Consider the following 72,089-nt stretch of genomic DNA (forward strand, 5'->3'; position numbering starts at 1 on the left):
ATAATTTTTTATTGGCACCCAACTGGTTAGACTGGAAAAACAGGCACTTGTATGTCTTCTCTAAGAGCTTGGAACAATTAAAATATCAGCAGCTGATGAAGCTATATGATGGATTGGATATATCCACTTTTGAACCAGATGTTAAGCCACTCCATGAATGTCTCGATAATTCTGTTGTTGTGTTTGATGACATTATACTGGATAATCAAAACAAGGTTAGAAATTTCTTTACACAGGGCCGACACAAAAACATTGATTGCTTCTACCTGGCACAGACTTTTTCTAAAATTCCGAAGCAGCTGATCCGAGACAACAGCAATTTTATATGTGTGTTTCATCAATATGTAGGTGGGGACTTGAGCTACAATGATTTTTCCAAGTTTTGCAGTAGGTGCTGGAATCAGGACAGCTATGGGTTTGTCACAATTGATATGACAAGAAAACCCAATAGTGGCAAATATAGAAATAAAATCAACAATTTTCTAGATATTGAAACATATATAAATAACCATGAAAAGGCCAATCATTGATGATCTTAAATTAAGAGATTATCTTCTAAAAAGATTTAAGGGATGGAAATCACAGAACCGAGGAATTTATGAACAACACAAACAAGCAGAACAGCCTATTATTGATGCTATTAGTGAACTAGGTAAAAATATCAAAACTGTTACAGAGCAAAATCAAAATTTGATCACAGAGCTTGTACCTGTAGCTGCAAGGAACATATTAGATTATCCAATCACCCCACTTTCCAGTATTCATACACCTAGTCCTGTTGCTCCTCGAAGAATTGAAGCTAGTCAGGATCCTATTGAATTGGGTCTTCTTGCTCAAAAATATTTAAGCACACCTAAAGACAACAAAGATGAGGTCTTTGGCTTATATGCTGACACAGAGCGTGATGGTAGCATCATACATAGAATTGGCAATTTCAGAGTAACATTTATGGGAGATGATATAATTGTATATTCAGAATCTCATCTTGGACAAAGAGGTGGTTTTGTTAAATATCCCGGCACACCTGGGTTGTGGGAACTGATGACTAGGAAAAGGCCTGGCAGCTATACAGATCAAGATTATGAGCATTACAAAGAAATATTAATAAAATTAGATGCTCTATACCAGAACAATGATCCCACACAAAAAAGAGTCAAGTCTAGCAGTGGAGCAAAATACAACAATTTAATCAAGCCCATATGGTCACAAATTAAGACAGGCAGTGGAATCAAACAATACAACACCCTGCCTAAAGAATTTGTGTGGGTTGATGATGTCAGGAAACTTGTAGATAGGTTATTGGTGATAGCTGGGGAGGAAAATGCTGGCAACCACAATTTTTACAATGAAAAGGTTGGAATTATGGACATGATAAGCACAAAATTGTCTAATTTTATAGTGAATGACACTAAGGGGATTGGATATCTTATAAAAATTATTAATACTCTACCACCTAAGTTTTGGAATATCTCTGAGGGTCGGGTGTTGGTTAATGACATTATAAACAAGCTGCCATTTGAACTACATATTCCAAGCTATCAGTATTGTGGTCCCGGTACAAAATTGGACCATAGATTAAACAGAGGTGATCCTGGTGTTAATCCCCTAGATGCTGCTTGTAGAGACCATGACATAGCATACAACACACATTCTGATCTTGACAAGAGACATGTTGCAGACAAGAAATTAGAAGAGGCTGCATTTGGTAGATTTGTAAGCAAAGATGCTTCTTTGAGTGAGAGAATAGCAGCATTGGGGACCACCATAGCTATGAACACCAAACAAAAACTGAGGTGGGGGCTGTGAATATATATATATATAATAAACCTACAATGAAGGCCAAGGGTGTTATGTATCAAATACCTTATGCAGGTCTTAAATCTCTTAAAACTATTGATAGCCTTTTAACCAAAAACAGCGCAAGAAAAAAAGCTCTTGTCTTGCCAAGGGCCATGGTATGAAATTGTTGCTTAGTACCCCACAATTAAAAAAAAATTACAACAATCCAGAAAAAAATCACATGTGGGGGGTTTCATATTTACTATCCCGGCCATCTTTGCAGCACTTGGGGCTGTTGGGAGCTTGGCTGGGGGATCAGCTGCCATAGCAAAAACAGTAATAGATGCCAAGAAAAATAGGGCAGAATTAGATGAAATAAAGCGCCATAACCTGGCCATGGAGAAACAAGGCAAAGGTGTTAAGAGAGCCATGAATAAGTTTAAAAAAAACAAGAGCCGCTTACAAACCAAGATATTGAAGCTTTAATCAAGCCACTGGGCATCAAAAATTTTAGAGGTGTGTACATGTCTGATTCTTTACCAGAACAACCACTCAACAAAGAGTGTGGCATTGTTAATTTGGATAAGTACAAAAATCAGGGCACTCACTGGATTTGTTATCTTAAATATTTAAACAATGAGGCATTTGTGTTTGATTCATTTGGAGGTGTTCCACCTGAAAATTTAGTAATATATCTAAAATCAACTAATTTTTATTACAATAATGCCCGTGTTCAAAATTTCAAAGATGTTAATTGTGGACATTTGTGTTTATCTGTTCTTAGATATATGTCTCAAATAAATAAACCATCAATTGAAGATTTTCAAAAAGCCTTGTGGTATCTGAAACATCATGGGGGTATTCCATGTCACCAGCCAAAATTTAATATTGAAACTCAAATTACATGATGATATAGTGTATCCCAAAACAATAGCTCTCAGAGCATTTTATGGCATGTACTTGATCCCTAATATTACACACCACAACAACAAAATTGCAGTAGGGGATCAAAAAATTGTCATCACTCCAGGGCAATATAATCTGTCCACTCTAAATGCTCAATTACCCAGAGGTATAGTATTAACTCAAAATTCTGTCACTCACAGAGTAGAGATTGTATCTGCAACAGAAACAGTGGATCTGGGTACTATAGGAGAGCTGTTAAGCTTTGAGAACAACACAAAACTTGAACCGGCCATCAAACACACTGCTATTAATATACCTAAATTCTTAGCCATAGAGACTCTGAATATTCACTGTAATGTGGCCGAGGGTATGATCACCAAATCAAATTGCATAGGCACTCACAAACAAACTGGGATCATTGCAACATTCAAACCTAATTCTGAATTTATGGAGCCAATCATCTACACTCCATCCCCAACATTATATTTTCCTGTGTGCCATAATAGAATAGATAACATTGAATTGATGGTCACTAATGATAAATAAGAATTAGTTGATTTTGCTGGAGCCACAACAACTGCAATCATAGAGATTAATATTTAAATAAAAATACATACAAAAAAATGGAAAATATTGAGAGTTATGAGCTACAATCATTCCCCCCAAACAGGAGGACATTTGCAAATTTAAATCAACCCAACACAGAGATTGAGGTTGAACTTGATGTACGGGATGGCTTTATACACCCCCACAGAGCAGATCTATACATCAAATTTGATGTTGTAAAGCTCGATGGTGCAGATTATCCGGCAAATTCAAATATAAGATTGGTAGATAATTTTATGCCACATCTGTTCTCTGAAATTGAAATCAGAAAGCATGGTGTTGTTATAAACAGAGTGGATTATCCCGACATTACCTCCACAGCTTTGGCCACACTAAAATTATCCAAAACCGAGGCATCATACTACAAAATTGGTGGATTTCAGGCTGGTGATAAAATATTATCTAAGAGCCACACAGTACTGTTCCCTATGCGCCTGTTGCCAGGATTCTTCTCAGATTACAAAGATATTATGTGGAAGGGTGGTTTAAGAATCACATTTAGAAGAGCTGCCAATGATAATAATGCTTTGATGAGGTACAATACATTAAACTCTACAGGGGAAGCTCTGCCTAATACCCTACCTGATGAAGGCAAATGCATTATTCAGACTATGGAGCTAAGAATCCCGGTTGTTGAATATGAGGCCAGTTATGCTCTTAAATACAAAGCAGATATAATAAAAAATCCACAAGTACCTTTACAATTTTATACATATCAATGTGTACAGAAGCCTGCCACTGGTACTTATTATGAGTTTGATGCTACAAATTCATTCTCCAGTATACAATATGACATGCCGGATTTTGTGGTGGTACTGTTTCAGACTGGAAGACACAATAATCAGGAAAAAAATTCAAGTAGATTTGATAACTGCAACATCAAGAACATATATCTTAAAAATGGCAGAAATGAGGTATTTCCTAGAGAAAATTATAATTTAGACATGTCCAAGGATGATTTCCTTAAATTATATGAAGCATTTACAGCATACAAAAGGGTCACTACTGGCAATACTGACATGTATTACACACCAGATGAATTCAAAGCACAGAGACCCATGTTTGTCATCAACACTTCAAAAAGGAAACAAGTTGTGGTTAATGACAGGACAAACATTAAAATTATCTGTGAATTCCACGATACACTCCCTGATGACACCATATGTAGTGTTATTCTCATAGGTGAAAAATCATATGTTTATGATGTAAGAAATGAGAGAGTGACAGAGCAATTCTAGAAGAATTACATTATCTTAATACTAGATATACAAGTTGAGCCTGGTGCCCAATTGAACTTGGACCGGAAGTGGACCGGAAGTAAATATGTGTGTGTGTGTGTGTGTGTGTGTGTGTGTGTGTGTGTGTGGGTGTGTGTGGGTGGGGTGTGTGTGTGTGTGTGTGTGTTAATACGTTTGGCTTAGTTTTAAGTGTATCCAAAAAAATATCAAGAGGGGCATATTTTTAACAAATTTATGGACAACAATCTCACAGAAGTGCCTTTTATAAGTGTAGGCAAATCAATCTGAGAGGGCTCATCATTTCACGGGAAATTCCCGAGGGTATTTTCACAAAAATCTTGGATTAGGCAGGGTTCCACACTTGAGCAAAAAGCTCATATGGGCATGTTGAGCTTGTTTTAAGTGTAGCCAAATCTGCCTGAGGGGGGTTCATCATTTCTCGAGTTTATAATACCACAAATCACACTACTCATATATATTCTTAAAACGCTCATAGTAAATCATCCCTCATTCACCAAACCTCACAGTCACCGAAAATCAATATTCTGCCATTAATAGAGAAGTTGGCAAATGTTCCGAATGTTAAATGATTATTTTTTATTTTACTTTTTTTTGCAAACTTAATAGATGTATTAGAAACTAGTAGGACACAATTGTGAAGGTAAGTTTGAAGCTTTGAGAAATGAATTAGCACTGTTAAATTCTACCCAAAGTATTATTTACCAGTGATACTTCGATTTTTAAAGGAGCTTACACGAGCACCTGGGATTTGCTGCAAATAGCCATTCTTGGTTTCTGGTTATGTAAGACACGGAGTTTTAGCAGATTTTCATCAAGGTTCGAAGGGAGTTTTGTGCTTGAGACTAGATGTTTTATTCACTTAGAGATATTGTTATAATGCTAAGAACCTAAACCTGACTGACCCAACTTTACAACAAAAGTATCTAGGAAAGTTTTATTAATTCTAAGAGCCTTAAATCTAACCTGCTTAGCCTAACAACGTAAGACACCTATCAGTCAGCTATTTGTATCAAAGACAAGCAAAACATTCATTTTAGGAATATGTAACATTTTTGTTCTTTATGTTTCTAAAATATTATTTACCAAGCAAAACTGTAAATACAACCTTCAATATGTTGCATATATATATATATATATATATATATATATATATATATACAGGGTGACTGGTAATTAGATGTATTCCCTGAAAGGGGTTAAAGTAGAGACAATTTGCAATAAATTTGACCATATGATACCCCGTCCGAAAATTAGTAGTTTTCGAGATAATCGAATTTCAATTGTTTTTTTTTTAAATGACAATTTTCCACATAAAAAGATGAATTGAGAAAAAACTGCTCATTGTATGGAACTTATTTCAGCGTTTTCTGATAGCTAACAAATAAGTGGTTCGTTGAAAAAAAGTTTTTTCCCAAATAACAATCACATGTAAGTAACGGGTGGGTCTAAACTTACAAGTGATGATAAAAAATTGCACTCTTAGTTTACTTGGCAACGTATTAATAACAAAAATGTTATAACATGAAGCGTACAAATTACTTAAATTACTTCCTTGTGACATCTGCTATCCAACAAGGTACAAATGTTGCAAATGTTGCTGACATTCACATTTGTGTACAAGAAATAATACCTTATTCATCTTCATGTGAATGGAATCAATGAACAATACAATTAAAGAACATGATATGTCTTGCTCAAAGTGGGCACCTCCGTTACGAATGCAGGCACGCAGGTTTTTACGGACATTTGGTCTCTTTTAACTCGTGATGTGATGGTGTCCTTGATGTGTTTACCAGCTGTAAAGATCCTCTCCCTGAGCTCTTCTTACGAGTTTACCGGTGTCTTGTCATGTGGCTCCAAATGCAAAAGTCGCAAGGCTTCAAATCGGGGGATCGAGCCGCCTCGGCCAATCCATTTCTTTCGGTAATTTTTATCCAGCCACAGTCGCACGCCCAGGCAGAAGTATGGATGGGTGTAATCAACAATCATTTGATCGAGCCATTTTTCCTGCCCCATATCGTAAAAGGCATCACTTATGAACATTTCTTGAAGAACGGGATGGCAATGTTGTTGGAGGATGTGCCTCTAGCTACAAGACGTGACATGATTTATCAGCATGATGACTGCCCAGCTCGATCCCCCGATCGATTTGAAGCCTTGCGACTTTTACATTTGGAGACACATGACAAAACACCGGTAAACTCGCAAGAAGAGCTCAGGGAGAGGATCTTATCAGCTGGTCAACACATCAAGGACACCATCACATCACGAGTTAAGAGACCAAATGTCCGTAAAAACCTGCGTGCCTGCATTCGTAACGGAGGTGCCCACTTTGAGCAAGACATATCATGTTCTTTAATTGTATTGTTCATTGATTCCATTCACATGAAGATGAATGAGGTATTATTTCTTGTACACAAATGTGAATGTCAGCAACATTTGCAACATTTGTACCTTGTTGGATAGCAGATGTCACAAGGAAGTAATTTAAGTAATTTGTACGCTTCGTGTCATACCATTTTTGTTATTAATACGTTGCCGAGTAAACTAAGAGTGCAATTTTTTATCATCACTTGTAAGTTTAGACTCACCCGTTACTTACATGTGATTGTTATTTGGGAAAAACTTTTTTTTCAACGAACCACTTATTTGTTAGCTATCAGAAAACGCTGAAATAAGTTCCATACAATGAGCAGTTTTTTCTCAATTCATCTTTTTATGTGGAAAATTGTCATTTTTTAAAAAAAACAATTGAAATTCGATTATCTCGAAAACTACTAATTTTCGGACGGGGTATCATATGGTCAAATTTATTGCAAATTGTCTCTACTTTAACTCCTTTCAGGGAATACATCTAATTACCAGTCACCCTGTATATATGCAACACACGAGATACAGCAAGTAATCACTGAAACTATGGAGCATGTGTTAATATAGATAAAAAAATACCTTTGCACCATGATTAATTTTGAATTAAACAATCGGAACTTGGACCGAGAAGAGTTACCACATATCTGAAACACCTCTTTTCATGATAAATTTGAAAGAAACAACCCTCCCTCTCCCTGCCCTCTATGCAGTTAAGAAAACTACCACTACATATTAAAATAAAAAAAATCGGGCTGGCCTTTCATAACATTGTACAATATTTTTCTTTCTTTTTTAAGTCTTGACGAATTTAGTAAGCGCATAGGTTTGTTTTATTTTTTCTTCCGAAAAATCCTCTTGGAGTGCCACCCACATGGATGAATATTATCTATTCGAATAAACTATTTACTTTTCCGTGCAGTTTTACATTTACGATCAATTTCGCCATTTGCGCAACTTCATAAGACAGTAAACAAACCACAATCGATTTTTAGGAAGATCGATTGATTCTTCGCGACTCTCGATTTTAATTATCGCAATCTGATTGGTTCTTTGGGTGCAGCCTCTACGAAAAGCTTGTTTTGAGTGCATCATAGACTATATTCTCAGTCGTTAGCAAGAACTCGTAAGCTATCGAAGTCGGTACTCGTTAACGACCAGTCAGGACTACGATTTTCTCTCCGAGCACGAGTTAGAGCGAGTGGTCGTTTCCGCGCTCACGTATTGAGAGTCAAGACTAAGGCCCCCGGAACCTTTTTTCAAGAATGAATTTCAATGGTCCAGGAATATTTTTTCCCGCATCAATTTAAATACTGTACAGGAACCTTTTATCAATGTAACAATACGCAACGTGGACCGAATTTAAATTTTGCGAGAAAAAATATTCCGGTCCTGAAGCGGAACCCAATAGAACCCACTAGAATTTATGGGTTCCTGAACCTTAAACAACCCTGAGCTAAAGGAGAAAACACCCCTCGGACCAGATAGACGTAGTCCCGCAGAAAGGATTCCGCTTTCCAGAATCCACCGGCTGACGGGCTGGTGCACCGCTGATGCACGCTTCGGCGTTCCTTATTTCACAAAAGCTTGGTCCACCAAAGTTTTCACCAGGTTAAACCATGACGTCATCAGTTTACACCGGCCTCCAGAAGTGTTGCGGCTGCTGAATCAAAATGGCGTCGTCTGCTTTGGAACTTGTTCTGATTCATAATATCCGTTCTGTAGGCAATAGTACGGAATGCAACGCTGATTTTGTTGCACTGAGGGCGAATAAACTGGATGCAGGCATAAGCTAAAATATTTTAAGTAGAGCTGCTCCTTCGCTTGCATGCAATTTGAAATAAAGTATGCTGATGCATCAAAACATGCGTCCGTGTTCTGCCGCAACATGCAGGAAAGTCTCCATTCGCAGTATTTGATACTTTTACAAACAATACCGATTAAATTCGTAGTGCATATGCAAAATGAGATATCATTAAGTGAAAATATACAATATTCATGAAATATCTTCTGTGATTTAGCCACCATGAGTGACTTTTCCTTAATATACGTGAATATGCGTGTGCATTCTGATCCGAATATATTCTTCATTTGTTTCAGTATGAAGCTGTCCGGATTTCACAGAATTTGACGTCATTTTTGGTTCACCAGTCTGATGTACGATGGTGAATTCTGGAAAGCGCGAAAAAGTAAGATATTTAGACACTGGGAACACACTGAGAGTTGACGCTGATAGTCTTCAGCAGGAAGACCGATTTAGTCAGCTCGTCGTTTGCTGAAAAGCTAGCAGTTGGCATTAAAGTTCTCCGGAAGAGAGAGAACTTTGAATCTGCACCGGTTTTTCAGATTTCAGTCATAAGTTTTCGGTAAAACTACTATTTCAACGCTGAGAGCTTCAGTCGATAGAACGTACAAGTTCGCGAGTGGCAAGTGGAAGTGAACAAACTTCAGAGGGCTTTTGGAAAGAGAGTTTGGAAATTCTCAAGTGTGGAATGAGTTGCAGTTAGGAGTTTAATAGTTGAATAGAATGCTAACTGTCTTCGCGCGTTGCTGTTAGTTTATGCATACTATACTTTAGAGAGCTTATGTTTCCTGACTCGTCGAGATTGTCGTCGTAGCAACTAAGGAAAAGGCACATCCAGTTCGAGCCAGAATTGGCAAACTTGTTGTGTTCGCAGAGACTGAATTCGCCAATGGCAACGGGTCATCCAAGTTTTGATCGTAAGGTCGAGGTTGTAACTAGGGATTTACTCCAGTGATAGGATAGTAGGTAGGGTCCGACTTGCGTCTCGAGCAACACCATCGACGAAAAGAGGAACGTCCTCATGCAAAATATTCCAAAGGCAACCTGTTCATACTTGTAATATATCAATACAATTTGGACTTATATTTACATATAATTTATTTGAAAAATGATATACTTACACATTAGGTTGTTCTATGCCTTTTAAACAGACTGCTATAGCTGGGATGGTAGCATTCGAACTTTTCTCACTTTGTTCTGGCACGTACGTGACTGCACTGTGGATGAATTTATTACTCATCTCTCGGGAGGCAATGATTACTAGTATAGTAAAAAATGCCCAAACGCAGAACCAAGCAAACCTGCAAAACATAATAGTAATTTTCTTGAAATGTTTTACGAAGGCAAATTGAAAAGTCTTTACCACAATTTTTTTCAGCCGAAATAATAAACATGCAGGGAAATCAAAATATAGGAATTGTTTTATCTACCTTGCACTATTTTTCCACATAGTCACCACAGCGGTTCAGGCATTTGTCCCAACTCACCACTAGTTTGAAGTTTCCTTTTTTTTTGTAGAATTCGGCCGGTTGATCTTGGAACCACCACCGTACAGCGGTCTTCGCATCGTAGTCGCAAATGAACCTCTGTGCTGCCAGGAATTTCGTCAGTATACCGAACACGTGGAAATCTCTGGGGTCGAGGTCCGGATTATACGATCCATGCTCTAGAATCTAGAGTCTGTCGATGGTCCTGTTGTTTCAGTGAAGCCATCATTCGCTTGCCCTTGGTCAGGTCATGCAAAAGCTTTTAGACCCATGTATATGAAACCATGCGATACCCCAAGCATTCGTGAACTATCGGGTGGGCTGAAAAGTTCGTAGGCTGACTCATAGATGGCGTTACTACAATTAAATCCATGTGATTTTTACTTAGTACTAACCTTCATAAGATAGGTGTATAAATTTCACAGCTGCCGGATAATTAGTTCGTGAGATATAGCATTGTGAGTGAAGCAGCTTTTGTTATTGTGAAAAAGGGATAAAAAAGAATTTCGTGTGTTAATAAAGCATTGCTTTTTGGCGAAAAAAAACACTGTTGAAGCCAAGGCTTGGCTTGATAAACATTACTCGGATTCTGCACCAGGAAAATCAACCGTTGAGAAGTGGTTTGCTAAATTTAAACGAGGCGAAATTAGCATCGAAGACGATGCACGCAGTGGAGGCCCCAAAGAGGCTGTTACCGACGAAAACATTAAAAAAGTCCACAAAATAATTTTAAATGAGCGTAAAGTGAAGTTGATCGAGATAGCTGACACTTTAAAAATATCAAAGGAACGTGTTGGACATATTGTGCATGAATATTTGAACATGCGAAAGCTGTGTGCAAAATGGGTGCCGCGCGTGCTCACAATCGATCAAAAGCAACAACGTTTTGATGATTCGGAGCAATGTTTAGCGATATTCAACCGTAATAGACACGAATTTTTCAGTCGATATATTACAATGGATGAAACATGGCTCCATAACTACACTCCAGAGTCCAATTGACAGTCAGCCGAGTGGACTGCACGTGATGAACCGAATCCAAAGCGTGGAAAGACGCAACAGTCGGCTGGCAAGGTTGTGGCATCAGTATTCTGGGATGCGCATGGTATTATATTCATCGAATACCTCAAAAAGGGCCAGACCATCAACAGCGATTATTACATAGCGTTGTTGGAGCGTTTAAAGGATGAAATCACAAAAAAACGGCCCCATTTGAAGAAGAAAAAAGTGCTGTTTCATCATGACAATGCACCGTGTCACAAATCAATGAAAACGATGGCAAAATTATATGAATTAGACTACGAATTGCTTCCCCATCCACCATATTCTCCAGATCTGGCCCCCAGTGACTTTTTCCTGTTTGGAGACCTTAAAAGAATGCTCGCTGGAAAGAAATTTAGCACTGATGAAAAGGTAATCGCCGAAACTGAGGCCTATTTTGAGGCTAAAGAGAAATCGTACTATAAAAATGGTATCGAAAAATTGTATGACCGCTATAATCGTTGTATCGCCCTCGAAGGCAACTATATTGAATAATAAAATCGAATTTTGTCAAAAAAATATTTTTTACTATGTTAGCTTACGAACTTTTCAGCCCAACTGTTATATCGTAAAATTTACCATAAAAATGCCAAGCTCCTTGGAAATGTCCTTGAGATGCACACACCGATGCCCTTTCACCATTGCATCCAAGCGGGCAATGTTTTTCATTGTGAGCGAGGAGCGAGGGAAAATACAATCGCTCATTGTCATGAAGGTCTTCTCGGCCATTTTCGAACTCACAACTCACACTTGTTTCCATACGCCGGATGCATTTTCCTATGGTTATCGATGGGCGTTCGTCCCTTGCTCCATAGAAAACGAATAACAATTTGTTGCTCGTACGACGTGGATATGTTGAGTATTACAGCCATCTTTGCAAACTGACAGCAACGCCGTGCCGCGGAGCAGCCGAGAGTTAACGCTGGGCAGTTCCAAGAAAAACCTATTGCATTGAATGTATATCTCGGTTTATCAATCACACTAATATTTCGGCTGAAAGAAAATAGGGTCGAAAACTTATCATTTGCCGTCGTATATACACGGGCCACAGAAACGTATAGAGAACATGAAATCAATAAATGGCTTTCGTATCATTTTTGTCGTTGGTGCGTCGTTTTGGAGCTACGAATATTCAAATGAGGTCATTTTGCACCTTCCATGCGTGCAACCCAACATAACATTTGATCGCATCTGTGACGTTGCTTCCTTCTTGAAATACACATTTTGCGAGAAATCACATACTACCAACCACATTATGCGTTGTATAACGTAACAACGCATTCAATAAACCAACGGAAGCAAACCAATTATTCGAAAAATGGTGGAAATATAAAGAACGTATTGGAATGGAAGTGGTGGAGACTGAAGTAAAATGAAAAGTTAAAAACTAAAACTTCGAGAATGCCCGAGGGCGCAGAAAGAAGTTGTGCTTCCGGGGGCGACATCCGAGGGCAAACAACATTTTTTTTTGTCTCAGCCTACACATTTAATATACTTGCAAATTAACTTTCATTTTCCATCGCATCACATTGCGACGGGTTCTATCAATGGAGCTTCAGCCGTGATGGCTCTACCTCCGTATTTCTTGTAGCGGCTGATGTCATGTCGGTTGTTCTAATGTTGACTGGTTGCTGATGTCTCACAAATGTCGGTGGCGTAGTGTGAATACAGGTATAGTAACGCCAAAACTTCTAAAACTTCGGAAAACATGCGGACTATAGGCTTCCCCGTAACTTAATCTAGCGATACTATAGCTCTTTTGTAGTCTTACGGTGGGCGCTCTACATGCTGACATGGGAAGTGAGAAGAGCAGACCAACCAGACAACAGTGGTGGTGCCGGGAGTTTCGACGTAGCGGGAGAATGTGCTGCGCGCACCTCGTTCTACAGGCTGTTACGTTTCTTATCGCGCTGGATTGGTCGCTTCCTCGCTCCCCGTTTCCCTTGCCAGCTTGTAGGCCGCCCGCTGTAAGACTGGACAAGAGCTATAGCGCCACAGATACCATGCCAGAGTTTCAAATGCCTTGGTGGATCTATAATGTTGGTGCTTGTAATTCTTGTTGGTCTGGAGGATGACCTCCGCGCTCTTTCCTTTTCAGGGTTATTCTTTTATTATGAAATACGTACATTTTATCCAGTGTAAACTTTCTTTTCTCTGGAGATGGAGAGGAGAAGCGCTCACCTTCCCTCTATCCGCCCTTGGAGCTGTAGAAACCCAGCTACACACTTACCTGCGGAAAGTGTTCCTTGCTACGTTTTACAACACATGATACATTTTTTTTTTCAGAATATATGTTCCTAGCAACACTGACACGTGCCGATTCACGAATGCAAGCAAGGCCAAAGATGCGATCAAGTAATATGTTGTGATGCAAGTATACAGGCGGCAAAATGACCGCTTTTTGAAAGCACCAACAGCAAAAATGGTACGAAGACCAGCTGTTTCACATGCCTGTTTTACGTTTCTGTGGTCTGCGGGCGCCATTTTAATGACAGCTTGTTAGAACTCATTAATTCCCTGTAATTACTAAAGTTGAAGGTTTATTGACACAGAACATACGTCTTCCAGCTGTACCTTTCATGGGAAAGACCAATGCTTTTTTGACCATCCTTACTAATTTCCTTCAGTTTCAGTTTAATATTGTCATTACATCTTCGAATTGGTCTTTCAACAGGTCTTACCATTAGGTTTCTCACTTGTAAACCTGTAACCTATTCAATTTTCTCCTATTGGCCTCACCAAAGAAGTATTCGTGATTGATTATTCTAATAATATCACATAATGTATATACAGGGCGATTGCGTGACCTTCAATGTTAAAAAAAAGGTGGATGTGTTTATAAATGTTTTCTAGTACTAATGTAGAGTATAGCGGCGTAAGAGTAGATGCAGATCCGGTATGCACAGTTCTTTGCGCGAACTTTTACCCCACAACACCTATTTTTCGTTACCAGCAGATGCCCTCATTCATGGAGAGTAATTTGAAACATTTAATGCATTATGACACACACACCACAAGTGCTTTACTCAAAACTTGTGGTCAGTCATTTACTAAAGTTCATTTCTTTTGAATCCCAGTATGCAAATAATCAAAATATTATACTAACAAGACAACAAACGACACTTACATCGTGGTTTCAACGTTCTTTGCTCCAGATGCCTGTAACTCCATCTGATTACATTCCGCCATTACACCTTTCAGGCTGACTTATAGTTGCCAGCCTAACTTCCAATGGATCATTGCAAACTTTTACACGCCCTTTCTATCCCGCTCCACTCTACATTTTTTTGTTTTTGTGTAGGGGATTTGTTCGTTTTCTAATTTAGTAACATGATTGATATAAAAAAAAATACAAAATGTGTACTAATATTGTATCAAATGACTGCTCGAAAATTATTGGACAGGATGTATGCACAAAATATTTATTTATTTTTACTTTTCTTGTTCGTTATTGTTGTATTTTGATATATTTACCTGATGGGATGGTTCGGCGCTTCCCTGATGTACCTAACGCCACATATTGTAGAAACAGCCATATATTCCTTGAATGATTCCCTGAAGGCTTTGTATACAATAGTCACGTGACTTTTAAACTTGCCGTTCTTATATAAACTGAAATAGAATGAAAAGAAAGATATCACTACTACTATAGGTCTTGCCTACTCTTACGGCGGGCGCTCTACATGCTGTCATGGAAAGTGGGGAGCGGTGAAGCGATTAAATCAGCGAAGCAGCGGCCTGTAGAACGAGGTTTGCGCAGCACTTTTTCCCACGTCGTAACTCTCGGCGCCACCGCTGTTGTCTGGTTGGTCTGTTGCGTATTCTCCGCTCCCCGCTTCCGTTGTTAGCATGTAGAGCACTGGCCGTAAGACTAGACAAGAGGTAGGTATAATAGAAACAGAAGTTACATCATAATCATGTATTTGCTATAAGTCTAAATATTTATTATAGTTTGGTAAAATCGGTAAAGTGAAGTATGTGTTACATTCCTTTCTTATCTCATGTTTTATGTAATACATAGTCAACAAGAAATGAAACTGTGTTGAAAAGAGTTGGGAAAGAAGAGCAATGCTGGAAGTTATGAAGGTGAGAAGGATGAATGGATGATATTAAATGTGACGTCAGCGACGCAGAGCATGATGGGAAATCTGGCAAAATCCGCACGTGGTCCGGCTCAGTCCGGCAAACCACAGCAAGCCTGAAGCGAGGCATATGCTACGTGCATGAAAATGACCTGATGTTTAACATTTTTAATTGTAGGATATTATTGTAGATTTTCAAATGTAGTTTCATTTTGGTTAATTAATACGTTGTGCAGGTGTGTGTGTGTGTTGTGTGTGTATGTGATTGTTTATGTATTAATTGTGAGAGAGAACATCAAACAATCAGACAGTTTCGTCGGTGGTTTAGATGGCGTGATTTTTCCAATCCAGGGTGAAATATGAATCGTATTTTAAGGCAAGTATTGTGTTTATGGCTAGCGTTATATGACTTTTATGCTACTTTTTTCATCCGCATGCCTTGGAACGCGCATGGTTGTTGTACGATCTATAAAGACGTTCACAAAAAATGAAATGCTGCGTTCGCAGTATGCGTATATACTTTTCAGCATATCTTCTATGGCTGTCTGAATGTACGTACATACGAAAAGTGATAATGATACGTTACCGCCTTAAAAAAATATAGTACACAATTTTGTACTTCGGAACATTTCTATAAATTATTATTTTCACGAGACAAAGTTTGACTTTAATTCACTTTTTTAGAAAAAAATATTTTTAATTTTCTTTTTTCAATCCCCCTCCAACGTGAATCGAATTTTAGATCCTTCGATTACAAGAGGATAGCATTAGCCACTGTACTATCGGATAGGCCCGATTGATTCCATATTCCATATTCCTGTAATTTTTTCGTATGTTACGTAGCTTTATACAACGTTGTTTTGTGGCAAATAGCATCTTTTTAGATACTCTGGTCATTGATACTAGTCTTAGAAAAATATGAAAGACTACATTTGTCATATAATCGTTATACTTGTATGTACCTTGAATCACTGCCACAAAAGTTGTGATCGCAATACTTACCAAACGGGTTTCCAACACGCTTCGAAACGTTTGCCGAAATCATGGCACCGGGCGTGGTTTTGCGCAATGAATTGTGGGGAAAGTTATTCGCTGAATATCATCCATTGGCTGGGATAATAATTATGAAGAAACTACGTGCTAAAAGGCGCACTAAGAGGAATGGTTAGCTGGGAGAAGCTAGGAGCTTGCAGCAAAAAACATTCCTATTACGATTCATGCCCAATTCACAGATTCCAAATTCACAGACTGCCTGAATTATTTCCCGATTCACCGATCATGACCCCCGGCGGAGTGTGACACGTACAGTCTTATCGAAACTCTTCCAGATTTACAGGTTTCTCCCCTCCCTCCGTCCACAATACGCGCCCAGCTCCTCGAAGTGAGTACTTTACCACTCATAGAAAATATTTTTTGTTATATTTCCTGCCATCCATCATAAACTTTATCCGTTTTTAAGAAGGCCAGAGCGGAACACACGCACATATGCAAACGGATTTCCTTATCTTCTTGATACTCAACCGAGCCTAACCTAACCTAACCTAATCTAATAGAAAATAATCTTGTCAGGAACATGTGGAACTGCTACGGCCAGAGTCACAGAACAACAAAGCCGCAGAAGGGTGGTACAGCAGGCTTGGAAGTAGGATTGGGAAACGTCACCCAAACTTTGTCGAGTTGGCAAAGATATTGCTGGAAGATGCGGAACATTACGATCGTTTACAGGTTAGGTCCGAACTTCACATGGACACGAAGAGGAGGAAGGCAAAACATGTCGAGCTTGACAGAAGGATTGGCTTAGCGTTGGCTCGGTACGAGACAGATAATGACATCGGGAAACTTCTCAAGAATCTCGGCTGTATGATCAAACTGCAGTAAAGGTTGGCTTGTAACACAAGACGATATTGAAAATTGCAACGATAATAGACAACGTATCGGTGCGACCTCTTACAATCAAGAAAGTGGGGAGGGGAGGGATGAAATATATGAATTGGGAAGAGGTTCTGAACGTGAAGAGAAGACTGCCCGTGTCACACTCCGCCGGGGGTTGTGATCGGTGAATCGGGAAGGAATTCAGGCAGTCTGTGAATTGGGAATCTGTGAACTGGGAAAACAGAGAACGATAAATGAAAATGGGAAAAAATATTAAACTTTTTTTTAAAATAAACTACAAATACGTATCTATATAGGCTCTACGCATGCTATGTTTTATTTTCTTCATGTAAAGATAAATGTTTACATATTATTAATCTTTGCTCCCATATTGGTAATACCGCATGAGCAATGGGTGACGAAAATCAAGCCGAAACTTTCTTAATCTTCGTTCCATCATGTATGTACATTGGTTTCAGAGTTAAGAAAGCACATATGATTGGAAGGCAATAATGCTAAACCAAGCCTTGCAAAGGAACTACAATACAGGATCGACTCATGGATTCTCCTGTTAAATAATGCACGTTGCTAATGACATGGACCTAAGTGTTAACCCACTATCATTTGATTCACCATGACTATAGGTCTTTTCCACTCTTACGGCGGCCGGTCCTAGTTCTGGCAAGGGGAGCGGGGATTACACCGCAGACCAACCAGAGAACAGCAGTGGCACTGAAAGACACGACGCGGCGGAAAAAGGTATTACGTGAAGCTTGTTCTACTGGCTGCTGCGTTTCTTATCGTGCTCGATTGGTCGATTCTCCGCTCCCCACTTTTCTTGCCAGCTTTAGGATCGGCCGCCGTAAGAGTAGAAAATACCTTTTATTAAGAATTTATATTTAAATTTTACAGTTGTATTTCTCCCCACCAGAGGTCAGAAAACCGCTTCAATTTGTGCTCTGTCGGAATATTTATTAATTATATGTTTCAAACCAAGAACACTTACATACTTACTTACTTAGTTTTGTACGTACAAAAATTTTGCAAATTAACAAACTACAGTAATAAATAATTTGAAAATATATAAAATAATTAAACTTATTTCAAACAAATACTAAACCTGATTAATACTGTATGACTTAAATCACGTATACTGTATCATTAAGTCTTATCGGGTTTCGGATTGTATTAGTATGTTTGATATAATGTACGAATCATCTATTTGACAGTTTAATTTGGTAATCTTTCTTAATTCTTTCATCAGTAAACTTTCCTGTATCAAATTTTAGAACCATTAGATTTTGTTGCTTATGATTTATCACTGAGAGTCTTTCTCTTAATTTAGCAATTACTAAATAATGGTCACTGGCACAGTCAGCACCTCTATGTGTACGAACGTCAATTATACTATAGCTCTTTTCAGTTCTTACGTCGTCCGCTCTAGAAGCTGGCAGGGGTAGTGGGGAGCGGGGAACGTGCCGCTGACCAACCAGAGAACAGACCACCTAGCGGTGGAGCCGAGAGTTACGCAGTTGCGGGAGGAAGCTGAAGCGCTAACTTCGTTCTGCACGTTGCTGTGTTGCCAATTCACCGCGTTGCAGATGGTATTTTGCCCCAGTGTCGATTCCTGTTTGTTATGAGCGGGATGTAGGAATAACATACGTGGGAGTAATTGTTGTCGCGTCGTGTATTACCTAACTGCATTGTTTCTTCGATAAACGTGTATGTGGCATGTGGTGATGTGACGTTTATTTGTACTCTCGTTGTTCCATAGGGAGTTTTGTGCTTATTAACGCAGTAAGCATAGGCGCCGACTCCATGGGGCTTGGGGGGCTCGAGACCTCTCCCCAATGTTAACGATGGGGTGGGGGTGGGGCAGAGCCCCCCAAATAATTTTGCTTAAGAGTTCTAATGTATTATTTTGCTTCTCTTGTCAAGTTTACTCTGAATTGTGCCACATGAACTTAACTTTAAATACACATTTGAAATGTTCTAGTCTAGACCATCACCTTTGGGGGGCTGAGACCGCTAAACCATCAACTTAGGGCGGGCTGTGACCAGAGAAAACAGAACACATGACTTATTACTATATACTAAGTATATAATTATGAGTATTGTTAAAATTTTTACTAAAAAAAGAGTTTCAAAAGACGATGTGCATGAACAAGGGTAGTGGATGGGACGTTCGGGCTACATGACATTCAGAATGAGATCATTGGTATATTAGGAAGATCTGTTTTGCGCTCCTTGGTAGCAGATATTAAAAGTCGAGAATATTTTGCTATTATGGTTGACGAAACTTATGACATATCCATCCGTTGACAATCAATATTCTGCATTTGAACTGTGAATAAAAATTTTGATATTTTTGAGGAATTCATGGGCTTTTATGAGATTCCGAACACTGAGGCCAAAACTTTTTTTAAAAAAGGGAGAGGGTGAGTCATTGATTAATTTATTTCAGTGATCAGAGCCCCCCTTAATAATTTTGACAAGTCGGCGCCCCTGGCAGTAAGTATCGTACGATGGCGAACAGGAAAGAGGGTAGTTTATAGCCAAGGCAAGGAAATAATCAGTAGGGTTCATGGATATTATCAAAAGGAAGCAGAAAACAGTGGTCCCTTGGTAAGTGTGCACAAAGTGCAACAGAGTGTGTTGGAAGCTTTTGGAGTGAGTACGCGAACTGTGCAGCATATTGTTAGGGAAGGCAAAGACAGTCTTGAGGCGTCGGGTTCCACGTCATTTGAATCACCGCGCAAACGAATCAAAAGGAACAGTATCACAAAGACAATCGACGGTTGCGATAAAGATATAACAAGAAGAATTATCCTCGGGTATTATGTAAAGGGCGAATATCCAACACTGAACAAGTTTTCGTTCATTTGCGTACACAAATAAGCTTTCAGTGGAGAGTTTCGTCGTTGTGGAGTATACTGAAGTATATGGGGTTAAAGTACAAAAAGAGCGGTAGACGATTTCTGATGGAGAGAGCCGATATAGTTACAGCCAGAGTAACATTTTTGCGAAAAATGCATCTTCTAAAAAATAAGGAACCTTTGCCCTATATAGGTATTTCATTTAGATGCAACGTACATACATCAGAATTACGCTCCAACGAAAAACTGGCAAAATAAAGAGGGTACATGGGGTTTAAAAGTGCCCGTGGGTAAAGGTGGGCGCATTATTGTTTGTCACGTAGGTTCCAGTCACACTGGTTTTCTACAGTAATGTAAATTAGTTTTCAGTGGTTTTTGCAGTTTTTAGATCCGCTTGACGAAAGGAACATCAAAGACGCAGTGATTGTAATGGACAATGCTTTAGATACCATTCGGTACAGTTGGAAAGAATTCCTACAACGTATACACTTGATATCATACACTTATCGGTATTCTACTGACCACAAGATGGGGATAATATGCATTCTCAGGCCAAACGCGAACAATGGGACGTCTGTATTTCATGGTTCTTTCGATTTCAACGCATCTTTCCCGCTACTCTCACATGGCAAAGCTGCAGTCTCTCTCTCTAAGCGGCCTGTCTCGTTGCGCTGGATAGGTCGTTTCCCCGCTCTCCACTTCCCTTGCCAGCTTCTTGAGCTCACGCCGTAACAACTGAAAAGAGCTATAGTATGCCTTCTCTTATCAATGAGAATATGATCTATCTGATTATGAGTTTTACCATCTGGAGAAGACCAGGTATATTTATGGATATCTTTATGTTTAAAAGTGGTACTTTTCACAATTAAATTCTTTGATGTTGCAAAAGTAATCAATCTTATACCATTATCATTACTTAATTCATGAAGACTTTCTTTACCATCGTGGGTTTAAATGTCTCTTCTTTGCCAATCTGTGCATTACAATCACCTAACAGAATTTTCATATCATACTGAGAAAATTTATCAAAGACCTGTTCTAACTCTGTATAAAAATCATCTTTAGCATTATCATCTTTATCTTCCGTTGGTGCATGTATGTTTATTAAAATAATTTTACACCACCTACCCTGTAAACCTGCATATGATATCCTATCATTAATAAATTCTACTGTTTTAAGAGCCGAGATAATTCTATTATTTATGAAAAAGCCTGTTCCAAAATTATGATTTTCAGTACCACCATAGAAAAAAGTATAATTTTTAGTTTTACAATTCCCTTCCCATGGCCACCTAACTTCCTGGACAGCTACTACATCTAATTTATACTTAACTATCTCATTAACTGTACACTGAAATGCCCCAGGCCGGTAAAGGCTCAGAACATTCCAGGTGCCTAATTTAATATCCTTATTCCTAATGTAGATCTTATCCTTAGTCCAGGGACCTCCCAAAGTATTCCCCACCCGGAGATCCGAACGGGGGACTATTTTACCTCCGGAATATTTTACCTTGGGAACATCCATGGCCTTATATTGCTGTTTCTTGACATTTTTTTTACAGTGCAGAGTTGTCAGCTCTACGCCTAACCCCCAATATGAATGGAGGATCTACTACATAAGACGAACACAAACACATTAGACAGCACAACTACTATACAAGACACACACAAACACATCACAACTATAACCAATAATGATAGCAATGTCAATAATCAGACAAATTCCCATCAATACTGATACTATGAGTGTTGAAGTAATTTGAAGTTGCTTTTGGAGAGAAATTACTACAAGTTTAATGCAACTAAATCATGTGAATAGATCTGTACACAATAATAAATGGTTGAGAATAAATTCGATTTTCCGTTTATCAGGGGATCAAGCTGAAAAAACTTAAAATGTGGAAAATCAAGGAAAATTGTAAAACATTTCGCAATGTTGGGACCATTAAGATTGAATGTATAATGCCGAAACATAAAATCGGGATTCCACTGTGCAAATAAGAAAATGCCTTATTCCGAATAAATAAATATTTGCAATTGATTAGTTATTTTGTTTATATTTTTTTCGAGACTTTCGAGACGAGACGAGACTTTTCAGGAGCCGTCTCGAAAACGAGACGACACGGGTGGTAAGTCTCGTCCCGTCTCGAATTTTAGAAAGGCTGTCCCGTTTCGTGTCTCGTCTCGTTTTCGAGACATGTCTCGTCTCGTGGGCAACACTAGCCGGGATCCATGGCGTCGTAGCGCGCTGTGCAAACCACTCCGCCAAGGAGGTGGGAACTTGTGCAGTGATCACTTACATTTAATCGTGCAGAACGTAGAGACATGGCAAGTTAGTTGTAATATGTTTTTACTGTTTTTGAATACCTTGCTAGATGAATAATACAAACATTTTGGGGGAATTTGTTTTGAGAATATTAAAAAATACAGAAGTTTGAGATACCATTGTAAAATAAATGTGTTTGTTTCGATAGCCCGTCACGACATGAAATTAATAAATATACTGCAAATTTTACCACAAGAAAGACAGTGACTTTCGAATTGTGAGAATAGTCGTGGACAGACATAAATATGTGACGTCATTTCCTTTCTAGCTAGGGAGGGCACCGAACCCGTGTTTCCTCTTTTGTACCGCTGTAAATGAATCATTGTTGACAAAGTGACGTTTTGCGTGTACCAAGATAAGCCTTTCAAGGTGTATTCTCTAGAAGCTAGCAAATCAACGGAAGGCGGTACAATTTAGATTGAAGGCCTTATTGAGGTAATCCTGTCGCAAAGAATTTGAATAAGGTATAGCCGACCTGTTTTCATAGTGCCGATTTTCCTATCTGATGGGCAAACTCGAGGCGTGTCTCTCATTCGACGGTGCAGTCCAGCTGAATGTGTTGAGATCTTCTGCGCATATGAGGGTCACAACGCATGCAGCTGCGAATAAGTATGCGCATATTATTGATAACAACTCGTTTGAACCAGTTTCCAAATTCAAATACTTAGGAGTAATATTAACAAATGAAAATTATATTAAAGAGGAAATAAAAAGTAGGCTTAATTCAGGAAATGCATGTTACTTCTCTCTTCATAAACTTTTGTCTTCTCGTTTAATATCTAAGAAACTAAAAGTTAAAATATACAAAACAGTAATTTTGCCTGTAGTATTATATGGATGTGAAACTTGGTCCCTTACATTGAAAGAGGAACATAAATTGAGAGTATTTGAAAATAAGATCCTTAGGAAAATCTTTGGACCTAAAAGGGATGAGGAGACAGGTGAGTGGAGAAGGTTACATAATTTAGAACTACATAATTTGTATTCATGTCCAGATATTATTAGAATAATTAAATCAAGAAGAGTTAGGTGGGCTGGCCATGTGGCACGAATGGGAGAGGAAAGAGGAGTTTACAGGAGTCTTGTTGGGAAACCTGATGGTAAGAGACCTGTAGGAAGGCCAAGACGAAGATGGAGGGACAACGTTGAGATGGACCTAAGGGAAATCGGTATGGATGGAAAAGAGTATATAGAACTTGCTCAAGATAGGGAAAGATGGTAGGCCTGTGTTGCTGCAGCCATGAACCTTCGGGTTTAAGAAGGCTAGGGAATTAGTTAGTTTATCATTTTACACTTACGTAGGCTTTTTGGAAAAATAGCAATGTTTCAAATGCATCCGCTCCTCATTTTGTATAATGTGAAAGGTAAAGCGAAAAACACCACAGAATTTTATTTGACTACTATTTGGGATACATTTTATGAGACGCAGGTAGCTATGATCCACATGCATAGAATTGAAGGTGAACACATAACACGATGTAACCACGGATAAGAAGCTGAAGCTACAGCAACTAGTAAATTATGCAAACAATTTGGAGACTTCTCAAGATGATTTTAAGTTCTAGCCTACAAGGAAATATTACTTACTGAACATTGAACAGGATGCCTCATTTTAATATCAAGGATGAAGTTGTCACCAATACCTATTTTTGTAGGAAGACTGCTGCACCCCACCCTCCCGCTTACCACCATATACTTCAACGTTACTTTACATGAAATGGTGATGCATTGTTGAAAATTACCCACGACACTTACTCATTCTCAAGAAACAATGCAGTCGTCCGTACACATGGCGGATCTACGTGTACAAGCCACAATCAATATTAACGTCGGATGGTGATAAGAAACTGTCTATGTTATTTGAAATATGTGTAACATACCTTGCATCTTGGTGAAAACAATGAATTCTCCTTTGAAAGCTCCCGTCATCCAAGGACCGCGGATATATAACTCTCTGGACGAATGCATCTCTCCTGGACATTCTCCTCATTCTCAATGGTACAAATTCGTTTCTAATCTCAGCATCATTCAGCTTCTGCATTTGCCTCAATTTACCCAAAATTCTCTCTCGTGTTGATAGCCTTTTCATGGTGGATAGCTTAGGCTCGCTTCTGTATGTCCTTATCGCACACAGAGCGAAGTGAAGAATGGCGAGGTACACCACCTCAACAACAGAGAGTAAACTACCACCGAAGAACAGGCATCCAATCCCACCAAATGACACTGAAACCATATGCAACATACAATTAAGATCAGGTAGAAGAATGAAGATGCAATGAATCAAACTAACTGTAATTTATGAACACTTTAATGAACAATACATTTTCAAATCATAGAAACAATTCCTTCGTATTTAGAAAGATTTAAAATTTTATTGGAGGAAGAAGTTTATTTACTTACCTAACATTTCTAAATCGCCGAACATGATGTCCCTTTTGAATCTGGTTCTCGGAAATTCTCCCATATGATACCCTATGATAGGCGTTTTGTATCTGTAATTAATTATATTTACTTTATCACTTCTTTTGTTTGGACAAGTGCTTTCCTTTTCATATATCTGATGGTAGTTATGAACAGTCACAAGAGTCAAGTACCGTTAGGAATATCTTTAGAATCAAAACAATTTACATTTTTTAACATCTTCGAGCTGTTACTAGAAACACGTATGCATAGCTATATCATAATTTATACATAGACCCGAACATGTGTCTGAAAGTATAAGGGTCAGTCAGTGGAAAATAGGCCACTTCGTATGTCTCGACGTGTAGATGCTGCAGCTCCACGAAACTCCTGCCACATGAAGGGGGTTCCATTGTCGCGCGGTAGATGGCAGTCTTGTCGCAGGCTTGTGTAAAGTGCAGACGTGCAGGAGCTTGTCGTCCGGCATATCACGGAGGCCACTATGGAAGAGCAGCGAGTAGTCATGCGCTCCACTGTACACCGTCGATCCTGTTGAATGATGTCAACCACACGTTGGATAAGTTCATCATTTGCGACAGTGACAGATGGTCTAGGTCGTGGATCGTCCTACAGTGACTTTCTTCTTTCGCGAAGGACCCTCCGACTCCACTCCTTCACCCGCGACAGATATAAAGAATGTTCCTCATACACTGCCATCATTCGATGGTGAATATCTCTCGCACTAGAGCCTTCCGCCACCATGAAATGCACGACTGCTCGCTGCTCTTTCTTACAGGCCTCCTCGATATACCTGAACTTCACACGGCTCACACTCGCACTGCTTCACACAAGCCTGCGACGCTTCTGCCATCTACCGGGCAACAAAGGAATCCACTTTCCAGTAGCAGGAGTTTCGTAGAGCCGCGGCATCTGCACGTGGAGATATACGAGGTGGCCTGATTTCCACTGACTCATCCTTATCGATGCCCCATGTGCAAAAACGATAAATGTCTGCATTGTACATTTTACACAGTACCATACAGAAGTAGAGTAAAACAGATAGCTCAGCTGCCTCTTTTGGTGTGTTTTAATTCTCTTGGTGAGATGAGCATGAGTAGTCCTCATATGACGATATTCGGACTATACACTCCCAATTATAGTCCGACATTCGTCCTAAGTCTCCATCGGACACAAAAGGTGTAATTGTTTGTGGTATTGTTTGTTGTATTATGTGTCTTGAGAGGATTCACGATGTGTATCGTCCAAGTAGTGTTACGAAAACACGAAAGATGGCAGATCTGCTTAAGCAGCAATAAACGCTGATTCGTGTGTTTCTCGCAAGATGGCACTAAACATTCGGGACATTTGTTTCCCATTTGATGAAAGTATCTAGATTGTCATGTTAAACAAGGAAGAAGCGTGTTGTTCTACAATGATATGTCATTGTTAATTTACAAGGCGTTAATTGTTCGTAAATAAAATTCGCAATGATCGCGTCCCTAACAGTGGCCTAGTTGGCTAAAAGCAACTCGCGCTACGGCACGTTTGGTACAACGCAAGTTGCGGGCGGCAAATGGTTAGAGGGAAAGAATGGACGTGGAATGATGCGCGTCGGGTTGAGCGGCGTGCATATTGCAAAGTTCAGCACGCATCCAGCAGTGTATGGTTGAATTTGAAGTGTTCAACTTGAAAGGTACCATCTGTGCACAGGAGATGCTAAACTTGCAAGGTAGGTGGGAATCACCATGTTATAAGAAGAAAGGTGGACCCGATATTGCATCATGCATGCTGGTATGCACGTATAGAAGGTAAGTTACTGTTTCTTACTTTTCACAAAGAAGTAGTTCGTGAACGTCCCGTTACGAATTACGTTTTGAGCACATATCCTAGCGCAGAACTTCAAGTGTATTCTGACGCCTTTTATGTTTGAACTTTTTACAATATTGTGCAATTACGATCACGTTTGCATACAAAATGGGCGATGACGCCATTTTGAAAAAAAACTTGGTTTTTCACTGGTTTTCGAACCATTTCAGCCATCGAACGATGAGTTAAGATCACAAGTCTCTCAAACAAAGTTCCTGAAGTTTGTTTCACGTCGATTTCAGGAAGGATCTATCGTGATTTTCATGTGGATAGCCAATGCAAATATGTCCACGGTTTGGTAAGTGAACTTACACTTAGCTTCAGTTCAATCAATACATACGTTCCTCGAGCAAAGACACGAAAGTTTTAGTGCTGCTGCTAGCTTATTATTTTCAAATACAAGTTGATTGGCTTATTTTATGCTTCAAGAAAGCATTGTGAATTTTCAAAGTACGTATCAATATACAATGTGAAAAATCATCGACCCTTGTGGGTGATAATGATCGGCTTTTCGTAAAATTCCAAGTGTGGTTAATTTGTTGATATTACGCGAGATTTCATTTAAGCGTACACTGTTGTACGTAACTATTTCTAGATCAAGTAAGGATCAACAGAGACATGTTTTGTTCGGCGTATCGATTTTATCAGTTATTTTCTACAAAATGTAATGCTATTGTAAAAGAGCTGTGTAGAAAATTTAATTGTTGCTTATCTGAGAATACACATAATTTGGCACTATAAGTTAGTATTATGCATTAGGCATAGTTGATGTTCTGTCATTGCCATTGACAGTGTATGGTCATGGTAATCATATTGAACTCATACCGAGTAAGCTGAATGCACTCAAATTTCTGCAGTATCAAAGTTATTACTATAGAAACTTCTCAGGTGAATAAGAGTTTGATGCATATGTGTGCATCTTACATTCAAATCCACCATCTGACATTAAATGAGATGTGAACAACTTTGGCAACTCTGATTTAAAGATTGTAGGAAAAAATAAATTAAAACAGTATCTGTTACCAACTTTTAATGGTTTAGCTTTTCATGAGTTGCTAGGTACAGGGTATGTCATGTTAATGCTATCTTGTTGATAAATTACATACTGTACACACAGGTACAAGTACATTTTAATATAACAAGGAATCTAATACATTATACTTTCATCTTTGATAGATTCCCAGTAATCTATTCGTGTGATATACATAACAGAAAGTTCATAATAAACATATAGTATTTTGTGCATTCATGTTTGTGACTTTCAATCCATAAAATAAACCATCCAAAGTGTGTATGTATAACTCATGTACGAATGGTGTCTTCTCTTTCAGTGGGGGGAATCTCTTATGAGTATACTAAACTTTGTTGCCATTTATTTTAGTCAAACTGAATGTTGACCTTCTGCATGGCCTTCAAGGGGAAATGTTTACCAGGTCAATATTGTCAAGAATATATATCCTGTTTGAGGACCACACTTTGTCTTTCATAAAGGGATAATAGTAAGAATGGGATTGCATCTCTACAATACTATTAGTATCGGTGCATGCCTGAGTGCATACACAACTAGGGGCAAAGGATTCGCTGAAGTTTTTTACTTTACATTCTAACATCTGTATTTAATACTCCTTTATTGTCCAGAGAGCTAGTGTAAATAATTATTACTTTATAATTTTGGTAACAGAGTGTTCAGTTAATCCAACATCAGCTTTAAAAGTATGTAATATACACACACTTGTTTTTAAGAGAAATTTCGGTAGTAATAATCCTTTGGGTTTTGTTCCAATCTGTAGCATCTGTCAGCGTTCCAAGAGTTACCGATTCACACGTGTTACTGTATCGGATGTTGAAAGTTTGAGCGGAGATAAGGTTAGAGTAGAACCTGTGACTCATGCTTTAGTTGTGGAAATTTTGAAATTTGGAAGAATTTAAATAAACATTTTTCAAATTATTTGTTTGATGTAGTCATATAAGGAAAGACATGGGAACAGGAATCCGAGCAGCAGACCCGTGATAGTAGTTCATGAAACTCAGTGGTTGAGTGGATGCAGCTGGGGAATATCAAATTTTGAAAAGTTTGAACAAATTTATTTTCTCACCAGTTTGAGCTGCTTATACTCATTACACCACGTAAGAATACGAAATACCCAAATTCTTGGAAAATCACTGAACATTTCTCAGAGTACCCGTGTACAACTGAAGTTTTTTTCCTAGTATTGTACAAGCAATGTACCCCAATGTCAACTATGGCGCGTTCTCCCAGATAATGTCATAATATCCAATAAAGTATTTAATTACGACAGCGTGTCTGCTACTATTGCTTAAAGTTCGTTTTCAGCTAGAAATACAGTGTTTTTGCAGGTATAGTAAGTAACTAGCATAAAATCAGTTTCAAACTCACCTAAGACGTGAGAACAATATGGCTTCAAATGTTTCTTCATTGCATGATGGTAGGCAATTGCAACTTTTCAAATGCTTCCCTCTGGAATTTTCTGAAAGACGTGAATTCGTTATATTATAAATTTGTCAGATCTTTCAGAAGCCATTTTTCCACAACTGTGGGAAAACATTACAGAGAGAATAAAATAAAATAAGATAAAAATAATAAAGGTGAAATTGAAGAGAATAGGAATAAATGAGGCTAGGGATGCAAAAACCTTGAGTAGTCGACTAATAATATCGCAACAGAAAGCTTCGGGTTCAAGTCCTTGGAGAGTGTCGTTTCACCAATTCCACCTGACCGTCATTCGTCCCCATCATAACAGTTGGCTAGAAAGGCAGGGAAACAACGTAAATTTAGAAAAGCACAACTGCAAATGATATGAAAGATAGTGGGAAGAGCGAAAGGGAAAACACATGGAAGACAAGAGAATAAAGAAATGAAAGAGGGCATGCAGGAAGAGGAAGAATGAAGTGGAAATGGAAAGGAAGAAAATGGAAGATTGGATGGATAAATGTAACGAATGAAATGAAGATCGATGTGATGTAAATGCCATCTATACTGAATTATATATCAACCATATGAATGCACGGTTATATGTGTCACTTCAACAACGTCAACAGAACAGCATTCATCCACATCGTTGAGATTGGGCAAAAGTAATAGAAAATTAACAGAAAATAAGAAAGTTCCAATGGAAAATATAAAAGTCCAGTAGGTATTTGCAAACAGCAATATCATAAAAGAATAATGACTTAATAAAATTAAATGTCTTTGAATTTACGTTCTTCTTTATAATTTTAACACTCCAGTATTTAACATTTATAGAAGAGTACAAAATATTTACAATTACTAACCTTGTTGGCGAGCGATACAAGTCAGTCCCTTGATGTCACAATACTCGTAGGGACCTACATGAGAGAAATACCATGTGTGTATTAACGTGCTAAAGCTCTTGTCTAGCCTTACGGCAGGTGGCCTACATGTTGGCAAGGGAAGTGGGGCATATGCCGCAGACCAACCAGACAACAGCCGTGGTGCCGAGAATTACGATGTGACGGGAGGAGGTGCTGCGTGCTCCTCGTTCTACAAGCTGCTGTGTTTCTCATCGTGCTGAATTGGTCGCTTTCCCGCTCCCCACTTCCTTTGCTACCGTGTAGGCGGCCCGCCGTAAGATCACACGAGCTATAATTCTCAACGAAACTTGTTTTAACATGCTAATCTACTAAACAACAAACTTCAGTTACTAAATGTAAATATATTGTCAAAGCATTGAAGACTATAATCCATTAATCACTTATTGTTTCACAACATTTAGTGAACAATTATGATTGTAATTATGGCATAGTATGGAGGGTAGATACATAGGCTAACACATATACACATTAAACAAGATGTGATTAAGTTGTTGACAGTGGCGTGTCCAGGATTTTCGAAAGATGGGGCTACGTACACTTTTCTTAGTAGCCAGAACTCACTTTGCAATAGGCCTATGTATTTGCTTTCGACATTCTATTTTTTTTTAAAAAAAAATACTGGGCTAAAGGAGGGTAATGACCCACACACACCTCGTGTTTGGCACTGGTTGTGGGGATGGACTGGGAATAATGTAAATATTCTAGGGCATCTTCGATACAGAAGTGCTTTGCATTGTTGCCTTGTATAGAAAGCAAACTTTATGAAACCTCGGAAAGTATTCGAACTACTGGCTTCCCCATATCTTAAACTGGCGACACTAGCGCCACTGCTCCCACGCCAGGGTTTTAGATGCCTTGGTGGATCTTGTTTTCCTCTAAAGACACATTAGGCACTTGTTGGGATGCCACTTTAAACTATGGGTCCATTCTTAGCAACTAACTTCGACACTTTATTTTTGTCTCCGTGTTTCAAATAATTAGAACAAAAACTTTGCAGAAAATAGGCCTATATGATTAACGAGTTATATAATGGCATGGGCAAGAAAATAAGTCACATGGAGACACAGTACAGAAGATAGAGTTGTCACTGAAAGCAGTATTATTAATTAGAGGAAGAAATCACATAAGTACTTATTAACAACCAACATGCAAAGTTTGCTTTGCCTACGACCTGTCTTCCGTATATACATATCGATTTGCTTATTTTTGTTCGATACTACTCACATCACTGTGGTTTCTGGTCTTGATCTACACATTGTTGTTTATTTGTGTCAATCCTTTCATCAATTTATTCAAATGAGCATTAATTCTCATCATAGTGAATAACTTAGGAGGGAGAAAAAGATAAATTTCTGTATCTATTCGCATCTTTCTATTGGTGTGTATCCATCTTGGGTTATTCGTATTTACGATTCTCTATATTAACCGTTGCTCTTTTTGCACTTTTGACTAATCGTGACGATGAGGATGAGTCACGATTAGCCCTTAGACGTCGGTGCCGATTTCCCCGATTCAACTCCGTGAGCGTTTTCAAGCGGGAAATTTGAAATTCGCCAAGATATAATAATATTTTTAACTTTGAAACTACAAACACTGTAGTTACAAATGATACCTCGTTTTGTTCATTAATGATTTTACTATAATCCTATAGTCCAAAAGCCTTAATTTTATTGACCAAATAGAAGAAGAAGACGAAAATTTTAAAATTTTAATTTTTTCAATGAAATTTGAATTTCGTCGGGCCCTTACGTAGGCAACGGCAGAACGTGAGGGCTAAAAACCATACCAGAGTATTACCGGTATGTGTGGCATTCGTGTGGCAAGAATGTCACACTTGCTGCTGATACTTTCGGAGATTTTTTTTTTTCTAAAGTAAAAGCAGTGCTTTTTAGTGAACTAAGATTGCTGGAGTCTCATGTGACACTCAAAATATGTATCTCCGAACATTATCTGATACGCAGGGTCTTCCGAAAGTCACATAACACTTCTTGTGACACGCTGTCACACTCGACGTCACTGCCATCGAGACAGGCATAAGTATAAATACAAAAATTTGCAAATAATGCAAGTGCCATTTCTACATAGCTTTAGTTCGGCTTTATGTTTACTGCGACTTTTTAAAATTTCCTTGAGGTATTAAATAAATTTCTAGCTGTTCTCCACAAGTTACATAACATCACTAGCAGATTTGATAGTTCTTCAAAACTAATACTATTTCCTACCTAGATTGTAAAACGTCAGAGGACAGCACTTGCAAGCTTCAATCGCCTTCTCGTAATCGCACTCTTCCTGGCATGCCACAGGAGTGTAGATGTGGCTGACTTGAAGCTTCACCTCGTCTCGGAAAACGCACTTCCTCTGGGTGATGCTCAGCCTCCTGAGGTCGGGTGTGCTCACAGTTGTGTGCACTATCAAGGCGTTGTAGAATACGTTGTATTCGTTCCCCTTGACATCGTGATAGTGAAAATTAATTATCGTCTGTGGATATTCGTAGGGTGAGTTCAGAAACACCTGATTGGAATACAAACTTTAGTTTTTATATTGCAGTATCGCCCATCTGATTTTTTCATCGTAGTATACTTACACAGAAATACCATGTAACTTAACTGTAATCCAATTAGATAAATGATAATAATCATTTAAAATTGATGAAAAGTCAAATATTTACTTCACAATACATAAAGTGTGCATGTATACCTGGTGGGGTACTTAAAAGTAACACCGGAAATATTTCGTGAACAACAATAAATATTGAAAAACTGCTTTCGGAGATATATAGATACATAGGTATGAGAGGGGCTCATGAAATTAGTGGACCCAATACGTCAACTACGTAAGGAAGTACGATTTTCAACACGAACTTTGTTTTTTTAAGTGGCAACCCCATTTTATTTTTAGATCATTTGAAAGTACGGAAAAATCATTAAAAATTGCGTTTTTTACATTGTAATACGTCAAGTAATATAAACATGAAGTTGACGCTTGAAACAAACATTCTCACAAGTTGATTGGTATGTTGTATCATACATATCCCCCTCTTGACGCCATTTGGGCATCGTAACAAACCTGTTACTCTTCTGCAAACTATGCGTTGTGCTTAGGAAAGTAGGTACGATCCGACAACTGCGGGTTACAATAAAATGTGTAGTTCATACATGAGTAAAATTTGACAAATTATCAAAGAGGTTCTGATACATCTTCCGGAGTTAACAAATATTAGTTAATTAAAAAGTGTAAATTTTAAATTTTCCGCCATCACTTACATGCATAAATGTTAGTACATTAACTTCTTTCTAATTTTTAATTGACGTTCATTTATTTACGTCATAATTTTTATTACATTGGAACAATCAACTTTTCTCCTTTGGTCATGACAAACTATTAAACTTTGCACCTTGTACATTTTTCTTTCTTTCTATATTTCAAATTGATTTATCAAATTTATCAAATAAAGCAAGGACATAACATAGTACACTGATTAATTAGACGTTTTCTATAGTGTATTTACGTCAGAACTGTTGCTGAGAATATAGTATTTTCAAACTCTGAAAAAGCCGAGATGATACTTATCTATGACGAGTGTAGGAAAAATGCAGCACAAGCGTGCGGGCTGTATGCACCACGGTATTTACGCTCGGCTCTGCCGACAGGCATAGTGGGGATGCGCCTTCACGCTCAACTAACTAAGTCCCTAGCCTTCTTAAACCCGAAGGTTCATAGCTGCAACAAAACACAGGCCTTCCATCTTTCCCTATCTTGAGCAAGTTCTATATACTCTTTTCCATCCCTACCAATTTCCCTTAGGTCCATCTCAACGTTGTCCCTCCATCTTCGTCTTGGCCTTCCTACAGGTCTCTTAACATCAACTTCACGTAACAATTACTTGAGAACTACTTGACGTATTATAATGTAACAAACGCCATTGTTAATGAATTTTTCCGTACTTTCAAATGAGCTAAAAATAAAATGTGGTTTTCATTTTAAAAAACTAAGTTTGTGTTGAAAACCATATTTCCGTACGTAGTTGAACGTATTGTTTCCACTCATTTCATGAGCCCCTTTCATACCAATATATCTGCGAAAGTAGTCTTTCAATATTTATTGTTGTTCACCAAATATTTTCGGTGGAACTTTTAGGTGCCCCACCCAGTATACTTCCTTATACGTACAGCGTTGTCGTGACCGTAGGTGTACTGTAATATGCAACAAGTGACAGCCTGCAGTTTTCACGGTACAACGAACATCGTAGTGTGCGGTATTGTCATGTTCCAGGTACATCTTTACTCCGTTGAATAAAAATACGATTTGTAATATGAATTGACAATGATAATGGATTTTATAAAGAGACGCAAGAAGCTTCAAAACAAGACCAATATTATTAATAGGACTGTCCAATATTAAGAAAGAGTTGTTTCAAAAAATTGATCAGACAGATTTTTTTATCACTTTTAAAAATCTCAAAATTAAGAATTGTATTTACAATCTTCTGGCTGCATCGTATTAATATTTCATCACGATCGGACACCCATTTTTTTTTTAATTATAGAATTTGAAAGAGAGCGATCGAAGATGGAGGGACAACGTTGAGATGGACTTAAGGGAAATCGGTAGGGATGGAAAAGAGTATATAGATCTTGCTCAAGATAGGGAAAGATGGAAGGCCTGTGTTGCTGCAGCCATGAACCTTCGGGTTTAAGAAGGCTAGAGATTTAGTTAGTTAGTTAGAGGGTGAGTGATGATTACATGGAATTTATGAAAGACACTAAGAAAGAACACACACTTCCCGTGTTCGAGTGCCGGCCTTCAAACGAACTTTTATTATTTTAAATTGTATGTAACAGACGATTATAATATAGTGTTGGAAGTGGGGGTGCAATCCTTTCAACTGATTTACACAAAGCATACCCAACCTATTCCCAGAACTTGAACATACTTATCCCTTATCTATTTACTATCGGATTAGAAATTATGGGTACTCTAATTTGGACTCCAACTAAAAATTAACCTGTAGACTAACATAAAAAGGAGTTACATCAAAATTTAGCTGATTCAGTTCTGCGTTACGCTATGATAACAGTTTTTTTTATTTCGAGTATGCTTTCTAATTTCTATCGTTGTGAGAGCAAAAAAAGTTATAAAAACGTTATAAAAAACGTAACGCAGAACTGAATCAGCTAAATTTTGATGTAACTCTTTTTTATGTTAGTCTACAGGTTAATTTTTAGTTGGAGTCCAAATTAGAGTACCCATAATTTCTAATCCGATAGTAAATAGATAAGGGAGAAGTATGTTCAAGTTCTGGGAATAGGTTGGGTATGCTTTGTGTAAATCAGTTGAAAGGATTGCACCCCCACTTCCAACACTATATTATAATCGTCTGTTACATACAATTTAAAATAATAAAAGTTCGTTTGAAGGCCGGCACTCGAACACGGGAAAGTGTGTGTTCTTTCTTAGTGTCTTTCATAAATTCCATGTAATCATCACTCACCCTCTAACTAACTAACTAAATCTCTAGCCTTCTTAAACCCGAAGGTTCATGGCTGCAGCAACACAGGCCTTCCAGCTTTCCCTATCTTGAGCAAGATCTATATACTCTTTTCCATCCCTACCGATTTCCCTTAGGTTCATCTCAACGTTGTCCCTCCATCTTCGTATTGCCCTTCCTACAGGTCTCTTACCATCAGGTTTCCCAACAAGAATCCTGTAAACTCCTCTTTCCTCTCCCATTCGTGCCACATGGCCTGCCCACCTAAGTCTTCTTGATTTAATTATTCTAATAATATCTGGACATGAATACAAATTATGTAGTTCTAAATTATGTAACCTTCTCCACTCACCTGTCTCCTCATCCCTTTTAGGTCCAAAGATTTTCCTAAGGATCTTATTTTCAAATACTCTCAATTTATGTTCCTCTTTCAATGTAAGGGACCAAGTTTCACACCCATATAATACTAAAGGCAAAATTACTGTTTTGTATATTTTAACTTTTAGTTCCTTAGATATTAAACGAGAAGACAAAAGTTTATGAAGAGAGAAGTAACATGCATTTCCTGAATTAAGCCTACTTTTTATTTCCTCTTTAATATAATTTTCATTTGTTAATATTACTCCTAAGTATTTGAATTTGGAAACTGGTTCAAACGAGTTGTTATCAATAATTAGATTTTCATTATTACCTAACACTTGGTTTCTTTCTGTAAGCATATATTTAGTTTTCTCTTTGTTAACTTCCAAACCTATCTCTTTAGCAGTTTTGAAAAATATTTAACATTATTCTTAATTGTATTCACATCATCCCCCAGTAAGTCTACATCATCTGCATATGCTAACAACTGAGTCACACCATTTAATTTTAGTCCTTCTTTAGTTTCTTTTACCTTCCTAACAGCATATTCTAAGGCAAAATTAAAGAGCAATGGAGATAATGCATCTCCTTGTTTTAACCCATCATGAATTGTAAATAGTGGTTCGGATCCCACTTTAAACTGTAGGTACAGTCCCGATTAGCCTTACTGTGCATAAAGTGGACTTAAAACACCAAATCAACATGAATTGTAAATTTGTCAGACATATTAATACCCACACGAATTTTACTTTCTGTTTCACTGGTGAATATTTTTATCATACTAACAAGCTTCTTAGGTATTCCAAACTCTACTAATATATTATATAATTTATCTCTTTTGACCGAATCATATGCTTTTTTGTAATCAATGAATAACTGATGGACATTTTGATTATATTCCCACTTTTTTTCAAGTGTCTGTCTGATCTGAAAAAATTGTTCTGTAGTTGATCTGTTACGTTTAAATCCACATTGATAATCACCTATAATTTCATGAGCATATGGGGTTAGTCTTGTTAAAATAATGTTAGATAATATTTTATATGTTGTTGAGAGTAGAGAAATTCCACGGTAATTATTGCAGTTCATTTTATCACCTTTTTTAAACACAGGAACAATTATGGATTCTTACCACTGTTGAGGGATTTCTTCTTTACTCCATATTAAACAAACTAATTTATGAATTTGACATATTAACGAATTTCCACCATATTTAATTAACTCAGCTGATATTAAATCAATTCCAGGTGCTTTGTTATTTTTTAGCCTTTTAATAGCATCTTGAACTTCAGTCAAGTTAGGTTTTGGAACTAAAGGTTCTTCTGTGTGTACTTCATTTACTTCTGATTTATCTCCTACATGAACATTTAAAAGGTCATTAAAGTAGTTCTTCCTTCTATTTAGAATATCGCTTGGGTCAGCTAGAAAATCACCGTCTTTATCTTTTATCAAGTTTACTTTAGGTTGCCACCCCTTTCTAAACTCATTTACACCTTTATATAAATCTCTGATATTTTTATTTTTGCTGTTTGTTTTAATTTCGTTAATTTCGCTTTTCAAGTAATCTCTTTTTTTACTTCTAAACGTGCGGCTAACTTCTCGATTTATTCTATTATAATTGTTTAGATTTGTATCATTAGAGTTATTTAACCACCTAAGTCTAGCCTGATTTCTTATTTCTATTAGATTATGACATTCATTATCAAACCATGGCTTACTTTTTCTCGGTTTATGGTATCCTATACTTTCTTTATCTGCTGATTCTATTGCATTACGTATGTGCTTCCAATTCTTATTTACATCTGTTTCATTTATATTTTCATCATCATTTAAATCCTTCAAAAAATCAAATCTATTTGACAGTTTAATTTGGTAATCTTTCTTAATTCTTTCATCAGTAAACTTTCCTGTATCAAATTTTATAACTTTTAGATTTTGTTGCTTATGATTTAACACTGAGAGCCTTTCTCTTAATTTAGCAATTACTAAATAATGGTCACTGGCACAGTCCGCACCTCTATGTGTAAGAACGTCAATTATACTAGTATGCCTTCTCTTATCAATGAGAATATGATCTATCTGATTACGAGTTTTACCATCTGGAGAAGACCATTTATATTTATGGATATCTTTATGTTTAAAAGTGGTACTTTTCACAATTAAATTCTTTGAGGTTGCAAAAGTAATCAATCTTATACCATTATCATTACTTAGTTCATGAAGACTTTCTTTACCAATCGTGGGTTTAAATGTCTCTTCTTTGCCAATCTGTGCATTACAATCACCTAACAGAATTTTCATATCATACTGAGAAAATTTATCAAAGACCTGTTCTAACTCTGTATAAAAATCATCTTTAGTATTATCATCTTTATCTTCCGTTGGTGCATGTATGTTTATTAAAATAATTTTACACCACCTACCCTGTAAACCTGCATATGATATCCTATCATTAATAAATTCTACTGTTTTAAGAGCCGAGATAATTCTATTATTTATGAAAAAGCCTGTTCCAAAATTATGATTTTCAGTACCACCATAGAAAAAAGTATAATTTTTAGTTTTACAATTCCCTTCCCATGGCCACCTAACTTCCTGGACAGCTACTACATCTAATTTATACTTAACTATCTCATTAACTGTACACTGAAATGCCCCAGGCCGGTAAAGGCTCAGAACATTCCAGGTGCCTAATTTAATATCCTTATTCCTAATGTAGATCTTATCCTTAGTCCAGGGACCTCCCAAAGTATTCCCCACCCGGAGATCCGAACGGGGGACTATTTTACCTCCGGAATATTTTACCTTGGGGACATCCATGGCCTTATATTGCTGATTCTTGACATGGCTTTTTACAGTGCAGAGTTGTCAGCTCTACGCCTAACCCTCAATATGAATGAAGGAACTACTACACAAGAGAAACACAAACACATTAGACAGCACAATTACTACACAAGACGAACACAAACACATTAGACAGCACAACTACTACACAAGACACACACGAACACATCACAACTATAACACAATATAAACACAAACACACCACAACTACTACACAATATAAACACAAACAAACTACACACCACAACTACTACACAAGACAAACACAAACACATTAGACAGCACAACTACAACACAAGACACATACATACACACCACCGATACTACACAAGACAAACAGAAACACATTAGACAGCATAACTACTACACAAGATGAACACAAACACACAAACACACTAGACAGCACAACTACTACACAAGACAATCCCAACCACACTAGACAGAAGTGGAAAATGAAACCCTGTAGGAAACGAGAAGATAATCAAACTACTTAGGGAATTAGAAGTAGAAATAGGGACCTCAAGCAAAACGAGATACAGAAAAATCGAACGGAAAGGGAAATAAGACGTAGAAAAAGGGGACACCAAACGAAAGGAGAAGTAGAACATGATGAGCATCAGAGGAGCTAATTTCGAAGTAAAATTTCTGGTGATAAAGGGTTTGAGGTGTGATATAATCCTAGGAGTACCTTTCTTCGAAAATTACAATGGGCACATAATAAAAGTTGTAGTAAAATAAATTCAGATTGACTGAATCTCGTAAATAATATTGTACTTATGAGTATTTTGGGAAAATAACAATATCTGTTGAAAGTACTTGAGGCAATCTCTTGCCCCCAAAATCAAGCAACGATTCTGCTGCGAAGTGGATTCTCCTATTTACATATAATCGTAAGCCATTCTATGATTGGCAGAATCGATATCAGTTGCAGAATAACCCTGATGATGGGGAAAGATAAAGGTTTTATGCTTCTGCTCAGTGGTGGTGAAAAGGGATCAGACCTTGCGGTACTGGTGGAGAGCTAAAAGTTTAATGATTATATTTTTTAATTTATTGAAAATAGTACATATTACGGAAATTCAGAACTTGAATGGGACCGGTAATCAACCATACACCTAAAAAATATTTATATTACGAAAAACATCGAAAAATGTATTTTAAAAGGTAACAGTTCCGAATGTTTCATGATTTTTTTTTTCAAATTTTCCTAGCAGGATGACTAATTATCGTAGAATTTTGGCAATCATTGTGACACGAAATTTGAACCTTCCTTAAAATAATGAGCACTATTTGGATTCGAAAAAAGTTATTTATGTTGAAAAAAACCTTCAAAATGACCTTACTAAATCATACATGCTTCCCTCGGACAAGGTATTCTCCGGTTGACAAGCGACAGTAAGTATCGTAAACTAGTGGGAATGAATGTAGAAATAAATCGGAACCTTAGCAGAGTGCATTCAGGGTCTTTATTTTAATTCTAAGACAACCAAACCTGACATTCCTAACCTAACCCTCGTCGTGACGATTAGCCAAAATAGGTAGAAAAGCAACATAAAATAACAAAAAATATGAATGGAATGTACATAATCGTAAGGGTTTATAATGGGTTCTAAATATTTTGTATTTAAGGAATGCTATGGAGAGAGAAGCTCTAAGATGGAACCCCCAAGGCGGTAGGCGACGAAGAAGGCCATGGATGAACTGGGGAAGGAGATCAGAGAGATGCGAGAGTCTTGGGCAGATCTCCACACGATGGCCAAGAATAGTACCCGGTTGTTACAGCTCTTTGTTCCAGATGCAGTTTCAGGACATAAGTGAAGTAAGTAATGCATTGAAGGTTTGAAGTTACATACAAAATAGTAATGTCATGATGATATCTATGGCACAGCCAGAAACTTTTGTAGGTGGCTCAGACCATTGATGAAATTTAAATCTAAAAATAATAGTAATTATTATCATGGTTATGATTGTTATTATCTGTATACAATAATAACTATTATAAACTGAAAGAGATTTATAATTTGTACAGGAAATTATTGTTATTATTATTATGGAAGGGAAAACTTTTCTACCCGATCCATAAATGAATGAATATCTAACAAAATCATTTTTCAATATTTCTTTTATATTTCATACAATCAGTGTACTGAAATGCATAGTTATTTCTGTTACTGACATTCACACACAAAAGTTTTGGGAAATTTTTAGTCATAAAGCTATTCTGTAATAAAAATGTCTTATTATTTGGAATTTTGAAAACTGTTGAACTATTTATTTCTTGACTTACATGGTAGAACATGGAAATAGAACCTTGCTCTTGTATTTTATACTAAGTCATTTCGATCTAACGCAACATTTACTTGGCTAATTCTATTAGAATACTAACTAATTTAACCTTATTCTGTTATTAACAATAAAAATAGCAACCTTTCTTCCTATTCTTAACTCGAAATGAACAATGCCAATTTCAAGGGGGAGGTCGACGGACCGGTTCGAACCCCCTCCCGACGCCCACGAGCACAGATAAACGTGTACGTTTATCTCTCGTTGTAGTGTAGTTATTACTTTGTTCTTATAATTACATATTTGTATAAAATAGAACCATGTGAAGTTTCTGGCCTAACCAGAAATGTTACTGGTATCACCTTATTATAACAAGGGGAATTACCTTCATTCCTTTTTGAAGGAAACTGATAAAAACATTCACTTCTACATCGCTACTTTCAACAGAATTCTTTATAATCTCTTTCTCTGTATATTCCAAGCCTTTCCTGAAATATTAAGAAAAGAGACAATCATTATAAATACAAAACCATACTTAAACTACTTAAATATTGTTATATGTGAAGGCTATTCTGTAATAATTTCTAATTTATAATCAAGTTACTGGAGGAACAGATCTTTGAGGGGCAAGGCATATTTTCATCATTTGACGCGATTATAGCCCCATCACCTCTGTCATGTGGCTACTTAGATCCAAGTCAGTTATTTCTTCTCACACGTTGCTCTCCAATTGTAATTACGATACTAGTTCAACACCGAAATTTTGAGTTTTCCGCCGGACGTCAAATGCGAGAAACATTCGTACCAAATATGAGAGCATTGAAAAACATATATGTTCATTTTCTAATATCCGAAACACATCTTATTTATGTCCTTTATTGGATATCCAGTTTTGGACAAACTCTAGCTATATATTGGATATCCATAATTGGATGAGTTCTAGATATCCAGTTTTGTGAAAGTTCTAGCTCTCTATTGGGTTAGGTGGTAGATCAGCAACAGCTGAACCTCGCTCAGCAATAAAGTCAATTCAATTCAATTCAGTATCCACAATTGTATGAGTTCTGGATACCAAAGTTTTGGACAATATCTGCCAACATATTGGATGTTCAGAATCGGATGAGTTTTTAATAGTCAGTTCTATACACTTTTGGGTTACGTATTGGATATCTAGACTTGTATGACTTTTTGATATCCAGTTCTGGACATACCATGAAGGTCCACTGGATATCCAGAATTATATATCCTTAACTGGGTATGTAGTGGATATCCAATGGATATCCTAAATACCCTTGGATCTAATCGGGACATTGTGGATATTCAACGGATATACCATGGAGATTTGTGCTGTACGGAAACATCGTTCATAACTGTAAGAATGATTTTAAAATTGGTGTAACTTACGTAATGCAATTGTACAGATACTTATGGACAAGTACTACATTATCTTACTCGTATACCTACGTCAACTCTTTGTATTTCAGTAACCACTAGAACTCTGAAGTGAGAATATTTTACGATAATCGTCGCCGATCTGCACAATGGCTATATGCTGATGAGGCCCCAAAACATATGCCGAAACCGACCCGTCATCCGAGGAAGATAATTTTGACTATCTGTTGGTGTGTCCTTGGTATTCTTCACTATTCGTTCTTGGAAACTGGCGAAACAATTAGTGCTGAGAAGTACTGAACCCAGCTGTATAAAATGCATAAAATATTACGAGTTAAGCAGCCTAGATGGGCCAACAGAAATGAAGTATTAGTGCTTCACGACAATTCGAGGCCCCATAAAGCAAGAACAACAGTTCAAAAACTACACAGCTTGCACTCCGAGACTCTTCCGCATCCACCATACTCGCCAGATCTCTCGCCAACCGACTACCACTTTCTTAAGCATTTGGACTGTTATTTGGAGGGAAAAGGTTCACTAATGAAGCAGCTCTCAGAAATGCATTTGAGGAGTTTCTGCAGTCCAGAACGTCGAACTTTTACGAAAGTGACATTGATACACAAGTATCTCGTTGGCATCGAATGGCACCTATTTTGAGAAATGAGAGTTCCTTTTTAACGAGGTAATGTTGTTTGAAGTTTCACTACCAAATCCGACATTTCATGTGCAACAACCTGACACACTAAAGATTTTCTTACCAAATAAGCTCATCCTAATTGTAAGTATCAACTTTGGACAGCCACAAACTTCATGAAGATTTGTAAAGGTCGTTCTAATCGTTGGCCAACCGTTCCAATCACCACATCGATATCTGAGGTGATTTTAATTTTACATTAATTACCCCCTTCTTGACGCTCAACCTTGCACATGGAATATAGACAGCTTTAATTATTCTGATTGTTACTGTAAGAAAACATTACGATTGCAGGGGTTAAACGTAAGTCCAACATTTCTTACCTGGAAAATAGAGTCAGTGCAGAATTGTAAGCAAAGCACCCTCCGTGAGAACTCCTAAGGAATTCGCCAATGATCGATTTCTTGGTAACATAATTCGTTACCGTTATCTTTGGGTTTTCTCTCACCTGAAATAATAAAATAGCTTGTTAATTATTCTTAATAGTACGTTCATGAAATGCAAGATTTTTCCGTATTCTTTATAACATATTCGAGTGTCACGTTTAAACTGTAATACGTTTAGAAGATAGAAATCATCTCGGATCTATAAGGAATCACGGAACTTATTTGTATAAACTCCATATATATATATATATATATATATATATATATATAGTGTCAAAGTAGGGGCTTCGGTAGTCTAGTCCGTAGGGAGCCAGACCCGGGTTCGATTCTTTGGGTTGGGTGATATAAGGGAGGAATTTTCTGGCCTTGCCCCTGGGGTTAATGCGGCCTGAAATAAATGCAAACTGGAAAACATGGTGTTGTTTTATTAGTCAAGTTGGATATATTATACAATGAAAGTTCATACACATGTAAACCAGAAAGACAGAAGAAGAAAAAACATATACATGAGTATCCTTTACATACGTTGTTCATATATAAGAAAAAGACAAGATACACAGACCATAGACTATGCACAGACTACCAAAACATCGTAGGCCACATGCAGTGTCTCATCTCTTGACTTTATGTATGTCGTTGCTATATACCAACACACCTCCTCAATGAAACAATAAAGTATGCAGTTAAATAACATTCAAGTTACATCAAAACCCATTAATCTACAAATTTCTTTTGTTGTTACACCTTGTAATGGTTTTGTCAAAATATCAGCAATCATACACAATATCTGTTGAAAATACTTTAGTGTTTTTTTCAACATTTTGGACTAATTTCGAACAAAATTATATTGTACATCTGTATGTTTTTTTCTAGTATTTACCTTTTCACTTTCAATCATTTTAATACAGCTTTGATTGTCTTCATACATTACAATTGGTTCAGTACAATTATCTTTCATTTCCTTGATTAATTGTTTAATCCACTTTGCTTCTTGACAGGCTTCTGAAACAGCAACATATTCTGCTTCCATAGAAGATAAGCTTACACATGTTTGTTTCTTACTCTCCCAACTTATTACACTAATTTTGTATTTAAATAAATATTCACTATTTGATTTTCTATCATGTAAATCATTTCCCCAATCTGCATCTGCATACCCCTATCTCCTCTTTCTTCTTTGCATCCAAGTTTTAGTTTGTGCGATTTAGTCCCTTTCAGATAACGTAGAACTCTCTTTACTTCAGTCCAGTCTAACGGTGTTGGTTGTGTAACATTTTGACTCAATAATGATACACTTGCAGTTATATGTGGTCTAGAATTCACACTTATGTATAATAATGCGCCTTTTGCTTTACGATAGTACTCATTATTTTTCAGTAAGTCTGATGTATTTACATTTTTCAAATATCCAGTGTCTATTGGAACTTTCGACGTCCTTGCATCTTCCAATCTGAACCTTTTTATTAATTTCTCAATGTAGTTGGCTTGATGAATAAGAAATATTCCTTCTTCATTTCTTTCAATTTGGAATCCCAAATAATGATTTAGTTCCCCTAAATCCTTAAATTGAAATGTTTGCGACAAAATTTTCTCAATATCAGCAATTGAAGATTCATTTTCACTTGCAATAAATACATCATCAACATAAACTAATATATACACTAATTTTCCACTTATGCCTACTACATATGAAGGCATACTAGTATAATTGACGTTCGTACACAGAGAGGTGCTGACTGTGCCAGTGACCATTATTTAGTAATTGCTAAATTAAGAGAAAGACTCTCAGTAATAAATCATAAGCAACAAAATCTAAAAGTTATAAAATTTGATACAGGAAAGTTTACTGATGAAAGAATTAAGAAGGATTACCAAATTAAACTGTCAAATAGATTTGATTTTTTGCAGGATTTAAATGATGATGAAAATATAAATGAAACAGACGTAAATAAGAATTGGGAGCACATACGTAATGCAATAGAATCAGCAGCTAAAGAAAGTATAGGATACCATAAACCGAGAAAAAGTAAGCCATGGTTTGATAATGAATATCATAATCTAATAGAAATAAGAAATCAGGCTAGACTTAGGTGGTTAAATAACTCTAATGATACAAATCTAAACAATTATAATAGAATAAACCGAGAAGTTAACCGCACGTTTAGAAGTAAAAATAGAGATTACTTGAAAAGCAAACTTAACGAAATTGAAACAAACAGCAAAAATAAAAAAAATCAGAGATTTATATAAAGGTGTAAATGAGTTTAGAAAGGGGTGGCAACCTAAAGTAAACTTGATAGAAGATAAAGACGGTGATTTTCTAGCTGACCCAAGCGATATTCTAAATAGAAGGAAGAACTACTTTAATGACCTTTTAAATGTTCATGTAGGACATAAATCAGAAGTAAATGAAGTACACACAGCAGAACCTTTAGTTCCAAAACCTAACTTGACTGAAGTTAAAGATGCTATTAAAAGGCTAAAAAATAACAAAGCACCTGGCATTGATTTAATATCAGCTGAGTTAATTAAATATGGTGGAAATTCATTAATATGTCAAATTCATAAATTAATTTGTTTAATATGGAATAAAGAAGAAATCCCTCAACAGTGGAAAGAATCCATAATTGTTCCTGTGTTTAAAAAAGGTGATAAAATGAACTGGAATAATTACCGTGGAATTTCTCTACTCTCAACAACATATAAAATATTATCTAACATTATTTTAAAAAGACTAACCCATATGCTAATGAAATTATAGGTGATTATCAATGTGGATTTAAACGTAACAGATCAACTACTGATCAAATTTTTCACATCAGACTGACACTTCAAAAAGGTGAGAATATAATCAAAATGTTCATCAGCTATTCATTGATTTCAAAAAAGCATATGATTCGGTCAAAAGAGATAAATTATATAATATATTAGTCGAGTTTGGAATACCTAAGAAGCTTGTTAGTATGATAAAAGTATGCACCAGTGAAACAGAAAAAAAAATTCGTGTGGGTATTAATATGTCTGACAAATTTACAATTCATGATTGGTTAAAACAAGGAGATGCATTATCTCCATTGCTCTTTAATTTTGCCTTAGAATATGCTGTTAGGAAGGTAAAAGAAACTAAAGAAGGACTAAAATTAAATGGTATAACTTAGTTGTTAGCATATGCAGATGATGTAGACTTATTAGGGGATGATATGAGTACAATTTAAAATGATGCTAAAATATTTTTCAAAACTACTAAAGAGATAGGTTTGGAAGTTAACAAAGAGAAAACTAAATACAGGGAGTCCATAAAGTCCTGCAAAAAACTAAAACTCTATAACTTGAAAACTATTAAGTTTATTAACAAAATATTTTGTGTGTACTTACAGTAAGGTTCAAAGTTTATTTCCTGCTTGTTAGGTTCATCGCCAAACCTCCAATTGTGCACCATTCGCGTCCAAACACTGTTGCAGTCTTTTTGTGAAACCGAGAATTGCGTGCTGATGGTGCTCTCCTGGGATATTCAGAATCACATCTCTTATTTTTTTCTTTTAGGTCATCCAGATTAGCTGGTTTCTGTGAATACACCTCGGTCTCTACATGTCCCCACAACCAATAATCGCAAGGTGCTAAGTCTGGTGATCTTGCAGGCCAAGGTGTGGGCCCTCTTCGGCCAATACATCTACCTTGAAATTGTTTGTTAAGAAACTGCCGAACAACTTTTAACTTGTAGGGGCGGGCCTTCACCTTCTTGCGTACGATCTTGTGTAACGTTGACTTCGGTATTCGGTATTCCCAGTTCCAAGGATCTTCGTTTCAGCGATTTCATTGGACTCCGATGCACGCTGTCCTGCATTGACTGAATCACTCGATCCTGGCCTTCCACTGCGTGGCAAATCTGACACACTTCCCGTTGCCTTGAACTTTTCATACCATCTCTTGATACTTGAATTTGCTGGGGGTGGTTTCCCATATGTTGTCTGGAACTTTCTCTGCACTGAAACACAAGATTTTAACTCTGCAAACCACAGAACACACTGTGCCTTTTCCTCGATGGAAGCCATCTTAAGTCACATGATAACGTGATTACCAGTGCAAGCGTCACTGAGCAGTGTGGCCAGAACAAAACTTTAAACTTCCACCCTTCTCACCCAAAAAATGTGTATTGTTAAACACAACAGCTAAAAAGTTATAGAGTTTTAGTTTTTTGCAGGACTTTATGGACTCCCTGTATATGCTTACAGGCCGAAACCAAGTGTTAGGTAATAATGAAAATCTAATTATTGATAACAACTCGTTTGAACCAGTTTCCAAATTCAAATACTTAGGAGTAATATTAACAAATGAAAATTATATTAAAGAGGAAATAAAAAGTAGGCTTAATTCAGGAAATGCATGTTACTTCTCTCTTCATAAACTTTTGTCTTCTCGTTTAATATCTAAGAAACTAAAAGTTAAAATATACAAAACAGTAATTTTGCCTTTAGTATTATATGGATGTGAAACTTGGTCTCTTACATTGAAAGAGGAACATAAAGTGAGAGTATTTGAAAATAAGATCCTTAGAAAAATATTTGGACCTAAAAGGGATGAGGAGACAGGTGAGTGGAGAAGGTTACATAATTTAGAACTACATAATTTGTATTCATGTCCAGATATTATTAGAATGATTAAATCAAGAAGACTTAGGTGGGCAGGCCATGTGGCACGAATGGGAGAGGAAAGAGGAGTTTACAGGATTCTTGTTGGGAAACCTGATGGTAAGAGACCTGTAGGAAGGGCAATACGAAGATGGAGGGACAACGTTGAGATGAACCTAAGGGAAATCGATAGGGATGGAAAAGAGTTTATAGATCTTGCTCGAGATAGGGAAAGATGGAAGGCCTGTGTTGCTGCAGCCATGAACCTTCGGGTTTAAGAAGGCTAGAGAGTTAGTTAGTTCATTTTCCACTTATTTTTTTTTGTGTTCAAACAAGAATCTGCATTACCTCTCTTGAAACCAATTGACTCAAGTGTCTCATTTAACTTAAGGTTCCATGATCTAGCAGCTTGTTTCAGACCATATATAGATTTCTTTAATTTGCAAGCTAAATGTTCTTTCATTGGTTGTTCATAACCTTGTGGTTGTTTCATATACACTTTTTCTTGTAGTTAACCATATAAAAATGCTGTTTTTGTATCAAGATGCCTTACTTTCATCTTTCTTTCTCCTTCAATGGTAAGAAGTACTCTCAGTGTTTTTTGTTTTGCTACAGTTGCAAATATCTGATCATAATCATCCCCAAACTTTTGTGAGTGTCCTTGTGCAACTAAACTAGCATTATAACTTGAGACGTTTCTTTCAGAATCTTCTTTCATTTTATAAATCCACTTACTTCCTATTATCTTTATAAATCCACTTACTTCCTATTATCTTCTGTTCTACTGGTGGTTGAACTAGATCCCATGTACCATTTTCATAAAGCGAGTTCATTTCTTCTTCCATAGCATCCTTCCATTTTTCTTGGTCACGTCCCGTAACTGTTTCCGCATAAGATTTTGGTTCTTCTTCACATCTAGTAATACACTCTTCATTATTATCAATAACCACCTTTTGTGCAAAAATTTGCTGGTAACTTCCCTTTTGTAATGCGTTCCGATATCCTTATGGTTTCTGATATCGGTTTCTTCCTCGCTTCATGTTTCACAACGGCTTCTGTATTTAACAGTTCCACTTCCACTTCGTGTTCAGTATCCTGTTCATTTTCATGTTCACTTCAGTTTTCATTCCTTGAAACTGGAGTTGAATGACTTGGAGTTTCAATAAATACACAATTCCGGCTAATGCTAATTATATTTTTAGTAACATCTAACAACCTATAACCTATTGTATTTTCATATCCCACCAATATAAGTTTCTTTGCTTTTACATCCAACTTTCGTCTTTTCTCCTTTGGTATCAAAGTATATGCAATACTTCCAAACACTTTTATATGTCCCACATTTGGTAATTTACCATACCATTTTTCATATGGAGTCCTATCAACAGATTTAGTTAATAAACGGTTTTGCAAATAATTAGCAGTGTTTACAGCTTCACCCCAATATCTATTATACATTTTTGCATCAATCAGCATACATCTGCACATTTCCATTAAACTACGATTTTTTTTCTTTTAGCCACACCATTTTGTTGAGGTGCATAAGGAACAGTCGTTTGATGTACAATCCCTTCTTGCTTAAAATATGATTGCAACTTTGATGTCATAAATTCACCTTCTCTATCTCTACGTATTGCCTTTGGTATTTTATGAAATTTTGTAGTTACAAATTTCACATATTCTTGTATCTTTTCTTCAACTTTATATTTACTTTTCAGCAAATACACTACAATATACCTACTATAATCATCGATTAAAGTTAATACATACTTATTTCCAATTGGAGTTTCTGTTTGCATTGGACCACATACATCTGAATGAATTAATTCTAATATTTCTGAAGATCTACTGTTAGTCATCTTGGGAAAACTCTTACGAAACATTTTACCCTTAACACACTCTTCACATGTTTTTGTTATAGTACATTCAGTTAAATGCATGACCCCAATTAAGTTTTGTTCATTCATTTTTCTAATGGCTACAGGATTTCTATGCCCTAATCTCCTGTGCCAAACATGAATACATTCATCATTCACCATGTGAACTGTTTGTGGGACTTGTTGCGGTCCAATATCAATACATAATTTATATAAATTATTCTCCTGATTTGCCACAGCAATAACCTTTTTACCTTTACTAATTAAACACTTGTTATTGTTGAATTGAACATTCTACTAGAAACTTTTTCTACTAGCTTATGTACAGACAACAAACAAAAGCATAAATCCGGTACAAACAATACAGAGTTAACAGTAATCTCTTGATCATGTTCATAATTAGTACATTTCAGAATTCCTTCTCCTAAACCTTCTGCATCCAATGTGCTTCCATCTGCTAAATAAATTTTACCTTTTAAATTTGAATCAAGCACACTGAATAATTCTTTGTTACTTGACATATGACAAGTAGCAGCAGAATCCACATACCAATTTTTTTTTTACTTAGATTTTTCTCACTTGCTTTAATGCATACATAATCACAAACATTTTTCTCTTCTTGATCACTATCTTGATCATACTTCACATAACTTCTCAGTTTGTTGACCTTGTGAGCATTTCTTTGATATGCCTTGTACTAGAACAATTTATTTCAAAAATTACCTGGCAATTTACAAAAGTAACACACACCTTTGCATCGTTTTTAGTGTCACTTCCGATGTATCACTATAAGGACCACGCACTTCTCTTCTTCGATTTTATTCGTCTATTAGCTTACCTTTAACAAGTTCAAGTGTCAAATCTTCTTCAGGTCGAGTTTCTAGTGTTGTAACCAAGGATTGATAGGTGTCAGGTAGACTGCACAGCAACATTGCAAAAAATAAATGTTCTGCTAAAACTTCACCTAAACCAGTAAGTTGATCCACAAGATTCAGCATCAAGTTGATAAGTTTTTCCATATCACCTCCTTCATCCAGTTGCATTCAACACAGTTTCTTCAGTAAAAACACTTTATTGCTCAGCGACGATTTTTCATGATATTTCTTCAAAGCTTCCCAGCAAACTCTAGCTGATTCAAGTCGACGCACATGCACGAGTTGATTATCTTCTAGTACAAATCCATTCGCTGCTTTAGCTTTTCCATCCTTCTTAGTCCATTCTGTATCTGGAACAACGGGTTTCTCACTAGACACGACATCCCATAAATGTTCCTTTATTAATAACAGTTCTACCTTGTACTTCCAAGTCTGGTAGTTGCTATTATTCAACTTTGGAATCGTAAACTTCACAGTGTCCGCCATTTCGTGTAGATTCGTAATCCACTAAGCGCCTTACATATGCTTTTTAAAACCGAAATCCGAACTTCACGCACATTATATCCATGACTGGGCCCATAACCTGTTGTTTTATTAGTCAAGTTGAATATATTATACAATGAAAGTTCATACACATGTAAACCAGAACGACAGAAGAAAAAAAACAACATATACATGCGTATTCGTTGCATACGCTGTTCATATATAAGAAAAAAACAAGATACACAGACCATAGACTATGCACAGACTACCAAACCATCGTAAGCCACATGCAGTGTCTCTTTATGTGTGTCGTTGCTATATACAAACACATGGGAATGCAACCGGAGTGTGGTGTTGTACAAATGACCGACACAAATGGCCGAGATCGAGATTGTGTGGGACTCCACCTCCGGTTGTGCCTTCATGGCATGGTGCAATGTGCGTGGGGAACATTGTAAAATATAACGTCAAGGTCATATGTGTGTGTGTGTGAGTGCGTGTGTCTGTTTGTGTGTCTATGTGATGTGGTTTAATATATTTTACGTCACTTTACTGTCACTTTTGGCTAATCGCGCCGATTGCGATGGATGGTGGTAGGAGGGTTGAAGAAACATTCACAAATAGATAAGGATGATACACAACAACCCCTATAGATGATTATACTAACTGTGGGACCAGACGAAGGAGCCTCGTCAGCTTGCAAAGAAATCAGTCCAATGTGTACTTCTTGGAAACGTATATAATTCGTAGTTGTTGGAAGTTGGCACCACAGCTCTCTATATCATCTTTCTTGTGATTTGTACTAAGATATGCCTGTAGCGTTTGTTCTTTCTAACATTGTGTGTGTATGTTAGCATAATTCCTGTTTCACAATAAGTCCTAAACCGAAGCACGTAAGACAGAAAAAGATCCTTTTGTCATTGTTGATGTTATGACTAATTCTAGCGGTTGGCAACATTGTGCTCGCCAGCTGATGAAACGTCAGTTGTAGAAAAGTAGAGTGATAGTGCCATAATGACCAAAAGTGACCATAATGAACAGCCTCGTCAACGAACCTAAAGAAACACATTCAAGCTGCAATCATGCAGGTGTGTGATCATATTATGTACGTGTTAGGGTAGTTTCTGTTTCAAAACAATACATCAAGTGGAAAGTCAAGTGCGTTATTTTATTTGAAATTTCAATACGACAGTTATCATACGTGCCTCACATTCGATCGATTAAACCAGTTTAACAGTTCAAATATCAGAGTTTTAGTTAAAACAAGAACATTGTCCTCCGTCATTTATTTTAAGTCTTCAATAAACAAATACCACAATAACCACACAAAAACAGTTGATATTTAAGCCACGATTTTATTTGTTTGCTTTAACCACCTTGATCTCGGTTTAGTGAAAATCCAACGTAACATTTCAAAGCTATTACATTCTAGTGTAAAATGACTAATGCTATATTTGGAATCCTCTGTCAAATACATAAATTGAAAGAGAAGAATTAACTATGCATCATCCAAAACACTTTCAACTCTGCACTTGAAATACGTACATCTGCTGGATGCACATGTGTGTTACATTCAACGAAAGACCCAGGTGCATATAAAAACAGTTATAGGAATCCTGACCTAATGGATTCAAATATTACCTTTTGTTGAAAATCGATTAAACTGAGGTTAGCGAGTGTCGTATCGTTTTCGTACTGGATCATATTCTTCATACTGGAACCACTCAATACAACCAACTCTGCCATGAAGTTCTTGTAATATTGTAACTTTTCCTTGTCCACCTGACCGAATGTCCTAAATAGAAAGCCAACGTACAAGTAAATCACATAAAAAATTGATACACGGTAATGATAACCATGCACTTCTATATTTTCCTGATGGGCCGGTTTTTCAATGTACAGTTACGGTTCATGTTAGCACATACTGGAATTTTGTGAAAATTTCGGTTTTTCAATGTACAGTTAGCTCGTAACTGGAAATCTGGTGGCTATTATCTTTACTGCTACTTCTTCTTGCAGTTACCAGCCTAACTGGAAGTTGCGAAGCAACATGGCTGCCTCATGCAGCTATCGAAGTTCCACACTCGCAACTTCACTGTCAGATTAAGAAGATATGATTTATAAAATTGTTAAATTGGTACAGAAGAAGACTTGTTTTGTTTGGCAGAGCTTACAAATGTTGATGCAAATATGAAATCTAAGCAGCGTAGTTGCTAGAATCAGCATCGCGAGGTCGTGTTGGAGAACTTGTGAAAAGGATATCCGGTCTACCAGGTACGACAATCTCCAAACGGTAATTTTGTGCAGTGGTTAGCGGCACAACCTTCCGGAGCGTGTTATGTTTTGTAATACGAGTTCGAGTCCTGATCAAGGATAATTTTTTTCCCTTGTCAATTATTTATTGCCGTGTGTTGTTTTCAATTCATGCTTTATTGTTGAATTATCTTGTCGGAAAAATATTACAGTAAATTTAAGAATTATTTTTACTCGTACCTTCATATTTTTAGAAACTGACCTACCAAGAATGCTTACTAACATGTCTCTTTTCGTTCAACAAACAAGCATAGATAGGTATAAAGTATGCAGTCAAATGTACAATATCTACATATTAATAGTGTTTATATCAACAGACAGGTATTATTAATGTTCCGACTTTCCAGATCAGCACGCTTCTTCTACAAGAAAGTATCTGCGTTTGCGCCTCATAATAGTATTTCCCCCATATGGAATTGACCTTTATTAGAAGAGAATTAAATCTGTAGTGCTTGCTTTCGTTAATTTATTTCGTAAGCATACAGAATGGATACGCAGCCATTATTTCAATAGTTTCCTACACAATAACATGCTTTTAAGCGCGGCGCGCTTGTAGTTCTATTTTTAAACGCAAGGCTGTGTGTCAATCTACGAGGTTTGAAGCTATACTAATAGATGGCGCGGAGATAGATTCCCTATTTTAACGCGTATCAGCATTACCAACATACTATTTTGGAGTACAACCTTTGGATTTGCTAACTGCCAGTTACTTTCGCATTGAAAAACCCGGTGCTGGTTAAGAGTTACGATCATCTCCAATTTACAGATAGTTAACAGCAAGAATAACTGGACATTGAAAAATCGGCCTTAAATCAGGAAGAACTGAACTTTTGAGAAAATACTTTTTATAAACAACTTGCAAGAAAATTACATACTACTTGATATCCTTTCTTTATTTAATGAAATATTATACTTTCTTTCAATTGATAAAATATCTTTATTATTCAAATATCCAGATTAGTCAATCCATTTTTTTTGTTAAAATAGAATGTAAATGGATTCAATACAACAATGATGAATGAACACTATAATGAATAGTGTATAAATATTGCGTAAGTTACATGAAGAACCTAGATAAATACTTTACGTTGAATGTTAAATAATAACAAAATCAAAGAAAACGTATTACAAGGAAAGTCACATAAAGTCCATGTAGCAATTAAGGCCCACCTAATGTTTGGTAATTTTTGTATTTTTTCTGAGCGAGATACAAGTTGGAGAAAATTGTAGAATATATCGCACTGTAAGGGGTCTCGGGTTCGATACCCGGTGGAGACACATAGTGGTTCGAGTCCCACTTTAAACTGTAGATCCAATCCTGATTATCCTCACTGTGCATATAGTGAACTTAAAATACCAAATTAATCAATCAGTCAATAAACCGCACTGTGTTGGCTCTCCAGTATATACATTAAAATTTGTATAACATAAACATCATAGCTGCAAAAAATTATTTTGTGAACACTTTGAAATTTGTTTCTTTAGGATCACCTGTTCCAAATAAGTAAGGTCTATCCTTAGAATTTCACAAAACAAAACAGTTTGAAAATAGTGCGATCTACCAAGACCTATTAGAGCACATTTTATTGTAACTTACAGAAATGTACAATGGCGTGAAACAACACAAGAAAATCTGAATTTTCAGTCCTTTTTCTAAGCACAAAATTCCTATCCATGAATGCAATGTAAGGCATTTACATCTTGTTTTTAATGTAAGGTGCACGCAGTGGCGGCGAATTGATTCCAAAAAGGAGGGGCAAAGTGCCAAAATGGGGGCAAAGACAGTTTATTTGCCTTTGCAGATAAGGTTTAGCATAGTGCGTGGGCAAATGTAGTGAAAAGTGGAGAGCAACTGCCACCCTTGCCCTCTAATCACCGCCACTGATGCACGTATAATTAACATGTTAGTGTGCTTGTCAATTAAATATTTAAAATTAAAGGGAAGCAAGTATAATTAAATTTCTGTGAAATTCTTAGATACCCTACTTAAAGAACTTTCATTAACTCAGATAACGACACTTAGAGCTGTTCATTATTATAAATCTATTCAAATTTCAATTCAATATATTTACTAAATCATTTTTAGTATTACTCTATGATACGAAGAAAAAAATTCGTAAAGATTTTCAGAGTTTAAAATCTGCTTAGCAGGCTCGGATCTATACATGTGGAGGCCTGTGCTAACAAATCGTGTCCCCCTATACACAATTTCATTTTTAAACTTTTAGGCCAAGTTTGCCAGTTTGTTAGATGTAGTTGTATTTTTATACTATATCTCAAATATCTTAATGTTTTCATTTTATCCCCCTTTTCAAATCAAATCCTTTAGCGGAAACAAGGGCTGCAGCCACCCCAAGCTCCCCACTAAATCCGAGTCCGCTGTATAGTACGTACTCATAAACCACAGGCTTGTATTTCCGAATCAGAGCTTTGGCAGGACAAACGATATTAGATGGGTAAGACATTTTCCACTCGTTGTAATTCCTTTCTATCGTGACGATCACTGGATTTTCTTGGAACTTCTTCCATGATTGGTTGACAAGGAAGGCGCTTGCTACAACTCCAGCCATGAAGAGGAGAGCCCACAACGTCCTGAATGAGAAAACGAAACACAGAAAATGTTTTAAAGCAACTTGTTGAGACCAACCAAACATAGAATAACCGTTCTAGTATGGTGAGAATTATTGTCCAGTTTCAATGTTTAAAGAATTTCCAAGCGTATTTTTTCCAATGTTTCTTTACATTTAGTCTAAAAGAAGACGTGCAATACTCTATCACAATTTTTTTTCATTACCTGTCGCTACAAAAGCTTTTCCTCTTCACAATTTCTCCTAAGCCATGAAAAGTTGTGTCGCTCAGCGTATTTTCCAGATACGTACGCATCTTTTTTTATAGATCTACTCGCTTAACGGTGGTTTCATGTTGTGGAGAATTCGGCACACCTGCAGAATATAACATACTATGCTTGTTGAACATTTTTCAATTATTATTATTACTTATTAGCCTGTATTTCATCTACTTAAATCTTAACATGCGGTGAAATACAAGACATGCAATAATATGTTAGAAGTCAAAGAATGTAGAATTATTTTCACACACACGTCATATCTGTTGTTCTGTATAATATCAATGAAGAGTCGAGGCGTATTCGAAGTAACAAGTATACACAAGAGAGATGTTATGATCAACTTGTAAGTATTCTTGGCACTGTTCAATTTATTATTATTGTCGATGTCACCCGTCTCTTCTCTGTCAATGTATGTGTAAATAAGTTTCTTATATAATAGAAGATAGAATATTAATTAATAATATTAATTATATTAATTAATAATTAATTGCATGTCAGAACTTAGATATTTATTCTATTGATTTTATTTCTGCAGTGTCAACGTGAATGCAAATCCACGGCAAATCATTTCTTTGAAACTAGAAATTTTAATGCAGCATGGAATAATTATCCATTATGTTTTATATCGTGAACTATATTTCCTATAAATAGAATAATCATGTGTTGATTTGAACCCACTTCCAACAGAGAATTTTCAGCATGAAAAACAACTGCTTTACTTTACTTTTCCATAGCAACTGCTTTACTTACAAGGAGGCATTCAGCGTTCTGTAGAAACTGAGCCATGGATCTATTTAGTGTCTTGTGTTGTTTAATTATTTATCATTCTACCTCGCGTGACATTTCGTAGCAACATCGTTTAGTAATATAGCCCTAATATGCGACGTTTTGTTCTGATATAACTCATATGATCTGAATGTATCGAAGAGTTGGCTTCCTAAACTTCCTCAAATTACTGGTTTCATTATGCTGCGCAATGAGGTCGCAAAGCTCGCAAGAATATAAGTACTTAGTATTGTGCAACTGAATGTCGGTGCATGCACGAAAGCAATCACTTATGCACGACTATTGATTTACTCCATTGCCTCTGTACTCATGGTAAATTTCAACACCAGACATTTTTGTACACGTAACGTATAACATATACATCATAGGCGCCGACTCCATGCGGCTTGGGGTGCTCGAGCCCCCCCCCCCCTCAATGTTAAAGATGGGGGGCAGAGCCCCTCAAATAATTTTGCTTAAGAGGATCTAATGTATTATTTTGCTTCTCTTGTAAAGTTTACTCTGAATTGTGCAACATGAACTTCACTTTAAATACACATTTGAAATGTTCTAGACCATCAAATTTGGGTGGCTGAGACCGCTAAACCATCAACTTTGAGGGGGGGGCTATGAACGGAGACAGCAAGACACATGACTTATTACTATATACTAAATATATAATTATGAGTATTGTTAACATTTTTACTAAAGAAAGTTTCAAAATAACGAAGTGATATGACAATTATACCAGTATGTTGTTTAGTGAATTCTGAACAATTTGAGGTCGTAAACACGACTTTCAGGCAATATTGATATGTACGATATTTAGTTATCCTCGAAATCTCTTCCTCTAGTCCAAAGACTAAGGGGAAAATAATTCTAATGTCTTTGAGTTTATTTAACACTGGCTTGCAGTAAAGTACGCAAGGAAAGCTTATGAAAAGTCTGTATTGCCTAAGCGAGAACGGCTATGATCAAAGGCATTATTGCTAAAGTACGGCGTGCTATGTGTTTTTTATTAGGTATTGCAAAATTAAATTTAAAAAGTAAAATATTCTAGCAAGAACAAAAAGTAAAACTAATTTTCTTGCGAAATGTGTTAGCACTTATGTAAATAATTAAATAAAACTGTTAAATATTGTAAATATTCGCTATTTTTTGGGTACGTCAACAGTAAGGTTCTTTGCCCCCGTCACATGTCCTTTCTTTACAAGTCTGTTGCGGACATTAAAACTCACCCATGCCCTCGCCGGGACTCGAACCGGAGACCTCTGGATCAAAGCAAGTTGAGCCGACCACCCAACACGCTCGTCTACCGAGGACGGCATAAAATTGTTAGGTTAGCCTCTTAATGTAAATACATAGCCTACTTTTAAATAAAAATGTTAATTGTTATCTAAAAAACAAATGAGCAGACACACGTTTTTCATGTTACATTTCATTTGCATGAGGAATATAATAGCTGCTTAAAAACTGCTATACGAAGACGTAATTTTTATTTCTAAAAAAGGGAGGGAGTTAGCCATTCATTCATTTATTTCAGTGATCAGAGGCCCCCAATAATTTTGACAAGTCGGCGCCCCTGATATACATTCTTGCATGACCGGTGACGTAACCTGATTATGGGGGGCCAAAGCCTTGATGAAAGTTCAGTCGGGAAAGAAAAACCTAATTTTATCTCACTGTTTAATTTTTATTGAATCGATGGTTGTGTGTCTATATGCACTTCCCCACACCGAACATCCCAGGGTGTTGAGGTGCAAGGAAATGTTCGTTCGGCGGCCGACGGGGTTCCCCGCTCGCCTGGCCGTCCTGTTGTTCCCGAGCTGTCAATGTTACCAACTTAAAACTTTGGAACCAAATCTGTTGTTCTATTATACATTATTCCTATACTCAAACAATACTCTACAAGATAATTTCTTCCTCCAAATGTGACTTTTTTATATACCCATAACAAATTATCAGTTGGTTTTAATATAACACTAGTAAATGCACTATAAATGCATTTCTAAAGCACATTTTCTTTCATTGCCAAGAAACAAATAGCAGAGTTTTCAGACTTTATTGGTAACCTCTCGTTACTTGTTTCGGTCATGCTGAAGAAAAATGAATTGATAACGAAAAAATAATAATATATATATTTTTTTTTAAGAAATAAGAATGTAGATTTTAAGTGTATGTCTTGAAAACATAACTGTTATTGGTAATAGTAATACGATTTCTACATCAAAAATTAGAAAAAAGTGACAACCGACGGGGCAATAGGGGTGGGGGGTTATATCGAAGTGACAAGTGACACAGGTACCTTGGTCTATATGCAAGTCTTCTCACATCCGCAAACAACGGACCAAGACGACATGATGCATAACATTCATGGAACTTTCAGACCGAAGTGGAAGGCGACAAGTGACACGTATCGCTTCGAGACAATTGCAACACTAATGAATTCAATATTTCGAAACGAAGCAATGTGACAAGTTGCACGTCTCGCTTATTGCTCCCGTGTTGGACAGAATGGGCAGTTTTCTAAATATCGTGAATTATGTCGCATCGGTTTGGTGTTCGGGCTTTCGCACTTGTGTCTTGTCACTTGTCACTTCGTTGTGAACCTTAATTGTCACTTGCCGCCGTTGTGTGCTACTTGTTGCCTGTAGCTTCGGTTTGAAGTCTCTCCGTAAGAAACCATTCAAGCGTGGGCACGACCCCAGACGGGAGAAACACGGTAACGCTCATTGCGAGAGACACGTAAGCAACACGTGTTGTTTGTCGTGTCGCATTGGTTCGAAAACGACGCCAGGGGCCCGGGTTCGAATCCTGGCCTGGGTATAGATGTTTGTGAGTGTTCATTCATCAATTTCATCATGTCATCAGTCATCCTCATCTTCGCAAATTAGCCAAAAGTGGCACAAAAAGCGAGTAAAATATAGCAAAATAGCATTGGTTCGAATGTTTCATTTATATTTTATCGAATATTTCATATATATATACGCTCATACTAAGATTAACACTGTGTACAAAGTACGGGGTTCATACCGAAGTAACAAGCAACACGCACCGCTTAAGACTATAAGCAAGCATTCAATGTAGCTGCGCTACCAGAAGACGCCACCAGACTAGAACGACGCGATGCGACGCGACATGTGCACCTTGTCAAGTCACTTCGAAACGTCACATATACTTTTGAGTGTTTGTTTCCAAGTTATAAGCTTTGCTTCTCGCTTTGGTCTGGAAGCTCCCTAAACTCGTACAGGATTCGAACACAGAATCCCCAGTCGTAGAGCACGGAGACAAGTGTTCATACTTCTAAAAGCTAACAGCTTGATCTGAGTCCTTAACTTCAATGTAGTTCTTTTTCTAACGACCGTGTTTGGCAACACTTTTCTTTTATGCGATCCACCTCTGCGACCACTGCGCCGTGCATGGGTTGTTTTGCTACGTTGCCACACTTTTTGGCGTCTTCACTTCCCGCCCTCTCTGCTTAAAGTGCGACTTGAAAAGTTGAGAAGCTCCACACCTGACAACGTCGAGGGGGAACACAAGCACGCTCTCCTCTTGCAGAAAAGGATCACCGCGACTTGCTAAGCTGCCTGTTATCACGTTCGTCTCTCCATTGCCTATCAGCTTCACAAAGCAGGAAACACATCATTTCCTATGTTGAACTTGAAACAATTCCATTTAAGTTACATTCTCTGTCCTGCTCTTGTTGTCGTGTTGTTTATGTGCGTGTATTCAATAGAAAATGTAAATAGATAACATACAAATTCTTACGCAGGGATATTCGAATTATTATATGCGTATCATCCTTAATGCATTTTCCTACTTATGTAAAACAAAAGACAATGAAATCAGGGTATATTTGCTAATGTTCCCCAACAGAAAAATTCGGGGAAGGGGAAAACGTCGAGTAGAAAACATTGATTTTATTCCTTTATGATAAAAAATGCCATCTACGATCATAAAGAAAATATTAATTCCATTAATTTTGAAATGACAAGGTAAAATATAAACAATATATATACTCTTCCCGTTTCTAAACGTGAATAATATGTAGCTGTATATTTTATTGAAATTAAAGCAAATTATGTAATAAAGTAAAGGGCCAAAGTAAAATTAAGGTTTAGTAAAAGGAAGCGTGTTCATTTCATGTGGCTTTATTAAGACGACATTTACAAAGTTACACAAGCAAATGTACTTAGAGGAACAGCGAAGCCCTAGGCAGAGGTTATGCCATTATAATGTGAGTGGGCGAGTGCTACAAAAGGTAATGTTCTTCCTTGTGCTTTTTACGGTGCTATCTTTCAAGCAGAAGATATGGCTCCACACATTCTCGATCTGGGCCATACTGTGGGTGATATTATCAACAGCACGCTCTGGTGAAGGGATAGTAAAAAAAGAAAGCTAAGTACGTAGTTCCACTTCTCCTTAAAACGAATGCGTTTAAACGGTGGAGGCACGTAGTTGTTCGGAACGCACTTTAATCTGAAGGTCCAGTTCCGATTAGCCTAACTGTGCATAAAGTGGACTTAAAACACAAAATTAATCAATCAATGCGTATATGTTCTCATTCAGTAAATTAGTCGGACCCTGTGACCGAGTGCTTATTACATCGCGCTGCGATACCAAGGGTCCCGGGTTCGAATCCCGCTCGGGCTTGGTTGTTTGTGAATGTCCATTCATCAATTTCATCATTTCATCACTCATCCCCATCTTCGCAAATTAGCCAAGAGGCACAAAACGCGAAGTAAAATAAACTAAATCAAATAAAAAAAAAGTAAATTCGACTCTATTGCAGCTACCGGCCCCCATGGCGGAGTGGTTAGCACATCGTGCTACATCACCATTGGCCCTGGTTCGAATCCCGGCCTGGGCATGGATGTTTGTGAGTGCCCATTCACCAATTTCATCATATCATCATCATCCCCATTGTCGAAAATTAACCAAAAGTGACACACAAAGGGAAGTAAGATAAAGTAAATCAATCCGTCAATCTATTGCAGCTGACCTTCGTGGCGGATAGGTTAGCACAGCGCATTACGACGCTATTTCGGTGTTCCTTTGTGGATGCTCTTCATCAATTTCATCGTATCATTACTCATCCCCATAGTTTCGACTAGCCAAAAGGGGAAGAAAAGCGACGCTACATAATAATATCTAATCAAATCAACTGTATTTTATTCATTATTTTTACCTTGAGGCCTCCAGGAAGGAGTTTCTACGAAACCAGAAGTCCTAATTTAGAATCCTGAGTAAGGCATAGATATGCCATTGTGTTCGTTTTACCATTTATTTCTGCATTCCATCATCAATGCTCATTAACGATTAACTAAAGAAAAGCGACCCAGATTAACGTTAATAGGCTATACGTTGAATTTTTGTGTCGCTTCATTAATGGGGATCATTTCACTATCCTAGGGGAAAATGTTAGTTGAGCAACGTAAGGAATATTTGCATTCGAGGCAATAAAAGGCATGGGAGGGCGATTACTAAATTCAAAATACCATCTTTCGAAGCGACACATATATTTGATGCATTTATGCTACACTAAGAGCATTTTATTGTTAGTTCATTTAGTTTATTTAACCTTGCATTTCTACCATTTCTGGTTAATTGCGAGGATGCAAATGAATGTTAGAAATGGAGTAGGAACAATCACAAACATACAACGCAAACCCCACAGAGGATTATACTGACTGTGAATGCATGCGATAGAACCTCGCTCTTCTGCAAAATTTAGTCGAGGCTGATCTACGTGGAAGAGAGATTGACATTATGATGTATTCGGAAACGGTTGCTTCTTACACCCCTTCAACATATTACTGAATTATAATTGTCAGATATACAATGTTACAAAGTAACAAACTGTTTCTCGGGAACTGTAATACATATGTATCAAGAGACAGCCGCTCAGGATCACATGATCATAAAAATACGCTGACAGCACTAAAAGTAACAATTTTCAGAATACAGAGTTTTTCGATGGTTGTATGATTATGTATGGCGGTTGGCAGTGGCTGAAAACAAAAATAAAGTATTTAAATTTTTCCTTCCGAATTTTTATGTGCCTGTTTATGTGCATGCATTACTTTTCAAGCTCTTCTTGGTGCTTTTTTTTCTATCGCCTTGAATTTCTTTGGCCGTTATCTCTTTGTATCGATGTCACGGACCCAAACAGCACAGGTGACGTCACAGAAAGCACAGTAGTGCGTCCCAAATGACGAAACGTTAGCGTAATACGTCAACATATTATGCGCCGCTCGGTGTTCTGTTTTTTAGCCTATAGCTACGCCGAACAACGGATTGGGAATTTTAAGTTTAATATGAAAGCCTTAACCTCCAAAAGTATCATATTAATATGAAAGATTAATCTTAGAACATGAAACAAACTCTTCAACAAAGTTTTAAGATATATAATTGTAGTTATAAAAGCCTACCGATTAAATTCTATTCTTACACCTATAAGCATATTTTGAAACAGATATTTTTATAGAAAGAAATTGCGACTTGTCAACAACACTTTTAATGTCAGTTAAAATATATTCATATTTTCAATCACTGACTGACGCATAGTCGTAACGTAATTTCCTGAGAAATGGTGTGAAAAGATGAATTCCCCCACTTCTAAAAGTTCGACTCTGTTGATGAGTGCGTTGAGTGATCGTACACTCCAGGTTCGAGTCCCGTCAGCCTAGACGAGGCTGTTTTGTAAGTGTCTCTTCATCCATTTAACATAATCAGGATTCATCGTCGTGAATTGCCAAAAGTAGAAGAAAAGCGACGTAAAATAAATAATAAATATCAAATACAAATAACTTCTAAAAGACACTGGCCTGGCAGACGACAAAGCTTCATACTGTCCATAACTGCACAAAGTAACCTAACAGTCCATCACCCCCCCCCCCCCCACGTCCCTTTGATCAGGGAATCATTTCGTGGGCTTACAACTGAACAAAATATAAGACATAAAAAAGAACAAAGTAGATTTCAGGGATGACCAGTGGCATAGCAGCAGCTCCCTCAATGCAGGGAAGGGGGAAGCTAGGGACCTGTCTATGCAGTAAAGTACAGATGTTCCCTGTGCATTGCGCCTTGACTGAATATCACGGGAGTGTGGACTGTGGAGTTATAGGGCATAATATGATAAGATGACCTGATTACTGCAACAATTCTATGCTGTGTCTCTTCACCCGAAAAATATACGCAATGTTTGGTATAGGTGACTTCGCACTCACCGCACTGCGAGAGGAGGGGGTCCAAGCCTCAAGACTCCATTCCGAGACCGGAAAGTGAAGGATAGAAAATAATTATGATGATAAACTGAATTCTTCAAGTTTCTCCGATTTGAAACACAATTTAGTAAATAGTTTTGAATTTTGCGTACGTGTTATGTGTGCCCATATTTCTATTATGCATTTAAATTATGAAACTAATTAGCATGTTAATACCTGCTATTTATATTCTTCTTCTTACATTAGCATCACAACCCTTTGTGGTTTTAGCTTTCTCAGACAAATCGTTCCAATCTTTCCTCTTCTTTGCCATTTCTTTCAAATTTCTAACTTTGAGAGTCTTTAAATATTCGCATACATCTTCAATCCATCTCATCCTAGGTCTTCCAATTGGTTGCCTTCCCATAGGTTTCCATTCTAGTATACGTTTTATAGTTCTCATGTTATCCATTCTTTGTATGTGGCCTAGCCATTTAATTCTTGGCTTTTAGTATATCGTATAATGTCTGCACCATTGATTAATTTTTCTAGTTCCACATTATTTCTTATTCTCCATATATCATGTTCTATCTGTACCGGGCCAAAGATCTTCCTTAAAATTTGTCTCTCAAATATACTTAGTTTGTTTCTATCTTTCTGTGTTAAGGTCCAGGTTTCAGCAGCATATGTAACACTGGTCTTATCATAGTAAGATATATTTTCATTTTTGTATTTCGTTTCAGAAGTTTCGATTTTAACAGGGATACATTTGCATAATAGGCCTTATTACCTTTCTTTATTCTTTCATCTATTTCAGATTCTATTTTATTGTTTTCATTAAGTGTAGATCCAAGGTATGTAAAATTACTAACACATTCAAAGGAGTAATTATTTATTAATATTGATCTATTATTATTCATGTTTGTTCTATTAATATTCATGTATTTAGTTTTCTTTTCATTAATTTGTAGTCCTACTCTTGCAGCTTCCTCAACTAGACTTATAAACGTTTCCGAAAGAGCTTTCTAAGTTCTTGCTACAATAGCTACATCATCAGCATATGCTGTGACTTGTTTTAGTCTAGTACTGATGTCTCTCTCACATCTAATTTTTTAATCACCGAGTCCAAAACTAAATTAAATAATGTTGCTGAAAGTGGATCTCCTTGGCGGACTCCTGTCATGACATCGAAAAAGTCCGATCTTGCATTTTCAATTTTAACTGAGGCTCTAGAGTTTTGAATTGTCATTCGAATTAATCTTACTATTTTATTTGGTATTCCAATTTCTTGTAACCTTTGTAATGTTGTTGGTCTATATATTGAATCGAAGGCTTGTTTGAAATCAATAAACAAAACATGCAAATCTATATCATATTCATAGCATTTCTCAAAAATCAAACACATCATCAGGATCTTATCTGTAGTACTTCTGTTGTTCCTAAATCCACTTTGATACTCTCCTATAATGTCTTCAGCATAATCAGCTAGTCTGATGTTAATTATTGCTGCAAGTATTTTATTTAGGTTGTTTAATAGTGATATGCCTCTACAATTTTCACAGACTGTTTTATTTCCTTTTTTAAGTATAGGGCACACTAGTGCTATGTTCCAATCATTTGGCATTTGTTCTCGATTCCATATATTAATTATAAGTTTATGTATTCTGCGATACATTTCTTTTCCAGCTGCTTGTATAAGTTCACTGTTCATATTGTCAATTCCAAGTTCCTTTAATCTTTTTAAAGTTTTTAATTACTGTCTCCACTTCTTCGTATGTTGGTGCATCAACTAATATGTTTTCATTATCCTGCTGATTCATCGTGTTCCAGTAGGGTACATCTAAATCCTGGTTGTGTTGAACTCCCTGGAAATGTTCTTTATTTATTTATTTATTTATTTATTTCGTCTTCTTTTACATGGCGAAGTTAAGGCTGTGGAGCCTTTTCTTCCACTTGACCATGTTTACAAAAAAATTGAATATGAAATAATTAAAATATTGAAAAAAAAGGAAGAAAAAATATATAAAAAATTACAGAGAAATAAAAAATACAAAGAGAAATTACATATAAGAAAGGTAATCTAACCTATAGATACGGACACACACACTCACACACACACATACATATCTTTGCCCTTACACACGTACAAGCAAATACATAACACTACACTTACTTAAGCACAGTCCAATATTATACATACTTAAAACACAGTCCAAAACGGTATACTTTGACGATAATTCATCTTAACTATTACTCTAATTCATTTTAGTGCCTTACGTCCTTCTATCATTCTCTGCACCCGCCATATTAATAGGGAAATCAAACATTTAATTTTCATTGTATAATATGTGTAACTTTAACAATTTTTTGAACGTCACAATTGAGGAAGAGACATGAATTTCAGGTGGCAACTTGTTCCAAAGGCCTGCTGAGGTAACAGTAAAAGAATTTGCATAAAAGTTGGATTTGTGGAGTGGAATGGACAGCAGAGACCTTTCGCGCGATCTGGTGTTGTGGCTGTGAAAGTCGGAAAGATGCTGAAGTCGGTTATAGAAATATTGCGGGTCTTTTATTTGGAGGATTTTGTACAGTAAAATTAACTTATGAAAATTACGTTTATCGCTTAATTTAAGCCACTCGACCTTCGCAAAGTACGATGTCAAATGGTCTGAATATTTTAGGTCGAAAACGAAACGAATGCAGGCATTTTGAATTCGCTGCAGTCGTTTAGCTTGCTCGTGATTGACATCCAAGAAAGCAATGTCGCAATAGTCAACAATGGGAAATACAAGAGACTGGACCAGTTTAATTTTTATGCGTTCAGGGAGGAAGTTTTTGAGCCGACGGAGTGAATGCAATGCACCGAAAGCTCTTCTAGATACAGAGTTAACTTGCTCTGCCCAGGTGAGATGTTGGTTGAGTATCACACCCAGATTCTTAACAGTAGTGGAGAAGGGCAGATGAATATCATTTATGTTGAGTCTAGGGAGGCTAGATTTATCTATTTTGCTCCAAATTCTAGGGGAACCTACAAGAATACACTGGGTTTTAGTCGGGTTTAGATGTAAGCCATGGTGTGCAGACCAAGTACTTATCTTTCCATCTATTCATTTACTTCTGCTTGTTCAGTTAGGATTTGACCGTCTTTGGATTTTAAGTTTCTAGTTCTTGGTTTATACTGTTGTGTTATAACTTTCTGGATTCGATAGAATTTTCTATATTCTTTTTTGGTGTTTAGTTCTTGTAACATTTCTATTTGTGTTTTTACTGCTAGGCGTTTCTTCTCTCTACATATTTTCGTAGCATGCTTTTTCAGATTTTCATATTTTTCTCTATTTGATCTTGTAGTTCTATTAAGACATTTATTTCTAGCTTCTTTTTTTGCTTTAACCACCTTCTTACATTCTTCATCATACCAATCTTCATTTTTTTCATATGCTTCGGTTCCTAAAACCCGATTAGTAGTACTATCTATGATGTTTCTTAAATTATCCCACTCCACTTCTACATCATCTTCTTCTCCTGTTTCTTCAAGTTTCATTTGTATTTCTTGTCTGTATGTGTTTTGTATAAAAGATTTCTTCAATTTTTCTATATTCCATTTCTTAGTTTTCTTGTATACTCCTTCATTAACCATGCTAATTCTTTGTCTTATTTTAGTTCTAACAAGATAATGATCCGTATCACAACTAGGTCCTCTATATGTTTTGACATCAATTATTAATGTAGCTCTCCTCTTATTGATCAATACATGATCAATTTGATTACATCGTTGTTCACCGGGTATTTTCCAAGTCCCTTTGTGGATTTTTTTTATGTTTAAATCTAGTGCTACTGATATCAAGGTTTTGTAATTGTGCTAGCTGTATCAGCCTTTCTCCATTGTCACTTGTTTCTTTGTGTAGGGAAAATCTGCCTGATACTCCACTGCTGCTGGATTCATTACCTATTCTCGCATTAAAATCCCCCAGAAGAATTAGTGTTTCATGTTTTGGTACTCTATCACATACATCTGACAGTTCACTATAGAAATGTTCAATATCTTCTTTGTGTCTTCAGTTGGTGCATATATACATATAAAGGTCATATTGTTGAATTTTCCTTTTATTCTTAATTTACATATTCGGTCATTTATTGGTTGAAATCCGAGTATACATTTCCTCACATTTCCAGTAACTAAAAACCTGTGCCATTTCTTCCTTTAATTGTTGGATGCCCACTATACATAAGAGAGAATTCTTTCTTTTTAATCCATCCATCCCCATTCCATCTTAATCTTATCTCTTGTAATGCTGTTATCTGCATGTTATATTTTATTAATTCATCTGCAATTTCATTCATTCTGCCTGGTTGGAGCATGGTACAGACATTCCAGGTTGCCACATTAATATCCACATTCCTTAGCCTTTTACATTGCGTGGGTCGTCTCTTATAGATCCGTCCGGCTTTGCTTGTCTGAGAGTTCGTAGCGGGAGGTTGTTTTACGGGGTAAGGGTGCTGGCCTTACGCCCAACCCCCAACCTGGAGGACCAGGGATTTGTATTCGAGGTTCCTACACCTAGGAAGACTGGCTGCACCACGCCTAAGGGCTCTTCCTACCCCTTGGTTTTCTGTCAGGGTTTTCTTTCCCTTAGCATTTAGAGATCCCTCTCTTACCTTCAAGGCAGCAGGGGCAGTGCTTATTTAATGGCGGCACTTACTCGCCATGTCGCAGTGTCGTCGCTGGATTTTTGTGGTTTTTAAATGAGAGTTATCCTGCCAGAAATAACTCTCTCCACATCCTGTTGACACTGACGCTCCTTGTCCGCAACTGCTTATTTGTCGCAGCTAGCCTACATATCTGTAGGCCGTTCCCCTATCCGCAACCTGGGGATGCGCTCGGCAGCATAGAGCTCTGCTCCTGGGAATGTTGCCCAGTACCGAGCTGCTATTTATGGTCTGTTTGCTGTTTTATGTGCATGCATTACATTTCAAGCTCTTCTTGGTGATTTTTTCTATCGCCTTGAATTTCTTTGGCCGTTTCTGGCGTTCTCTCTTTGCAAATCTAATATTTATAAAAGTAAAAAAATCCTTTAAATGTATTTAATAATGTTATTTTAAATATTTAGTGATTTAGTAATTAGTAATGTATTTAAAATACGTATACATATTAGCGCGCACGTACGCGTAGATTAAGATCTTTGTCCCCCTCAACCAGTGATTTCACACCATGTACACGAAGCAAAAAGAAGAAGAGTCAGTATTGATTGATTGAGTTGGTGTTTTAAGTTCACTTTATACACAGTAATGCTAATCGGAACTGGACCTACAGTTTAAAGTGGGATCCGAACCACTATGTGCCTCCACCGGGCATCGAACCCGGTACCCCTTGATTACAAGGCAACGACGAAGAGTCGGTATGATGATGTTACACCCATATTCTGTCTTCCGTTTCAAAGATAAGGGCCTCCCTGATTGTTTCATGCCCAACGCTGTCGCTTTGTAATGAAGAGGTTCCGAGATCGAACTTCATGCCTGTTTGGGGCAGATTGATCAGAGGCTCGAATCCCACTTAAAACTGTAGGTCCTTCCCGATTAGCCTATCATGCAAAATGTGGACTCAAAACAAAGTTAAACCACAGATAAGCGTGGTTTGACCAAAGTTTTGCTTTGACACGTATAGTAAACGATGAAACAACATTGACCCCCCCCCCACCCTTACTCATTCGTTTTGATTTGTAGTTCGCATGTATTGACTTCAGTTATATCCTTCTTAAGTGGATGATGGGCAAAGTTTGATAGACAGATATTACCAACGATGGGAAAAACGAAGTACGTAGTGACCAGCAGCTAATGCAAACGCAATTTTGCGTCTGTAGCTTTTCCGAACGCGGGATGAGACTTCCTGGCGCCATTCTTTTACTCAGCTGACGCTGCCAGCAAGGGAGGTCAAGAAGCAAGTTGCACAGCATTAGCTATCGCTTGTGGTGTTCTGAAAGACCACTGTGGAAAATGAAGGAACACACCAAAGAGTGTTTTCGTTTTACTTTGTACAGTCAACGGCAAAGAAATGGTAGGTAAATTGTCCATTGCTATTTTCATTACTTTTTATTCTACATCCTGTGTTGTTTTAAGGAATGACACTGTTGGTTCGAAGCAGGAATTGCCCTCTTCATATTGACGTCATTATTTCAATTCTGTTTCATCACATTGTGTAATACAGACTGAATGAAAATGGTGGTGGACAATTTGCCTACTGTTTCTTTCGCCGGTGAGTGTACAGCAGAACTGTTAATTACATTTATAAAATTATCAGAAAATACTTTAAATAACTTTAGATCAATTCGTATTTTCTTTAAAAAAATTCAGCCTGAGGCTATCCAACTACTCTTCTTTAGCCAACTTATTTAAATACGCGAAAAACATGAAGCTTGTACAAAATTATGTAACGAGATTGCTAATTTGAAACAAGTATATATGATAAAATATTTTGAGACTCTTTTTAATCAACGCAAAGCAATGCCCATTATCTGCAGCGACCAGTTTATTCGTCCAACAAACTTATGTAAGTTATTTAGATAACTAACCACTTCTACTCGTTCCTTTGGGCCGGCCCCAGAAGGCAGAGTGGTTAGCACATCGCGCTACGACGCTAGGGGTCCCGGGTTCGAATCTTGGCCTGGGCATCGATGTTTGTGAGTGTCTATTCATCAATTTCATCATAACATCACTCATCCTCATCTTCGCAAATTAGCCAAAAGTGGCACAAGAAGCGAAGTAAAGTAAAGCAATTCAATCAATCAATCGTTCCTTCGGGGCAGGTAGGAGATTCAATTCAGACGCGATTGAGTAATGTTCAACGGTTTGACCCCTAAATAGAACCGAGATGCAGTGCGATAGTATTTTCTTTCGCCCTTCTCTTGCTTAGATGTTCGACTGTGCAATATGGCAATTGCCAGTGAGTTACTGATAAAGTAAAAACATATAGATGTGAAGGATAATTGTAGGTTGACCAGTGAATATACAACATTATTGCTTAGGAGTATCAAAATGTAAAATCGTCGCGATTAACAAAACAGGAAGAAAAGCCATGTAAAATATACAGTGCGTTCAATTTAAAATTGAACCCACCGGAAAAGCATCATGAGAGTAAGTATTAATTTCCTTTTCTATTTCCATGCCTCTTCGTTCCACACCAAGCTACGTGACTATTCAGCCGTCGTGTTACCATTACAAACAAAAAATGCATTGCGTTAGGTATTCGTAAATTGGGGGGGGGGGATTGCGGTACAATTTTAAATTGAACGCGCTGTATCTAAATAACCGAATATAAATAGTTGTTTATTAACTTCGGATTTTCGTTTTGTGTTGCTTGCGAATTTAGAAACAGTACCTGAATACTTTCTTCCGAAAGAAGCACTGCACAGGCACACAGCCTCCACATGTGTGCATATGTATAAGTGTGTGATTAGAAAATAAATATGAATGATAAGAAACGTGATACTTTTTAAAGATGGTGGAGTTATTGATTTACCGTTACTTGAAAATACCGGAATCTCAGGTATTGGCAACACCGAAATATCAATATATCGAAACGGTACCTTCGCTATTTTCCGGTACTTTCTGCATCTTCGACGTAACCGG

The 72,089-nt window shown here is 37.0% G+C and overlaps 1 protein-coding gene across 1 annotated transcript; it reads right to left on the reverse strand.

Annotated features, from left to right (window-relative positions):
• Window positions 1-22,934: 22,934 nt before the first annotated feature.
• On the reverse strand, window positions 22,935-56,531 carry LOC145991774 (pickpocket protein 28-like). The gene is made up of 11 exons (XM_083127824.1): window positions 56,443-56,531; window positions 56,043-56,240; window positions 52,977-53,130; window positions 43,410-43,534; window positions 41,386-41,488; window positions 32,248-32,536; window positions 29,966-30,019; window positions 29,070-29,160; window positions 24,806-24,897; window positions 24,286-24,628; window positions 22,935-23,004 (listed from the first exon to the last, which is right to left on the reverse strand). The coding sequence occupies exons 1-11, from the start codon at window positions 56,529-56,531 to the stop codon at window positions 22,935-22,937; spliced, it is 1,608 nt and encodes a 535-aa protein (XP_082983950.1).
• Window positions 56,532-72,089: the final 15,558 nt, after the last annotated feature.

This window comes from Lepisma saccharinum, chromosome 8, assembly GCF_977018435.1.
Source record: "Lepisma saccharinum chromosome 8, izLepSacc3.1, whole genome shotgun sequence".
NCBI classification, from domain to species: Eukaryota; Metazoa; Arthropoda; class Insecta; order Zygentoma; family Lepismatidae; genus Lepisma; species Lepisma saccharinum.

Excerpts from the sequence above, each read along its gene's own strand:
- LOC145991774 (XM_083127824.1), bottom strand. The coding sequence starts at position 56,531 with ATGCGTACGTATCTGGAAAATACGCTGAGCGACACAACTTTTCATGGC. Across the intron at positions 53,131-56,042 it reads TACAAGCCTGTGGTTTATGA|GACATTCGGTCAGGTGGACA; the intron begins GTACGTACTATA and ends CTTTCTATTTAG. Across the intron at positions 29,161-29,965 it reads TTGTATCGCTCGCCAACAAG|AAAATTCCAGAGGGAAGCAT; the intron begins GTTAGTAATTGT and ends CACGTCTTTCAG.